Below are 50,840 nucleotides of genomic sequence, written 5' to 3'. Positions count from 1 at the left end.
TCGCGATCTCCGACGGCTGCTTCTTCTTCTTCGTAATGGTGTAATGGTGCACGCGGGCCGGTGCATGCAGCGGCGGCGGGCGGGCACGCGGGCGCACTGCGGCTGCTTCTTCTTCGTCGTAATGGTGTAATTACACCATTAATGATATAATGGTTACACCATTAATGGTGAATGGTGTAATGGTTACACCATTAATGGTGTAATTTTACTATCAATGGTGTAATGGTGCACCATTACACCATTAATAGTGTAATGGTGAAATCGTGCGACGGTGGTCGGTCTCGGGGTCGGCGCCGGGGAGGAAGTAGAGCTTCCCCGGCTTGAGCGGGGCGTCAGGGTCGAGCGGTCGGGCTCGTAGTCCGACGCGCGGCCTTCCTCGGGCAACTAGTAGGAACGTGCGGCGCCGGCGCCGGCGCCGGTTGCGCCCTCGCGGCGGTGGTCGGGCTCGAGGTCGGCGCGGGGGAGGTCGACGAGGAAGTAGAGCTTCCCCGGCTTGAGCGGGGCGTCGGGGTCGAGCGGTCGGGCTCCATGGCGAGGCCGGAAGTCGCCGTGCGCGCCCCGTGCTCTTATAGGAAGAAATAGAAGAAGAAGAAGAAGAAGAAGAGGGAAAAATAAAAAAAAAAAATGCTGCAGCAGGAGGAAGAAGAAGAAGAAAAAGAAAAAGAGAAAAAAAAATTACTCTGCAGGTAAGAAGCAAGAAGAAGAAGAGCCCGCTGGCGGGTGCTCCGGCCTCGCTTTTTTTTTCGGGCCGAAAAAAAAAAAAAAGAAGAAAGAGAACGAAGAGAGAGAGAAAGAGGAAAGAGAGAAAAGTAATAAGGGCATTTTGGTCAGTTTGCTGAAAAGCGACGAATTTGCAAAAACGAAAAAGTGGCCCGGTTTTGCAAAGTCCAAAATAAGTGGATTTTTTATGAAAATTGGCCATTTATATTATATATATATATATATATATATATATATATGTTTGATTCTTTGTGGGTTTGGGCTTTTGGATTTGGATTTTTCTAGGTTTGATTTTTTGTGGGTTTTGGGCCTTTGGATTTGGATCTTTGTAAGTTTGTTTTTTTGTGGGTTTTGGGCTCTTCGGATTTTTTTGTTGGTTTAGTAGCTTTTATAAGTTTGGGCTTTTTCGATTTTTGTTGGTTTAGATTTGGATTTTGGATTTTTATGGTGGACTGAATTCGAGATGGCCTTAGATTTTATTTGTGGATTGGATTTGGGTTTTTGTGGACTACATTTGGGATGGGTTTGGATTTGGGTTTTTGGATTTTTGTGGACTGGATTCGGGATGGGCTGGAATTTTATTTGTGGACTGAATTTGGGTTTATTTGTGATCTGGATTGGATTGGGCTTAGATTTTATATGGCATTGGATTGGATTGGGCTCGGATTTGATTTGTTGACTGCATTGGATTGGAGCCTGCATTGTGGGCTATTTTTTTTTTTATTGCAATTTGATTTTTGGGTCGGAATAAATACTTTTTCAATTTTATTGCAATTCGATTTTGGGGTTCGAAGAAATTTCCTTTTCAATTTTATTGCAATTCAATTTTGGGGTCTGACGAAATCACCTTGTCAAATTTAATTGCAATTTAATTTTGGGGTCTGAAAAAAATCTCCTTTTCAAATTTAATTGCAACTCGATTTTGGGGTTCAAAAAAATTTCCTTTTTCAAATTTAATTGCAATTTGATTTTGGGGTCCGAATAAATCTGTCACGCCCCGAATTACTCGTTTCCCCGAGCACGCCGACAAATCCGCCGTATACAAAGGAATTTCTCATGTATACAAAGCGATAGCTGTACCTGTACCTGTAATCATACAACATTACAACCAGTAGTATAGAGCTGCTAAAAGAGAAAACATATATAATAACAGAGGTCCACTATACATACATCATATCCTAGTATAAAAAAGACTCGCTCCAGCGAGAAACAACATCCGTATGTATAAGAACCCAAAAACTACAACTACCTGTCGCCGGTAAATCTCTAGTCTGCAGCAAATGGAGAGGGTCTAGCTCACAGCGCCCTTTCCACGATCCGAATCAGCAACAGCAGCAGCCGACGAAGATAGCTCTGCAAAAGGTTTCAACAACTGGGTGTGAGAACTACTGCAAAAAGAAGTAGTCCTCAGTGGGTACCGCTACCGACCTCAACGGCTCACCCACTAAGTCTACAGAAGTAAGCAGGAATAGTAAGGAAAGCTGGAACAAATCTATAGCTAAATGCTACTAAAACTATCATACTCTAACACAACAATTTGTAGAAAATGTAAATTCTGACCCAATCTCACTAGGGACTGTGAACACATCCGTCCCGCCTGTCGAAGCTACACTAACTGACACCAAACCAGATTATCAGTGGAGAGCAAGTCCAACCAGGACAAAGCGACACCAACGCAAAAGCACAAAGTCTGACTCTGGAGTGACACTCGTGGGCGCTACCTAACCGAGTATACAAACGTGTCTCTGTCGAGCTCAATTAGGCTCTCACAGGCTATAGTCAAGTAAATAGGGTCTAACAACTGAACTTACGTGCCATCGGCACAATCTGATGCAAAAACAGCAACCTGGATCCACCGTCAACCTCAACGACACCCGATAATCCGGAACAGCCTAAACACTGCTGTAAAAATATACTCGGCATCTCAGCACGAGCGTAAATATATTCTATACTATTCTGGATATCCACCGCCCATAAACTGTGGCGATACAAACAAACTACGACTCATAGAGCTAAATCTGGTAGTTTTAACATATGACAGTGTAGAAACGCCAGTTTTCTCCTAAGTCAAAACCAAGTCCAATATGTATAAATTAGCTAGTATTCTAAGCTCCAATTCAAGATCAATAACATACAAATCTAAGAATCGAGCTAAACAATATGCTAAACGAAGCTAAAAACACATGTTGTCAACATATAGAGTTAGGAGGAAATCCGCAGAATCCGGTAAGCATAACATTAACCCACCTCAACCGCGACTCCACGACAGCGAGACGTCGAAAGAAGCGGAACCACGCGCTCGCCCGGCCTCCCAACGATACGATTATGATGCTTGCGCGATCAAACGGCTCCTCGGCGCGACGTTGGCAACGATCCGAGCTCCACCCAAAGCCTCCACCACGTACGGCTAAATCCTAGAGAGAAAACCAAAAAAAAGAAGTCTCAGCTAATTAGGTTGATGAGGATAAGGGAGGTTAGGTGGCAATCTTATCCACCCCAAAATTACTATACTAACCCTCACCAACTCAAAGCCAAGAAAATTACTATATTAACCCTTACCAACTCCAAGCCAAGGATACTACAAAATGTCCTTTTCAAATTTAATTACAATTCAATTTTGGGGTCCGAAGAATTTTTTTTTTTAATTTTATTGCAATTCGATTTTGGGGTCTGAAGAAATTCACTTTTCAAATTTAATTGCAATTCGATTTTGGGGTCCGAAGAAGTGTCTTTTTTAAAATTATAATTTTGATTTGGGTCCAAAGAAATCCCTTTTTTTAAATTACAATTTGATTTGGGGTCCGAAAAAATATCCTTTTAAAAATTACAATTTTAATTTGGGGTCCAAAAAAAATTCCTTTTTAAAATTGTTATTTAATTTGGTGTTCGAAAAAATCTCCTTTTTAAAATTATAATTTTAATTTTGGGGTCTGAAAAATACTCTTTTTAAATTTTGATTGAACCAAAATTCAGATGTCCAAAAAAATCATCTGAACTGGTTTGGGTCGAAATGAATGCATATTGAGCATGAATGTCCGAAGAAATCATCCGCAATAAAATTTATTATTATTATTATTATTATTTTTGTTTTGATTCAACGTTCTTGAAAAGATTTGAAGGGTCTTGTAAGGACTGAGATTTTTGACAATGCGACTAAACTCTCTGTTGATGATGTTTATGTGTGTAATTTAATTACATAAGCACTCGTCAAGTTTCAGGAGAATCTGAGCTAAAATGGAGAAGATACGCGATTTTCAGTTTTCACTTAAGTGAATAGTAACTCCGGTTTTTCGGAGAAGCCACGGAGTAGAGTTGGCTTCTGGTGTGTATCGGACTCCGTTCATATCAGTCCAATAGCTCGTTTCGACCGGTTCAGCTGTTCTGGAACTAGTGGCGCTGATGGATTTTGAGTTTGACGCACGGATTTCGAGAAAATCCAAAAATACATGTTTTATNTGGATTTTGTAAAATAAAAGGTTTTCTACCCCTCGTGGTAGCGTTTTTAAAAGAATAAAGGTTTCTGTATAGGAAACAGCTTTCAAAAGATTTTTGTGGATTTCTGTTTATACCTTGAATGTAAAGCTGTGATGTGAATGGTGAATGTATGAATGTATAGTTATCTTTATATTCATCTGGTTGTGGTTGTATCCTGGTTGTACTGTGTATTTGATCGACGCCGTGCAAATACAGGGGAGACTCTGTCCGTGTGAACAGTGGATTCCCTGTATTTGTGGCGGATCTGGCATACTCTGGGGTCAGGATTTCAAAAAAAAAAAAAAAAATTCAGACGCTTTTTCGCTTTGTTTTAAACTGAAAAGAGACCCCGGGGCGTGACAGGTCTGAAGAAACAGAGAACCGTTAATTCCCCTCCCATCTTCTTTCGAAAATGCCAAACCGACGAGGTTGAAAATGACTGCGGCGTAGATGACGATGGTGGCATAGACTGTAACGACCGGCATACTTGATTCGACATTCTCGAAAGGGTTTGAAGGGTCTGAAAAAACGGGGAATCGTTGATTCCGGTCCTCTCTCCCTTTGAAAATGTCAAATCGATGTTGAAGGCGATTGCGGTAATGTGAACCATCCATCCTATTAATTAACGACTTCGACCAGGGTATAGAGAGGTCCGAAGAAACGACGGATCATCGATCCCCCTCCCCTATCCCATTGAAGAGGTTTAGATGGGCTTTGGCGACAATGGCATAGAAGATGATGGCGACAATGACGGTATTTGAGGAATAAGCATTGGCGAACTCTGTGCCAGCAGCCGCGGTAAGACAGAGGATGCAAGCGTTATCCGGAATGATTGGGCGTAAAGCGTCTGTAGGTGGCTTTTCAAGTCAACTGTACAAGAGATTTTTACCTCATACGGCTCCTCGTTCAAATCTTTCGAAGTAATTGGATCATTTTATTTGTTTGAGAATCTCCTCCCTTCCTTCACTCCATCCCGAAGAGTAACTAAGACCAATTCAGTCACGTTTTCATGTTCCAAGCATGACCTATGCGGTGTAAAAAAAAAAAGAAAAGAAAAAAGAGAGAAAAGAGATTTTTTTTTTTTTACCTGATGATCAAACGGTGGAAGTATAATGACAGACTGGATTAAGCGACACGGCGGTGCGGTCGAAGATCTTTCCTTCTTTGGATTTTTTTAGTATGTAGGAATGCGTGTAGTAGGGGTGAAATTGCTATTATCTTTCCTCTTTGTATCGTATTCTCTCTCCGTATTGCTATCCTCTCTCTATATGTATTTTTTTTCTATCCTCTATTTATAGTAGAATGAGAAATCTGAGAAATCGAAGTGATTCGTGGGGTTGGGCGAGAGATATTTTGAGGAATCGGTTGGGGATTCAAATCGAACTTTGAATCGGTTGTTGAAGGGATAGATATTTTCTCGTCAATTGGAGGGTTTAAAAATTTGAAATTCGAATTATCTTGAAATTCAAACTTGAATTTTGGGATGTGAAAATGATTGGCTGAGAAAAAGATATTTTGCGAGTTTGTTGGGGATTTATTTATTTTTTGAGAGATAGGTAGCACGCTACCCGCTTCATTTATTTCATTTAGAAATAAACTTAGCTGGAAATGTGAATCAACTAGGATTCGAACTTGGGTCTCGGGTACCAACCATCAAGCCCTTTTGTTGGGGATTTAAAATTCGAGATCAAATTTTGAATGGAAAAGGATATGTAATGAGATTATTAGGATAAAAAATATTTTCTAATTGAATATTGAATTATGGGATGTGGATATGGGCCGTCATAGATTGCGCCCATTTTGATGAATCTTATTGGGCACAAATAATAATATTCGTTGGGCTAAAATGAGGCCCTAATTATTGGATAGACCAAAACAATTTCACGGGTTTTGTAAGGCCCGTAGGCCTTGTTCATGTGTAGAGCCTATTGCATGGACTTGGATTATTATTGTTGGACCCAAATTATACCATAATTTATTTTATATGGAATCCAAGAAATTGGATAAGCCCAAATCAATATTACGGACCAACCATAATTTTCCCACCCTTTTTTTATTTTTTTATTTTTTTTATTTTACCCCAACAACGACATAGGGGAATGTCAGACGATCGCTGTGCTCAGAAGTACTATCCCTGGCCACCCAATTAACCAAAAAAGCCAATAATAAAAACAGGTCAATTACATGAGCATTAGGTGAGCAACAGTGAAACAAGCAATTTTGGGACACATTTATATGAAACTTACGGGAGCACGACACTGCACAGAAATCGAGAGGCGGTGTGCTCACCAGTGGAAGGTCTTCAGTGGCTGAGGCTGCTCGGAATAGTGTTCACGGCCTCCTTGAGGCCCAAGAATGGAGCAGGGAGCAGTAGCAACACCAAGGCTCAAGTGGGGGGTCCAGCTGGCCAACAACGAGTTGGGGGAGGTTGGCCTGGAAGAGGGGATGTCGGGGCTTGCGCTTGCCGGTAGCGATAATGGCGGCGGTCGAAGAAGGAAGATGGGCCACCAATAATGCCTTAAACACAGTACAGGAGCAGCAGCAAAAAAGGGATGCGGTACTCAGCCTAAAAAGAGACCAATGGTCGTCAAGGAGGTAGCTGGCCAGCCAAGAAGGGTCTTCGGAGGTCCCCCGGCTTGCGGCGACACTAGCGGTGGCGGTTGGCACCCAAAGAAAAAAGTGAAAAGAAGGAGGATCCAAAGAGGGGTCTAGTAACTCAGGAAATGGACCAATAAGGTTGAGGCGGCCCGAATGAGGGTCTCGAGTATAGGGGGTGGCGGTGGTGGCATCGGCCCGAGAGGAGTCAATAGTGCCGATCATTGATTTGGAGTCTCTATCATCGAAAATAAATAGGTGGCAAAGGAGTTCGTTTACTACTATAATTTTATGAGTATAGAGCCTTTCGTACTTATAAGTTGTTTTCGATAATGGAGCTTCCGAATTGACGATCCTACCGTTAAATCTGATTTAGAGCATTTAAGACTTCTAGGCCCTGTTTGGTTGCAGGATAAAATGGGAATAGCCCATTTTATCCTGCTTATTCCACCAAACAGGGCCTAAATTTATGGGTGTAATTTATGCTGGTCTTAACGGGATATTCAAGGATAACCCGTTAAGACCAATCCCTCCTCCCCAGCAGAATAGCAAGCTTCGCTTGGTTATCCCAAGGGCAAGTGTTAGAAAATGCATCAGGGTCTACAGCACAGTACATATATATATATATTCACCTACTCACATCGGGGTCGACCCTCACACCGGGGTCCACGAGGCTGCACTTAGCCTCGTGGACCATATGGAGTGAGAGGTCCAATGTGGACCTCTCACTCCACAGCCTCTCTCTCTCTCTCTCTCTCTCTCTCTCTATATATATATATATATATATATATATTAGTTTATTTTTATATAAATGGAAGGATGCAAGGGGCAAAGTTGGTATTTTCAAAAATATACTCATCACCTTTTCTCCTTATTCTTGGTTATTCCATCAAATTAACCAAACACACTTTAAATATTCTCAAGAAAAACACTTTCACCAACCAAACACTAATTTTCTTTTATTCTTGACTATCCCAGAATAACACCATAACACTGGAATTAAATATTTTATCCCCTACTTCGATATTCCCGAACCAAATGCAACCTTAGAAAATAAATTTGTAATTTTCGAAATTATAATAAAGTCCATCAAATGAGCATAAAATGAACAATCAAAATCGAACGACTTCCTAAAAATAGATGATCGTGTTCTCCAATTTAAAATCGGAGTTATTGATCTTTATCTAGATAATGAAAAAAAAAATTCTATTAAAAATTCAACCAATTTTGATATTTTAACTAGCAAGTATCTTATACCGACTGTTAAAAATTATCAATTTTGAGATCTTTTGACCATGGGGTAAATGATGTCGAAAAATTATGAAATTTGATTTCTAGAACTTTCAAATGCTCTAAATCATATTTAATGACATGGATTGTCGATTCGAAAGCTCTATCATCAAAAACGACTAATGAGTATAAATCATGGTTAGTTAATTCGCGAATAATTCGCAAATTTTTGAAGAAACGAATTAAACAGTCGTATTCGTATTTTTTTCAAAAAATTCGGAAAAAAATGCGTTTTTTTCGTCAAAAATAATTTTTCGCGATTTGCGAATGATTCGCCCAAAAAAACGGCGCTCGCGGTCACGGACTCGCGGTCGCGGGTCGCGTCGTCGCCGGTCTCGTCGCCGAACTCGTCCGTGTCGTCGTCATCCTCCTCCTCCGCAACCCTGGCCGGTGCCGGGAGCAAGAGGGCCGGGCCGCGGTGGCGGATCCCCTCTCACCCGAGGCCATCCGCGGAAATGAAATGGCCGGCGTTGCTCCCAGTGGTCGCGCGCGGTCCACGAGGACCACATGAGAGGGAGGTCCACAGTGGACCTCCCTCTCATATATATATATAATTGAGCTCCTATGCTTTTAAAAGTACCAAGTTATTGGTGCTTGTAGATTTGTAGCCATTGGATTAAGAGATATGCGGTTAGGATGATGTGGGCCCCCTAGGGTTGAGTGGGTGGTTGGTTGAATAGTATAATCTAATGGTTGAAAATGATCCGAGGAGTAGATCTAACGGTAAAAAACTTACAAGCACCAAGTGCTTAATGCTTTTACAAGCACCATAGCTGGACTCTATTTTATATATATATAGAACTAGGCTACTATGCTATTAATAGCACCAAGTCATTGGTGCTACCAAGTTTTTGGCCATTGGATTAAGAGATGTGCGGTTAGGATGATGTGGGCCCCCTAGGGTTGAGTAGGTGGTTGGTTGGATAGTATAATCTAATGGGTAAAAATGATCAAATGAGTAGATCTAACGGCAAAAAACTTGGTAGCACCAAGTGTTTCGTGCTATTAATAGCATAGTAGCCGAACTATATATATATATATATATATAATATATATATATATATATATATATTATATATAGGCTGTGGCTACTATACACTTATGAGTATAGACCCTCTTGTAACTCATAAATTTTTAACTGTTGATTGATGGAAATGTGTGGTTAGATGAATAGTGGTTGCCCCTAGCGTTGAGTAGTAGTTGGTTGAATCATGTATGATCCTAACGGTAAAAATGATCAATAAAAATAAATGCTAATGGCGAAAACTTATACTATACAGGGAGCCAATATCCATAAACAGTATAGTAGCCCGACCTCTCTCTCTCCTCTCCGCAGGAAGAAAGACTATCTCCGCTCTCTCTCTTCTCTATAATATATATATATTAATAATATAATATACTACTATAATTAATTATAATTATGCACTATAAGCTAACAGTACCAATCCCTTGGTACTTATTAAGAGTTTTGGCCGTTGGTAATGAAAGATGTTCGTATTAGAGATAGCGTCTCCCGGTTAAGATGAATGGTCTTAGGGTTGAGTGGGTGCTTGTTTAATGTATAATCTAACGGTGGAAATCGATCAGGTAGAATCTAATTGTAGACAAAATTCAATAGTACGCGTAAGGGCTGGTACTATCGAATAGTATAGTAAGCGCGGACCTCTTCTCTCTTCTCTCCCTCTCCGCCCTCCGCGTACTCCCTCTCTCCCTCTCCCCCTCTCACTCATCACTCCTCGTACTCCTCTCTCTCTCTATAATATAATCTATAATATATATGATATATAGTGGGCGGCTAGATCTTTATGGAACACGAGAAGCTCAGTGCCTCACTTTAATTTTCGAGTTCGGACTTTCGAAATCGACGATCGCTCCATTAAGACTTGATCTAGAGTATTTTAAGTATCTAGAAAATAAATTTGCGATTTTTCGAATACATTTGCCTAGTGATCGAAGTGGCTCAAAATCAAGCAACGCTGAAAATAAACAATCTTAAAATCTATGAAAATGATATGATCATTAAAATTTTTAGATCAAAAAATTATTGATCTTGTTTTATATGGTATAAGAAGGAATTTTCTAATCAAAGATTTGCATGTAAAATTTGATATTTCTACACCGTTAAACTTGCAACAGCTCACCACGCGCCATTAAAATTATTGATTTTGAGCCCTTCGCATACTAGGGCAAAATGAATCGAAAATCACAAAAATTTATTTCTAGTTACTTCAAATACTCTAGATCAACTTCTAACGAGCCGATCGTCGATTCAAAAAGTCCGAACATCAAAAACATAACTTTGGAAGCACGAGAGGTCTCCGTGCTTCCATAAGCATACCAGCCCAACTATATATATATATATATAATATATATAATATTATAATTATATAATATATATTATATATAGGTCCGGCTATGGTGCTTGTAAAATGTACCAAATATTTGGTGCTTGTACTTTTTTAACCGTTAGATCTACGCGCTTTGAATCATTCGACCGAGATTATACTGAATCTCAACCACCACTTACCACTAACCTAGTGGCCACATTATCTTAACCAGCACATCCGCTTTAAAATCCAATCGTCTAAAAACTTACAAGCACCAGATGGACTTTGTACTTTTAAAAGTATAGGAGCCAATTATAATATATATAATATACTATAATATATATATAATATTATATAATAGTTATATATATATATATATTTTACTAGCTGGTATAACGATCGGTAGCACGGAGGCCTCCGTGACATACAAAGTGTTTCCAATAGATGGCTGCAAATGCGACAATACGCTCCAATTAGTACTTGATCAGCACCTGTTAAAAGTATTTGGACACTAAATTTCATAATTTTTCGACATCATTTGGACATAGTGATTAAAAGGTCTCAGAAATAACAATTTAATGATAGATTGTGAGCGTTTGTAAATTTAATGTGTAAAAACAAATCCAAATAAAATGATTTATAGAAAATTCTTTCACTATTAGAGTAACTATTAATACCTCGACTTAAATTCATATCTTTTATCACATTTTTTTTAATGAGAATTTTTATTTCGCCTCATGGTTTTAAGACTACTCGTTTGATAGATAAATAATGCAGAAAATATTATAAAATTTAGTTTTCCAAATACTTTTAAAGGTGTAATCAATTCTTAACGACCGATCCGTCATTTGAAACCGCATCAATTGAAAACAATTGTAGCACAGAGCCTCCTGTGCTACCGCGATGGCGAATAAGTATACCAGCCTATGCTATAATAATATATTCAGTATATATAAGTATATATAATATATAATATATATATAATATATATAAATATATACTTCATTTATTCATATAGTATTTTATTTTTATATAGAAATATTATTATATAATATTTTATTTATAAATTTGTAATTATTTATTAATATTTTTAAATATATAACTCTTATATATTATTAATATAAGTTTATTATAATTTTAAATATATTTAATCTATATATAAAAATTATAATAATAATATATATAGTATATTAATTATTATATATTTATTATATAGCCAAATTTTTGATCCCGAATTTTTAATTGGTGAACGTATAATATCCGTATAAATTACGTATCCGAATAATTGCCGAATCCGTTTTTGTAGTATCCTTGGTTTTTGGGTTGTCTGTGAGATCTCAGCATATGAGGCTTGTCGACACATTTGGATGGTGTCGGGACAAGTCGGAATCGTTTTGGCGCGAAATGGATGCAAAACGGACTCAACGCCAAGCGAGAGTGGAGTTCTGACGCTGAAATCCGCAAGGTACAAGATTTCAGTGTTGAGTACCGGTACGGCATCGAACTGGTACCGGTACCCCAGTGTAATTCCAGAACAGAATAGTCTCGGGTTGTGCCAACTGATGCTGAGTATCGGTACAACATCTGGCTGGTACCGGTACACTATGTGCGAGTTTGCGGGTTGAGAGGCCGAGAAACGGTAACCAAATTGGGTACCGGTACTCCAGCTGAATTTTTGAGTTAGTCAGGGGCCTTTTGGTCATTTGATGTGTCGATCAACCTAAAGTTATCCACAACCTTTATATTCACAAAGAGAGCATTGAAGCCGGTTCTTCTTCTCCTTTCCCTCTCTCTCTAGTTGGTGGACTTGTACAGCGTAGAGATCGCAGCTCGAGTTCGGGAGGTTGTCGACATCGATCAGGAGGGCTGTTCGAGCGTGCGTGCGTCGCGGTTGCGTCGTTGGAGACCAGCGAGCTCGTGTTTTCCCTTCTTTCGACTTCTCGCCGTGGTTGGACGAGCTTTTCGAGGTGGGTTAATGTTTGCCAAAATCGTCGGAACTCCTCCTAAGTTTTAACACGTCAACATGTGTTTATCTGGTTTTGGTTTATCCTGCTAGTACTCGAATTCATGAAAATTATAGATTAGGCTATAAAAATCTGAATTTGGAGTTAAGTTAGTATTATATTCATGTTGGACTTGGAATTGATTTAGGAGAAAACATATAGATTCTACACTGTCACTTTCTGAAAATTACCAGATTTAGCTTTAGGAGCTGTGGTTCATTTGTATCGCCGCTGTTCGTACGCGATGGATACCTAGATTAGTGTAGGATGAGTTTACGCTCGTGCTGGGATGCCGAGCTTATTTTACAGTAGTGTATAGACTGTTTCAGACTGTCGGGTGCCGTTGCAGTTGACGATGGACCCAGATTTCTGTATTTTGCATCAGATTGTGCTAAGAGCACGTAAGCTATGGTTGTTAGACCAGTTAAACCCATTTGCATTGAGTATAGCCTGTGAGAATCTGATTGAGCTCGGCAGAGACACGCTTGCATACTCGGGTGGGTAGCATCCACGAGTACCACTCCGAAATCAGGCTTTGTGCTTTTGCGTTAATGTCGTAGTGTCCGGTTTGGACATGCTCTCCACCGACAGCCCTCGGGGTGGTGGTTGGTGTAGCTTCGACAGGCGGGACGGGTGTGTTCACAGTCCCTAGTGAGTTTGGGTCAGAGATTGCATCATTCTTATATTTATAGATAGCTAGCGTTGGTTAGCGATAAGTATAGTGGCATATAGCTGTAGAGTTTACAAGCTTCCTTTACTATCATTGTGCATACTTTCTGTAGACTTAGTGGGTGAGCCGTTGAGGTTGGTAGCGCTACCCACTGAGGACTACTCTTTTTTGTAGTAGCTCTCACACCCAGTTGTTGACCTTTTTTTACAGAGCCTTCGTCTGCGGCTGCTACTGTTGCTGATTCTGATCGTGGAAAGGGGGTCGCGAGCTAGATCCCTTCCAGCCCTGCTGCAATACTAGAGGAGTACCTTCCACATGTAGTTTTGAGGCTTTTTGTACATATGGTCTTATTGTCTGGGTACTCGCTGGAGTGAGTGGTGTAGTAGACATTTTGTATGTACTGGGACCCCTCGAGGTTTTTATATATATTCTCTTTTTAGTTTAGTAGCTCTTTACCTTATGGTTGTAGCTTGGTTTTGTTATAGGTACAGCTATCGTTTCGTATACAGGAGAAATTTCTATATATACGGCGGGTCTGTTGGCGTGCTCGGGGAAACGTGTAATTCGAGGCGTGACAGTTTTTTAGCTGTATTTTTCAACGAATTTAAAAATTAAAGATGAATTTTATTCGAATTATACCCGTACCGAATTTTTGCCGAATCCGAATTAACTATGGTATAAAGGCGATTGTATTCATAAGAGTATAGTAGCCGGACTCTCTTTCTCTCTCCCTCTTGCATGCAACTCCCCAGTGCAACCCAATTTGCGCAAAAGCCCTTTCTGCTATAAGATTTCGCAGTTTTATGTATTAATTGTCACATTATTTGCGAAAAGACTCTGCGATTGATTCTCTCTTATCAACCTCAATTGTATCCCTTTTTCTATAGAAATCTTGAAATTTCGTGAAATTGAACCCGTGCGTTCCTCTATGAGTCTAGTTACGCATGAGTCCTTCTGCTCGCGAAAGTTCTAGAAATTCTTGCATAAAATGATAAACCCTTCACGCATTACCTCTTTTTTCTTATTTTGCAAAAATTGCAACTTAGTCCCTTCTGTTCATATTTTCTTACTCAAAACTCACCGACAAGTGTGTTTTGCTCATAAGTTCCTCCATCTAAAAAATTGTGTGATTTGATACATAAAATGTTCGCGCTTTTTGAATAAATACTCAATGTCAATTATTTTGCACTTACGAAATTTATCCCCAAAACATCAGCTTATCACATGAAATTTCACTGAGGCCCCTCACATGACCTAAAGCACTGATAGACTATATAAGTGACAGTTTTCGTTTTGTCGAAAACTGCTCTGAATTGTGTGATAATACACCTTCTTTAAGAAATCCACTATTAAATATTAAGGTTTCTACACCCGAAATCACTATAGCAATCTGAAATTAAGTCAGAGGATTTGATGACTCAACAAGCCGACTCATCAAAATAATCATTGTGGATTTGGACGCAGGAATCAGGCACCCGAAAAAAGGGGAGTCAAATGCTCAAAAGAGGGATTCCAGATGATCGGGTGCAATAAGAGCTATCCAAAACAACTCGAATAGAAGGTTTTAGATGCCTAAAGTAAGGGATCGGGTGCCCGAAATGTCCCATTTTGGCTAAAAATGAAGAATTTATAATTTTGAGGGCTTATATGCAATTGTTATATTATTAGTTGAGGTTTTTTTTTACCTGATGTATGTACAGAGACACAGAGAGAGAGTCTGAAGGAGATAGTAAGGAGAAGAAAGACAAAGAAAGACCTGAAGAACTTTCATGATCGACCTGGCGATTTCGTGAATGCAATTCATGATGTAGCTAAAATATGCATTGGAAGTTAATTGCGATTTTTGTAGTGATAATTTTTGGAATAAATGGTAATGATAAATATGTGTTTTAGGCATTGATTTTGCCGTGATTTTGGGACATTCTAGTGCTGAGCCTTTTCTTCACAATTTCCCTTCAAGACGTTGATACAGGTGGGTTCCACATCACCAAACATGCTGAACTACTCATTATGTCTATTTTTTCCTGCCTATTACAGTACTAAAGTATCTGTTAGCATTATTCTTATAGTAGCTCTTTTCTTATATACCCATGCACCCATATTTGAGATTATTTGGTATTGTTAGCATGATATCTATGTGGATTGAGGCTCCCATCCTCGTTGTATATTCCATTTACTATAATACTGCCATTCATGAAAACTGTAAAACTGCCAAAAAGATTACAAATAGATAGTGAGACGTTGGACATTTTTTGAAATACCATTCTTATGATCTGTTTGATTATTGCACATTACCCTGCATTGGCCAATTGAGCTCAGTTACGAGCAGTGAGATATTGTGATACTCAGTGGGGTTGCGCTCCACGAGTGCCCCTTCGGAGCTATGGCGACTGACTAAATGTACAAGGTGTACGCATGCGAGCCGGGCCACCAGGTTAGTGTGGTTACTGGGCATGCAACGAAGCATGCTTGGTCAGACCTGTAAGTCAGCCGGTGCGATTGGGTCGTATTACTTTACTTATCCGATGTTTAGTTGATGCATGATGACTTTGCCCACTATATTGATTTACATAGAAATATTCGAGGTTCATTTACTTACTTCATTACTGTAGAGGTATGATAGTATGGTATTTATTAGATTATCTCATATTATACTTTGTTACTTGCCCTTTACTGCTTGTTTACTATACCTCTGATAGACCCAGTGGTGTAGGTCGATTATCATCAATTGTATCCATTGGAAATTATTGATTATTGTTCTTACGCCATCCTTTGTTGTTTCTTTTAAGATCATTCGGCACCAGTGATAGTCGCAGATTGAGATAAGGAGACAGCGAGCTAGAGAGCATCACATATCTAGAAAAGGGACAGTTAGAGGAGGACCCTACAAATAGTGATGTTTGTATAGCATTATTATATACTAGTGAAGTTACCCAAGCATTGCGGTGGAATGATACTATAGAAGATAAAATATAAATAAAATAAAAGCTTTAAATTTTTTTATTTGACTTGAGACTTCAATAAACACAAATATAAGATATAAAACTGATATAGGTATAAATATAGCAAAATTTATAATTTTGGTAAATAAATCACACATAACAATAATGAAAGAAGCAATAAAAAAATTTCTACCCTATACCCACCTTCATCGCACTATCAACATCGAAATATGAAGAAACTTTATTTTACTCATTTGTTTTTGTGAAAGCAATTGAGAGGTGGAAGTTAGGAAGATGAAGCATTGGATAGAGATGAAACCAGATAAATACATTAATTAAGAGGTGGGGGTTAGGAAGATGAAGCATTGGATGGAGATGGGATCATGTAAACACATTAATTGAGAGGTGGGGGTTAGGAAGATGAAGCATTGGGTGAAGATGGGACTATAAATACATTAATTGAGAGGTAGGAGTTAGAAAGATAAAGTATTGGGTGGAGATGAGAGTGGAAAGAGGGAAGCCAATGGTGAAGGAGGATTCGCCACGTGGCAAAAATTTAGGAGAAATAATGTATAGATAATATAGAGGTATAGATATAGATATAGATAGATAGATATAGATAGTGTATTGGTAGGTTATTGTGAGTTGTATTTGTATTTGTGTGTGAGGCTCGAGAGGTGATATATATTTGTAGTTTGTGTGATTTTGCTAGAAGATGGTTATATTTCTACATATGTTGCTATACATATATTGTGTTTGTATCATTCTGATACTTGCATAGTTGTTGGCTTTTAGGAAACTACTGGTTGCTAGTTGTAGCCTCCTAGGATATATCGACAAGTTGATATGTTGAACGCTTCACATGTATGACGGGTGCCTCGTGCATTTGGCGGATCTGTTGACGCACTTGATGGCTTCTGCTGCAACCCCGGGTGTGACACGTCAACTATGGAACATGTGAAACTTTGGTTCTCAAAACTTTGATTTTCTATAATTTTCAGCTCAAAATTATAAATTGTTACAATCAAAACTTTACAATCTAATCTAATCGACTAAGGCCATGTTTGGATGCATAAATATTTTATTCAATATATCTCTATCATTTACTTGAGAAGCTCATTTGATAGATTATAAGTGTGATCAAAATATAGAGTTGATATTATATTCAACATTCGAGTCGTTTTTCTGGATAAGATAAATCATCTCGTAGATGAGATATACTATTCTATCAAATCATCGATAGCAAGATTTTTTTAAGAAACAAAAATCAAACTCCTTTTTATAATCACAAAAAAAAAATTTATACTAAAAGATACTTATTCCAACTTTCAAATAGAACCTAAATATTAATGTGCAAGTAATGTGACAACAATCATACGATAGTTCTGTAATTGGTGGCAACCATATCAGTAATATACGAATATTTAGTCAATTAAATTTGATCGTTATGATTTAATTATAATAATTTAGAAAATTTTAGACAGAAATTATAGCAAATTAATTTTCAAGAACCAAAATATTTTGTATTTATAATTGGCCTTTTTGCATAAAAAAATCCACTTATTTTGGGCTTTTGCAAAATCGGGCCACCTTTTTCGTTTTTGCAGATTCGATCCGCTTTTTCAGCAAATTGAGCAAAATACCCTTATTACTTTTTCTCTTTCCTCTTTCTCTCTCCTCTTCGTTCTCTTGTTCTTTTTTTTTGCTCGCGCAGAGCTGGGGGGCGCGCGGCGAGCGCGTGTGCGGGGCGGCCGAGGGCGAGCGCGCCGAGTCCGGCGCAGCAGAGAAGTGCGGCGGCGAGCGTGTCGGCGTTGGGGGTGGGGCCGGAGGAGAGCATGCGGGAGAAGAGGAGGAGGACGTGGGCGCGGCGGGCGTCGGAGTACCTGGCGAGGCGGGAGAGGAGGGCGTTGAAGGAGACGGTGGTGCGACGGGGCATTTCGTCGAACAGTTGGAGGGCGTGGAGGAGGAGGCTGGGGGAGGAAGAGGCGGCGGCGTGCACCGTTAATGGTGTAATTACACACCATTAATGGTGTAATGGTGTAATTTCACCATTAAGGGTGTAATGGTGCACCATTAAGGGTGTAATGGTGCACCATTACACCACTAATGGTGCTGGGGGGCGCGCGGCGAGCGTGTGCGCGGGGCGGCCGAGGGCGAGCGCGCCAAGTCTGGCGCAGCAAAGAAGTGTGGCGACGAGCATGTCGGCGTTGGGGGTGGGGCCGGAGGAGAGCATGCGGGAGAAGAGGAGGAGGCCGTGGGCGCGGCGGGCGTCGGAGTACCTGGCGAGGCGGGAGAGGAGGGCGTTGAAGGAGACGGTGGTGCGACGGGGCATTTCGTCGAACAGTTGGAGGGCGTGGGAGAGGAGGCCGGGGGAGGAAGAGGCGGTGGCGTGCACCGTTAATGGTGTAATTACACCATTACACCATTAATCGTGTAATGGTGTCATTACACCATTAATGGTGTAATGGTTGCTGATCGAACTAAACGTGAAATATATAAGAAAAACATAAATGACAGGAAAGCTAGCCTTGACGAAAATCAGTAACCTACCGAAGCCCCAGGGTCGCCATTAATTACACCTTCTTTCTTTCCTGATTGATCGACAGAGCGTGAACCCTTGCTGTCCCCCTTCAAGTTTGGACAATAGAGAATAAAAAGGTTAAAATTTGCAGGGACTACCTCACCTATAGACCATTTTGTGATACACCTCTCAACGTTTTTTTTTTTCCGATTGATACACCCACGATTTCTCCTTTTTTTTAACTTCAATTAATTTTAATAGTGAGTCTGGTAGCCATTACACCATTAATGGTGAAATTACACAATTACACCATTAATGGTGTAATGGTGCACCATTACACCATTACGACGAAGAAGTAGCAGCCGTAGCGCGCCCGCGTGCCCGCCCTCCGCCGCTGCGTGCACCGGCCCGCGTGCACCATTACACCATTACGAAGAAGAAGAAGCAGCCGTCGGAGATCGCGACAGCGGCCGACGCCGCCCGAGCAGAGCCCCGGGCGGCGCGCGTGACAGCAGCCCTCGACCGGCGCGACGTCCCCGGCTGCGACACCCCGCTCCACCTCGCCGCCCGCCTCCCGCGTGCCCCCACCCTTGCCGCGGCGCTCACGGTCGCCGATGCCGACCCCTCCTTGCAGAACGCCGTCGGGTGGACGCCGCTTGGCGAGGCCGGAAGTCGCCATGGCGCGCCCCGTGCTCTTACAGGAAGAAGAAGAAGAAGAAGAAGAAGAGGGAAAAAAAAAAGGTGCTCCAGCAGGAGGAAGAAGAAGAAGAAAAAGAAAAAGAGAAGAAAAAATTGCTCCGCCTAACCTTCGCTTTTTTTTTCCGGCGGAAAAAAAAAGAACGAGAGGACGAAGAGGAGAGAGAAAGAGGAAAGAGAAAAAATAATAAGGGTATTTTGGTCAATTTGCTGAAAAAGCGGGCCGAATCTACAAAAACGAAAAAGGTGGTCCGATTTTGCGAAAGCCCAAAATAAGTGAATTTTTTATGCAAAAAGGCCTTTATAATTTGGGGGCCAAAAATGTAATTTAGCTTAAATTAAATAAAATTTACCCTTTAATTTCGTATCCATTTAACACATACCCTTTTTACGTTTCGCCTACGTGTCACCTTGTGATTGGCCGAATTAAATATCTCTGACATCTACGTAAAGCATACGGTCTCTCCCTCGATCGTGCCTCTTCGCTTCCGCCGCCGTCGTCGTGAGCGTTAGGGTTCTTCGCCCAAATCACGTTTCTCTCAATAGCAAGGTGAACGAAAAATCCCATCCGATTCCTTCTTTTTAATCCCTTAATTTTATAATGCAAATTATTCAGATCCATCCTTTTCGTCATCAGATCCCTCGAATTTTTCCTATTTTGATCTAATTCTTCGCACAATCTCTTCGATCCCTAATTTCGATCTGTGATCGTCAAAATTTTTATGCTATTTTAGCCCTTGTTTTGGCAGGATTTAGTTCGGGATCTTAGATCTGCTTCCGATTTTTAGTTTTCTAGGGTTCTAGTTCGCTAATTTGTGGATCCGTTTTGGTTTAATATGCCTCGTTGTATATTCTTTGTTTTTTTTTTTCATTTTTTATTGATTTTTTATGGGTATTTAGGCACATAGTTTGGCCATTGAAGTGATACTTGGGGAAATTTTAAAAAGCCTCTTTTGGCTTAGCGCGTATGCCCTGTTCTTCAAACCCTAGCACTTCACCCTTTTTTGCCTTTTATTTTTGTATTTCTTACAGACCTTTCCTTAATGGGTAGCATAGTGCTACATTATCTAAACCGTAGCATGTAATAAAAAACGAAGAGGGGGTGAAGTGCTACACTTTGGGCCTGTGGTTAGTAAAATGGAATTTCTCTGTACCAGGCGGTCGGTGCGAAGTTTTCTCTGTTACTTAATTTTCCCTTTACATAAGATGATAGACAGCATGCTTGCGACTTCTACTTAATCTCGCTGTCTGCCAAAGGAAGTGAAATGTTTAAACTATTGTGTGATGGTAATAATTACCTTTCTGCCTACAAGAAGCTGATGGTATGACGTAAATACGCACATCATTCCATGTACAGAATTGAGAAATGCGAAGACTATAATTGTTTAGCTGTGGAAAGTAAGGGCGTGCTTAGTTCATGGTTGGAATGGAAATGGGAAATAGAATTGGATTGCATTGGAATGGGAAATGGAATGTCGAGTCGTGCAAACATGCTCGGTTTATTATTGGAATGGAAATCGGAATGGACAATTGGAACAGTTAGGATTTTGAGAGTGAGTTTTTGGTTAATGGAGAGGAGAGTGATGAAGGGAGAAGACAAGGAGGTGCTTGTAAGAGAGGGTTTTGAGTGGTTTACCCTGAAATGGACCAATCCAAGATTCATAGCTGGATTGGGTCATAAATGGATTGGGTCATGAATGAATTAGGTCATATTCCCATTCCAGAGTGGAATGGGAATCGAAATATGATTCTTGTAAGACAAACAACAACTATCGGAATTAGTGAATCTCATTTTGATTCCACTGCCTAAAATAGATGAACCAAATAAGCCCTAACAGTTTGCTAGAACTTTACTTTAAGAACCTATCGGATCTGTGTGGACTCTTTGGAGCAGTTTGGTTTAAATGTAGTTCTATGCATGTTTCCTAATAAAACTAGAATGTTTTGTGGGCTAAAGGTTCCCATGGGACACCTTTTTAGGATCTATGCATGGGCTTATGAGAGAGAAGTAATGGCAATATCTATTTATGGGAGAAGTATTAAATGTAAATGTAATAGCGTAACGTGGTCGGAGGCATCTGGACAATAATGGAAGGCCAGCGACGATTCCTGATAGTATTAGCCAATAGTGCTAGTGGAAGGTGTGTGATGATTGATTGTGGTAGCTTGTGATGCTCTTTTAGAAAATCATTGCGACTTCTATTCATTTTACTCATTACTCAGAACTTGCACTACAAACAAACAAAGTAATCATGTAATTTTAGTAAAGCTTCGGGATTTTGATCGAAATTGCGAGGCATATCTAATTACAAACCAAACAAAGTAATCATGCATTCCTAGCAATGTGATAAGCTCATGTCTTGTGAAACAAAACATATAAATGAAGTAGACCACCATTCTGATTTCCAGGTATAGTATTCCAATGAATCTTGCTCTTTGAAGTAAGATGAAACCGTTAAGGAAAGATATCATAATAATCCAATCAGAGTAGCTATTAGAAAATGGATATAGATTCTAGGATAACACATGTAAGTCATTTGTGAGGGGCTTGAATTTTTTTTATTATTATTATTTTTATTTTTTTGGTGCGGTTGGGGGTTTGTGTAGTAGGTACACTTTGTCTGTAATGGGTCGAACTAGGAGTATCCAGTAGATCTTGTATACAAGCATACATGCATATAAGTGCAAAAGAATAAAAATTTAGCCATCTTATTCTTCATTTGGGCATGCTTTATGAGAGGAAATTTCTATGGAAAATATAATAATTTCCTCCTTAATATTTTTAACATATTTGCACTAGCATCAGGATATAGTTCTCAGGGCTCTCTAGCTCACATAAATTAAGAGGAAAGAAAATTCAGTTTTGGAGGCGGCCTTCATTTTGGATATAGTTTGTGAAATTTGACTAGTTTTCATACTTGCTCATGAAACTCATGAATCCAGCACGAACAAGACGATTTTGTAGGCACCTTATTGCAATACTGGTGGTTAACATAGTTAGTTACATGTCCTCTTGTAGTAGCAACTAGGTCAACTAATTCTAAGAAATCAGAGATCTCTTATGATGTGTACATAGTCTATCATAAATGTCGTTGCATTCCATATTTTATCAGTATCAGCGATCATAATATGTTGGAAAAGCCTCCAGCTTTTACCAGTAAGAATGATAAGCTAATAGCGTCCAACTAATTCCTTGGTGACTTATCTCCCTTTTAAGTCTTGTTGCTTGCCTCACAATTGAGGTTTCTATTACACGCCATCAGCGTGTTAACTTAATCAATTCATTATTTTTATTAATCACATATAATTTGAAGTTTATGGCTCAAGAAAGAGCTAGTGAATTGTGTGATTCTTCAATTTAGTTTCTTGTTTAAAAGAAAACCATAAAAAACAAATAATATGACATCAGGACTCTGAGAAAAATAGAAAAAGAGTTTTTTTTTTTTGCCAGGAATAATGCTATATTAAGGAGTTTGCCATTTTTCTATTATAGTTTCTCCCATTCCAAAATGATAGTTTCATCCAATTCTCTGATAAGTTGTACTTAAATCTGAATTTTAAATACATTGGATAATTCTAAGGGCCTTTATCTCTCTGTATATTAAGCCATTTGCTCATCAGTTTCATTACTAAACTGTCAAACAGAGTCAATTTTGCTAACTTTTGTTCTGTTTTCTTGTATTTTGTGTGTGGAACCAATATATTGAATAAACAGTTAGTAAGTTATTCTTTTATTTGATCTCAGAAATGCACAGCTTGTTACTTGCAAGCAATAGTTACAAGTTATTGCAAAATCTGCTATTTAAATGCTAAGCTAATGTTATTTTCTGCTGAAGTGCTTCATGAGATTGAGGATATTTTCAAACGTTTTTTCACATTAACGATAGTTTTGTCTAGTTAGTGCTGTGTATGATGTAAGTTTAAAAGCCTCTCTTGGAAGTTAAATTTTTTTTTGTTAGTTATAGTGCCATCATGGAGGATTTTGCATGTCCTTTGTCTATCTTTTAATGCAAGAAAGAAGTGCAGTACTTGATAGGTACTGCACAGTTGACATATTACTGCTTATTTACCCTTTTCTCCTTTTTTTCCATGATGATTTTCATCTTGATAATCTTAATATTCAATATTCTTCTTTTTTTTTCTCATTTTTGTTATCTTGTGGACTACTATCTATTTTACTCCATGTCAGTCTTTTGTCAGTTTCTAGCTGTGGACTTGCTTGATCAAGATGAGGTCCATATTCTGCGGCAATTTTGAATATGATGCTCGCCAGTCAGATCTTGAGCGCCTTTTCGGCAAATATGGGAAAGTGGACAGAGTAGATATGAAGTCAGGTAAGGTTCTTCATCTGTATGCTGGTGTTCCCTGCTGTTATAATTATGCTCACTTTTCATTTTGTATTTTGATCCAAGTACTTATATTTGAAGAAGAATTATGGTTAGACACTAGTAAATGTCTCTGAAGAATGATGTGGGTAGTCTCATCCAGTTTATGTTGGTTCGACCTAAACCAAATTAGATTGATTTCATCCCTTTGTGGACCAGCTACCTTCTCTAATGCCTGTAATGGTTATTTTGATCCAAGTACTTATATTTGAAGAAGAATTATGGTTAGACCCTAGTGAATGTCTCTGAAGAATGATGTGGGTAGTCTCGTCCAGTTTATGTTGTTTCGACCTAAACCAAATTAGATTGATTTCATCCCTTTGTGGACCAGCTACCTTCTCTAATGCCTGTGATGGTTGGTTTTCAAAGTTATTATTGTTCTGCTGGTCATTTTGGATCTTTTGAGCAGGTTTGAAGAAAATATTGTTCAATCTACTTCATCCTTTTTATGTTATAGTTTTGTCCAGCTCTTCTTCCATAATGGAAAAGTTAACGTAGTTATTTAGAGTATTTAACTACACTACCATATATCCTGCTTTCATATGTTCAAGTGTGATCTTGCATTATGAATTATGTCTTAGCTAATTTGCTGTGCTTAATGTGATATAATCAATTCTGCTACACCTATGTGCTTTCAACGAACTATCAACAAGGAATACCCTCTAGAAGAGAGGCTTATAATTGTGGACATGTTCTATCATCAACACCATTCTCGAGAAGCAGGCGCTGCTGCCATGTTCTGAAGAAACTACATCAGCTAACCAGTTACTACATCTTAAGAAGTTTGAGCAGAGCATTGATTTGCCGGAAAATCATTTTGTTGAGTCCAAGTCGTACTGATGAAGTCGGACTCGGGAATAGTTAAACAACACACTTCTTTTTTTTGACGTTAAGGCCCTGTACTCAACAATTTCTTTGACGCAGGAATATCTCTGAGCATCCATGCTCTCTTCCTGGTTGGACTGGGCACCACCTTTCCTCCCTGAGCCCACCTCATCTTCCTGTGTATTTCCAGGAGCTGATCCAATCCACAGTACACTATGGCACCTGTCCACCTGGAAACATACCCCCTCACGTTTCCATTGCATTTAATATTCCACGAACCTTGCCCACTTTCCCTATCCGATCATGTTTTCCATGCCGATCTCGCGGCCAGGCTGGAGAATAGATGGAGATGGCACAATCTGTTTAATGGCCTACCGCATGAGAGATCTTTTGGATTATTATACTCTGACATCACTTAATTCTTCAGTTGAGGTCTGTTCCCAATTTTCTGCCAAAGTAGTTCTAACTTTTGCATAAGCGAACAGATTATTCTTTTCTTTGCAGAGTTTCTCAATAATTCACGGGGGCTGCCAGAATCCGCTGTTGCCTATCCACTTTCCCTCCTATGTTTAAGGATTTTATTCACTATGATTATTCCTTTAGTGATAGGATTCTGCCTTCTGCATTTGAATGTGCAGGATTTGCATTTGTGTATATGGATGATGAACGCGATGCTGAGGATGCTATTCGAGGACTTGATAGAATGGAATTTGGCAGGCAAGGGCGCCGTCTTCGCGTTGAATGGACAAAGGTGTGTGACTTGCAAATAATTTGACGACTCATTTGTCCTGTAGTATATGTCAACTTTGTTATATCAATCTTACTAAAGGCTCTTAAACTCTATTTTGTAGCATGAACGCGGTGGTCGACGGTCTGGCAGTTCAAGAAGATCTCCAGCTAACACGAAGCCGACAAAAACTTTGTTCGTGATTAATTTTGACCCAGTCCATACCAGGATGAGAGACTTGGAGAGACACTTTGAGCCGTATGGAAAGATTTTGAATATCAGAATTAGACGAAATTTTGCCTTCGTTCAATTTGAGTCACAGGAAGACGCCACCAAAGCATTAGATGGTACCAACATGAGGTAATGTCTCAAATTTCAAGCGTTGGTAGTCTTCATTAGGACCTGACTCCTTTGTTGGTATGAATGTGGGTATTAGTACATGTTTACAGCGCTGATGGTTTAACACAATTAATTTGATCCTTTTTTTAGCACTCCTGATATGTAAGGAAAATTTTGGCTATATGCTGTGATATTAAACTTGATATCATTTATGACGGTTTGAACCCTATTATTTATCTTTCATAATAAGTTAACATCAGTTTTAGGGCCTGTTTGGTTCATGGTTTGTAATATTCCGGTAATCCTCGATATTTTTAATTGAAAATATTTAAATCATGATCGTACAACTCAAGTTGGATAGTTGTAAAAAGTGTTAGTGAAGTAGTGGAATCATTGAATATTCCTATCTGGTAGGAATATTAAATTATCATGGATTAGGAGGTATTCTCATTTTTATACTTGATGGGGATCATTAGTAGCCCATTAATTAGAATATACTAGTTCTTAATAACCTCCCAACCGAAGTGGCTTGATAAGTTAGTAACAAATTTGTCATTCCAAATATTAAATATACAATATTTTTGGAATATTACAAACCTGGAACCAAACGACCCCTTAAAGTTAACGTCTCGTACTTAGCCACTTCCGTATGTTAAATGCATTACTACATGCATATACCAATTGAAGCATTATTGGCATCTTGTCTATTGTAACATAGTATGCAAAGGACCTTTCTCTTTTGTTGGTGAGTTGCCATGCATTTAGTCATTTGGCGAGTTGCTGAATATTTAGTCTTTGGTCTTTGCTTATCTCATCACGGAGATTTGTGCTGCATGAGATTATGACTTGTTCACAAACTCACTTTTCTGCATGTAAGGTACTAAGGAACCCAATAGATAAATTCAAGAATGTCGATCACTTTTCCAGCATATATTAAAAAGCTTCATACCTATGGAGGTGTGGCTGCATGTAGGAATGAACAACACTATTTTATCACCTGCAACATGTAATGCAAGTATGCAATCTAAATACAGCAACCTATTGGCAAATATGCAATCTAAATAAAGCAACCTAATGACTAGTTTTTTGAAGTCTGACATTCTAAAACTCTTCATACAATCTATCATTTGGCACTTTCATATTCTTTAAGTTAGATGACTTTTCATGTTTGGCACTTTCGTATTCTTAAATTTAGGTAAGTGACTACAATATCATTAATTTGAATCCTCTTGTTTTTTCTAATCGTGAGGTGATGAGAGCCCATTAACTCATCGAGCATGGTGCCCCTATTATCTTCAATGTCATGCTTGCTTGTGGAGTTGTTATTGTGTTAGCAAGAACGAAAAGTTAGCATATCATGTCATTGTTAGAAGATGTAGATTTGATTTAGCGTAAAAAAAAAAGATCTGGTAAAACCTCTGCTTTGATGTCAGCCATTCATTTAGCACAATGGTTTTGTTTGCACAAGAACAATTCGAGAAAAAATTAGTGAATTGATGCCCTGCACAAGTTATTAGCAAACTAACACTATCCTTATGACCTAAACTTTGATGCACAAATAATTCATTTTAGCAACTGTATCCATATTGGATATGTATCGAATATCGATACTTGCCGGATACTCACCCAATACTTACATAGAAGTATCTGGCATTTTAAAATATTAGAAAAGTATTAAGATACTCAAGCAACACTCGAGTTTAGGGTTTAATATACTTGAGGGAGGGGGACATAGGGTGGAGCTTTTTTGGTCTAATCACGGACGGGATCATTGTTATGTGGCTTCAATCTAAAATCTTGTTTTGTAAGTTATTTCACTTTGCAGATGGATGGCACTTGCATCAAGGATACTTGCCTTGATGAAACTGAAGATTAATATTAGTTTGATTAATTTAGTGTCTTGATATATTAAAGCTTGGCTATCTTTACGTCTTTGCACAAGTTAGTGAGTTTATTGCTTTATGTTATTGAATCATCTTACTTTATATTTTTCGTAGGTATTGTCACATATAATAATATATTCATCAAAAATGCTTTTTTATTACCATTTTCCCCATGTATTGTATCCTGAAATTTTTAAGAATTTGCCTTATCGCCCTATCCATATCCCATATCCATATCTGCGCAATATAGTAACCAAGGGAAACCTGCACTTGAATCTTTTGCTATGATAGAGGCAGCGGAAGTGGTGAATGATTTATCTTATTCTAGTAGTGGTGGCTCATTCACTACTTTTATTGGAATAGGTTAAATAGGCAGCTTCACAGTATTGAGTTTAGTGCTTTCTAATCCTTCTATATTTTTAATGATGTGCAGCAAATTGATGGATCGGGTCATTTCAGTGGAGTACGCACTCCGCGATGACGACGAAAAAAGAGATGGGTACAGTCCTGATAGGAGAGGCCGAGGTAGATCTCCAGATAGGAGTCGTGACCGTGGGCGATCTCCTAGTCCTTATGGTAGAGGCCGGGAGAGGGGTAGCCCTGACTATGGTCGCGGTTCCAGCCCATACAGCAAGCCAGAGCGAAGGGATAGCCCTAATTATGGAAGAGAAGGAAGTCCTGCATATGATAGGTATCGCAGGTTAGTAACGTCGTGATTATATCTTCGGAGATCAATAATTATTGGGACATTTATACTTCAGTACATAATGTACATTTTGATGCATGCCTCTTAACTTTTATTCTTTTCGATCCGTCATCCTAAGGTTTCCTTTGCTTACATTTCCACTTCTTTTCTATAATTTAAAAGCTTTGACAGATAGAATTCTCTCTTCTTATAAGTGATTTGTTTGCAAAACTCATCTTTTTTAACAAGAAAAATTAAGAAGGAAAATAAATTACTACTCAATTTTACCTTCTGTTCCTAGCAAACCTCATAAATACATAGATTGGAGAAAATCCATCATCTGCTGGTGCTCTCTGCATAGAGATTTGAGTTAAAGAAGAAACAAGAAGTGTAACCAAACGAGGCCTTCTCTCTCTCTCTCTCTCTCTCTCTCTCTCTACTTCTATTTGTTTCAGTAGATTTGTTGTTAGACTGAAATGTAGTTCGAAGAACATATGTAATGGTCAGATTCCGAATGCATGTTATTAAACTTAAAAGCTAGCATTGATTTATTCATGGCAAATCTAGTGAAACAATGAAAAACGACAGCCACGTAAATTAAAAACAAAGGTGAGAAGCTATGGAGATGCTAATCAAAACAAAAACAAAAGTCAAAAAAACAAAACTTAGTTGGAGGGTTCTCCTCGCACCTTTTCTTCGTTTACCATTTTTTGCATTCTACGTCGCTCTATGTAATAGGGAAACTTATTGGATAACTTCCTCATCTCCTCTGACGATTGTTTTCTTGTGCAGCCGCTCTCCCTACGGACCGGACCGGTCGTAATGGGTTCCTACTTTATGCAGTACATGCATGTGGTGCAGGTTGCTTAGTCTGCTTTGGCATGGGCATTACTCCAACCTTCCTAGTTTTGTGCTGCTATGCACAAGTTAAACATTAGACCTGGAACTGTCTATGCATTTTTCATAGCTTTTAGCTGGCTGACTTATGGGGTTTGATTTTGTATTACTGTTGCATCAGTTTACTTGTAAAAGATTTTAGGGTGGTTTAGCCAAATGTTAGTCTGAACATTTAAGGGTTCTGTTTTCTTCTTCGCTTTGGGGGAAGAATGTTTCTCTATGTTGAGACCTGATTTACTTTACAGCAATGCTTGTTATGGGGCTTGAATTTTTATTTGTAAGTGCTTGTCGTGTTACTTCTGTAGCAACTGTTTACTGATAATTTTAATTATTAATATTAATGCATAAGTCCCTGCTCAACATATTTCAAAGAAATTTTAAGTATATTTAGCAGCAGTTTTCATCTGTCTTGAAGTTCATAGCTTTATTGTTGTAATAAAATTTCATTTGCACTGAAAGATGTTTGACAGGGACTCTCTTGAAATAAAAACTGGAGACTTCGAACTTGAAGTTACGGACCTGCATGCGATTAGCCTTTATATATATATATATATATATATATATATATATAAAATTGAGCTTCTATGCTTTCATAAGTACCAAGTCATTGATACTTGTAAATTTTCGGTCCTTAGATTAAAGGATGTGCGGTTCGAATGATGTAGCCCCCTAGGGATGAGTGGGTGGTTGGTTTAATAGTATAATCTAACGGATAAAAATGATTAAAGGCAGAGATCTAATGGTAAAAAATTTACAAGCACTAAGTGCTTGGTATTTTTAAAAGCACCATAGCCGGACTCTATATATATATATATATATATAGAGAGAGAGAGAGAGAGAGAGAGAGAGAGAGAGAGAGAGAGAGAGCAGAATTGTAGTGCTCTTAAAATTGCGGAGGTCTCCATACTCGTAAGTTGCTTTTGATGATAAAATTTTCGAAACACTTCAAGTGATATAAATCATGTTTAACGGTGCCGATTGTCGATTTGGAGGCTCCATCATAAGAAACAAATAGGTGGCAACGGTGCCCATTTGTTATCGATAGTATTCTAGCTCAACTATATATATATATATATATATATATATATAGTCCGGCTGGAATACTATCGATAGCATAGAGACTTTCGTGCTATCACATTGTTTTCGATTTTGCGGCTTTCAAATCAACGATCGGCTTCGTTAAACTTGGTTTACAATATTGAAAATATTTGAAAACTAAATTTCATAATTTTTCGATATTAAAGCTTAGTGATTAAAAATTTTCAAAAATGATAATTTTAACTACCGATGTGATGCGTTTGTGAATTTAACAATGTAAAATAATCCAAATTTAATAAAATTTTTATAAAAACTTTTTTTATTATTTAAAGTAAGATCAGTACCTCTAATTCTAAATTTATGTCTTTTATAATTATTTTTTATGAAATTTTTATTTTCAACCCTTAATTTTTAGACTACTCGTTTGATAGGTAAATGATGTTGAAAAATTATAAAATTTAATTTCTAAATACTTTCAATAGTGAAGATTAGGTCTGATGGAGCCGATCGTTGATTTGGAAGCCATATCATCAAAAACAAGTTGGTAGCACGAAAACTTCCGTGCTACCGATAGTATACCAGCCGAACACACTCTCTCTCTCTCTCTCTATATATATATATAGAGAGAGAGAGAGAGAGAGAGACAAAGCAAGGTGCCGTGCTCTTAGAATCGCGGAGGCCTCCATGCTCCTAAGTTGCTTTTGATTATAAAATTTTCGAATCGACGATTGGTTTCGTCAAATTTGATCTAACATATTTGAAATATCTAGTATTTAGAAAATAAATTTTGCAAATTTCCGATATCATTTTACGCAACGATCGTAAAGATACTAAATTAACCATTTTTAATGGTTGATGTCTACTGTTGCCAAACTTAACGATATAAAAGCATCCAAATCAAATAAAATTTTGACAAAAAAAATTTTTATATCACCTGTAGTGTAGCAAGATCAATATCTCTAATTGAAAATTTTAGTATCATATAACCATTTTTTGTGAGATTTTTATTTTTGTGCCGTTGATTTCGAATCCTTTCTAAATGACATCGAAAAATTGTAAAATTTATTTTTCTAGATACTACAAAAAGGTTAGATCAAAATCTATCGGGGCCAATCTTCAGTCAGGAAGGGAAGAAAACAGATAAAAAAAAAAAATCTGAACTTGTTCATGCCTACAGGCAGATCTCATCCACAGCCAAATAGCAAATATCCGGATCCAACTAGATCCAAATACGAATATCTTGAATATCCGAAAAAAATTCGGATTCAGATACCTGAAATTAATATGTGCTATTTTATTAAAAGTTTGGATAAATAAATAGACAAAGTTGGGATGTAGTTGACATGATGATGATGGAGGGCTCATTTTGCATAGGAGAGGTGCGGAGTTCAATTCCTCACATTACCAATCGCATGTAGTGCGAAGAATCGAGCGCCACACTTTATCAGATAAATATAGAAAGACATGGGATACAGCCCAACACATTCCATATCTTAATCCGAAGAAATATAGGATCCTAACGAATAGCATCCGAAAAAACTATAGATTCTGATATGGTTTTCATCCAAATGTCCAATGAGTTTTCACCCCTAAACACGTTGTTTCGAACAACGCAGAAAATATATATATATATATTGAAATATAAATCTTGAGCTAATGAGCTAAATTGTAACGACGAAAAACAAAGTCACGAATTGACAGTCGCGCAGCCTCGTTATATCAGTTATCAAAACCTTCAAACCCTCAGATAATTCCTTATTAGAAAAGCATAAAGGCCCGAATTCTTCTAAAAATACGTTCCATTTAACCGATCCACAAAGCAGTGTGTCATGAACCCGCCTAACAAATTTACGCAGCACGATTTCATCGATATTTTTGCCCCCTAATGGATTAATTTAAGTTCTTGGGCACGTCGGCAGATCAATGAGAAATTCAAATCTTGGAAACCAAAATCAAATGGATGTCCCACCGTAAAGGAGCAAACCACTATACTGATTGCAAGGAAGCTAAAAACATCTACACCGAGTATCAACACAATTAGCAGGCGCAATGAAGAAAGAAATAGTGTATAATTATGAAGCTACCATAGATATCCAAACAGAGGAATCATACCCAGAAAGGCATCAGCTTTCTCCATTATTCCCTTATCCTACAGATATGGCCTCTCCCGCCCTTGTCGGTTGTTTAAGTGTATTTATTATTCCTCTGGTAGCAACATCATCCACAGATGTAATGTAAACTTCCTCAAGTCGTTTTGGCCTTTGATCGGGCAGGAAGCAACTGCAGAAAGAGAAAAGCAAAATTATGATTAGCTTTCCCCCTTTCTCAAACATCTGGTAGAATTAGAAGCTTTGTATTACAATAGAAAAGGTTAAAACGCACATTGGTCCCTAAAACTTTGACAAATTGCAATTGGTCCCTTAAGGTTTTGTTTAAACAGGTAAGTACTTATATTGTACAACGCCATTCGTAAGATTATCCATTCTCACAAATCTCTCTCATTCTGTAGTCTTATGCACTCAATCCTTCGAGATGTCAGGAATTCTTTATTGAAGACACCCAAGAATGACAATGCAAGAAATTTCACATCTTTGAGCAAAAAATTAAGGACCAAATTGCAATTTGTCAAAAGTTCGTGCATTAGCAAACATATTACTCAATAGAGAATTAAGAGATGAGATGGGAAATTCCACTTGTACACCCCGAAGGGGGGTGTAGATCTTACAGCTCCCTATCCTAGGGTTCACAAAACCCAATGGGTTTTTAATATTTAAAAAAAGAATTTTGCTGAGACATGGGGCCATTCTTGGCCCTTGGATGAGGGAATGTAAGATATACGCCCCCTTTTGGGGTGTACCAGTAGCAGAGCTCTTAAGAGATACCTGATAACAAGAGATGAGGGAGCTAATAAATCCAAATGCTCCTGTTACACGCGGAGTCACCCTCTTTGGTGCCAGCTGTAGAAGCCCAACGGCTACCGTCAGATCCATAGATAATTTAATAAGAGCAAGCAACCTCTCATTGGACTTCTTTAGCTTCGCTCGATATTCCTCATCCTGCGAACACCACAATGAGAAGACCATTCCAAAGGTCTATAGAACTAGAAGAAAAGAATGGATCACATATAATACAGCAAAACATACTTCGTATTTGTCCGCATGTTTCAACTGCTTCTCTAATTTCTTCATTGATTTGGATAGCCGGTGGAGTTCTGCCAACTAGGAAGGAACAAGTGAATTAATATGTCTCCATTAATCATCATGAGAAAGGCTTTATAATCCTATATTATAGCTTACGAAACTTCTTTTTTTTTTTTACGTGATATGATTAAGAGCAGTAAGCAGCTAACCTCAATTATTGTACCACAAGTAGAAGAACCCAGCCAGCAATAAAGTGATATCCTCCCAATTAGCTCCGCGCGTTCTTTGTTCTATAAGATCGATCAGAGAAACTATTTTAGTTTTCTTTTCAGCAATTGAAACACATAGTAACAGTGTAAAGTGCTGCTAGTGGAAGTAGATTCAGACCTTGTATATCCCTGTCCTGTTTGCCCACACAACTTGATCTAGAAACAGGAATGTTGATACCAATGCATTTTTGGACTGCAAATGGCACAACCACCAAACAGAAAAAGATGAACATATTCATTAAAGAAACGAAAAAAAAAGAGCGTCTCAATAATGATAGAATCTTTTATTCAGTTAGAAATAACTTTTAGTTTCAAATCTGTTCCAGGAATATGAGAAGCATCTGTGTACCTTTCCAAGTAAAATCAGAGGAAGAGGAGTTCCTTGTGGCACCGGACTAATAAGGGCATGCAGATCATTAACAAACTGCAAGGTGCAGCAGTAGATGCTAAATAGTACTAAATACGGAAAGAGTGCTAAGTTTCAAATTTTAACAATTGAATTGTAGATAAATAAAGACCTTAAAAAGTCGAAAAACTTTTCGAGCCAGACTTGTCGTTTTGTCAACATTTTGTGCAGTGCCGGGTTCTCCATTGCTAAGAAACTTTGATCCGTACTGGATAGCTCGACAAATCTTATCCCTGGCTTCAGCTTTGTTTAGATACAGTATTAAGAGGGCAAGCTCCGCCCTCGTGGCATCCAGTGCGGTCATTTTCTATACTGAGAAACCTACTGCAGAAGATGGCAGAAATTATCAGAAGATACCTCCAAATGAAGTATTAAGGCAACAACTGCAAGAATTATAGACAGATAACTGCTCCTATGCTGAAGATCATAAAACACACTTCAAAAATAAATACGAGCCGAAAGCGAAATTCAAAGATAAGTAGCAATGCTTGACAATTTAATTCTATCTGCAGAAAATCACACAATCAGGACATCACCGCAGATTCTAATAAATATCCTGACAAGTACTCCGAGAGTAAAGGTGATAGTAGCAAACAGGTCAGTTTTGATGTTTATCCTCATGTAAAGTGCAGGATCAGAAGAGAACTAGCAGCTCTTGGCAGCAGCCTGAAGTGTATGAACCACAGATTTGAACATTCAAAAGGACCAAACCAAAAAGTGAAAGATGTAACAACCTACATCTAATTAATTAACGAATTTGCTATCTGTTGCTAGCATTCCAATATTGATAATAGATGTAGAAAAGGGAATTTTTGCTAAGTGTATCATATGGTTTTGCCTTTCTCACAAAAACATTTACCACTTGCATATTGCTGCTTGCTAGACACACCTCTTTTTAACTATAGGGGATCATAGGTTAAGTCAGCTCTCCAAGCCCACATTTGACTGGTGCTTTTGATGGCACATCTCTTTTTGACTATGGGACCATAGGACCATAGGTTAAGTCAGCTCTTTGGGCCCAACTTTAACTGGGGCTTTCGATGATTTTCCTTCCAATTGCTTCAAATCATACATGAGATGTAAGCATGCTAAACAAGTAATATACCCAATGATAATTACACATCCATTAATGTACACTAAAACAACAGATGTGACTTATTCCTTCTTATGGAGACAATACCTTGTGCATAGCAACTTTCAAGTTGGTTATTTTATCACAACATTTCTGCTATGGTAAATTTTCATGGTTTATTGAAGTTTTTTAATAAGATCCTGGTGATGAGGGCTTGCAATATGAATAGCATCACTTTCTACATTTGCAAACTACTTAATCAGCAATGAAGAAACTATATTCTTCAACATATCATAGTCCATCACTAAAGAAGTTGCATTTCCCCATAAGTACCCAAAATTCCATGTTGGTTCAAAGGTCTAACTTCTGAGGACACCAAAACAATGCAACTTGGAACTACAAGCGGAAAGATTATCATAACTTAAAAGAGATGCAAATCTTGCAGGAACCACTTTTGTACAAAGATCTTCTATATTTAACTTCATTTATGGTTTATAGAAACAAACCAGGAAAATTGTGTAATAAGTAATGACTATGTCAAGGAGGAGAAAGAAGAGGTGGCAAACGCTGCAATGCATAAATGCATAGGGAACTAGCAAAGCTAGCGTCATCACATACTGCAGATAGGAAGACAAACAACCACACAAAAAAAAGGCAAAAAGTAACTTGATACGTCAAATCACTTAATAAAATCAAGGAATAAACTAGACAGATCAATAAGCAAAATGTTTCCCGCATAAAGAGGAAACCTGGTGTCCACGATGCCATGTGTAACTAGAGCAAGCTTTAGATTGTTAAAGAAAACAGTTCAGCTTAGAAGAAAAGAATGGAGAGAGATTTACCATGTCAAACAATATATACGTGCCAGCTATATCTGACAAAATTGCAGCATAAAAAAAAAGTTTCGAAAGAGGAGTCTAGACCACAAATCTGAGTACTACAACTGAGGTCATTTAAATATGTAGCACCCACTGTAAAAGCTAGAGGCAACCACATGAACCAAGAGATCATCAAAAAGACTCTGGATTCAAAGGTCATCCTCGTGAGAAAAGAGGAGGGTGGTTTTTCATTTCTACTCGCACAATTATGGGGCAGTTATGACTAGACATTGAACATTGTTTTCCAGAAACAATATTTAACATGCAACACATGCCACTAACTTCGTCTTTTCTTTTAATATAAAGGGCTAAGCCTCTTTTCATAAAGAAGAAGAAGAAACATGCTTAGTAACATTTGGTAATTCATAAAGGAAGGATAGGAACAAGAAACTTCCCACCAGACTTCGTTTTTCTAAGTAGTTTAGATGGTCTGCACTAATATCACCCAACAATTGGCACAAGTTGAAGATCGTTGTGCTGGTCTGGAATTGTTGGAACGATGCCTAGCAGACAACTCCAGTTCTGGTCGATTGTTCCTAGTTGTGTTAGATAGATCATATTTAGGCCCTGTTTGGGGCTTCAGTTGGCCCAACAAACGCTCGTTTGGTTGCAAAAAAAAGAGGAAGTTCCGATTGGTGCGGATAGTAGTATCCAAAGAAATATTACGCTGGGGGCTTCTTTAGTGAAAGCACCCAATGGGATAGTTTGCACAACATTCTGTTTGGTGCAATCGCACCACAACATGTGGGTGTCTCTCACACCACCAAACTACTTATTAACAAGACCAAGCCGCAAAACACTCAAGAAGGCTACATCCAAGAAATTCTAGCTATCAGGAGTATCAAAGCAATCTATTCCATAAATTGGTATTTTGGTAATAAAGAAACATAACGAAACATAGAGGCTTCTTAAGAAGAATCATGTTGTTGTCTTTCGATTACACTAGATCGTAACATGCCAAATGAAATTAGATGGTTTAGTCAGACATCATTATAAGTTCCAAATAATCAATTAATAGATGGCATCATCATCGCAGCTAATTGTCAGGCTAACTGATCAAGAGAGAGAAAAAAAAAAAAAAGAGGGTATTTCTGTAGAAGAAGATAAGAAAGGAACATAGTCAAAAATAAGCCCAAAAGAGAGAAGGGGGAAAAAAGAAGCAACTAAAGTTTTTCATTACATAAGCCTTCTTTCTCTCCTGAGAGACAACTCTGAAGTCTAAACCAACAATTATATAGATCATGACGATCCCACAATCATAGAACATTTCGGTGCCAACATAGAACTGCGCAAAATCAAATTTCTCTAACATTGATCTAAATCCCTTTACTTTTCCTTCGTCTCATCTCCTTCTTTCCTTTTCCTTCTCTTCTTTTTTTTTTTTTTTTTTTGGGTATCGAGGGCCAACACCCAAAGTTTAGAGACGATTATCTAATTTTTTGGAGTTGATCTCGACACAAAAGCTCAATATTAAAAAAAAAAGAAGAAGAAAAAGGAAATCTAACATGGGTTCAAATCAAAGCTACTCAACTGCTCTTAGATCCTAACTTTAGCTACTCAGAACCTACCCAACCTACTTACCGCAATCCACAAAGATCATTACTTTATGTTGAATGATTCGCCAAAAACGTTGTAATTTTTGGCAAAAACTTGCTTTTCTAGAACACAAACAAAATAAAGCGCGCAAATTAGCAGATACAAATCGCGGATCGAGCTTGAAGAGGAGAAAATTGCACAGATTGAGATCGCAAACGATTGATTACCTTGAGTAACTGATCGAAATTGAAGAAGACGAGTTGAAAACTAGGGTTTTATAAATTATTCGCAGCGTGAGAAAAGATCGAGAACAACACTGATGAAGGGGGATCGAAAATGAGTTGGCATATTTAATTATTTATAGTAAGGTAAAAATGTAACGAAACCCTTCAACTATAGGTTATTTTAAATGTACTCCTATACTTTTTTGAGGAGGACGTAACGTTTAGGAGTCTATTTCAAAATACACTATACTTGAGGGGGTTCTACGAACATTTTTTTATCCCATATTTTTTATATTTTATTTATGTTTATTGGGGATCTTCGGATGGATAGAGATGGGTTCGGAGTTCCAAGTTCCAACAACCATACCTCGTAAACCGCGCCGACCACGAGAAAATATTGCATGGACCGTGGTCTACCGTAGACCAGGCACTTTACTACACCATGCTGCTCGTAGGGAAGAAGCCAGAAAAAAATTCTAAGAAAAAAAAAAAAAAAAAGTTTGTCAGATTTACTGATCACCTATTGGTAGCAATAGTAGCAACAATGTGCTCAAGGCGGAGCAAGACTTTAAGAGCTGAAAGGAAATGGGCCGGAAGATTCGAAAAAAATTGAGACACAAGTTTTATTAAAAAAAATTAATTTGACCTCCTAAATTAAAAATTATAATATTTAAATTTTTTACTATAAAAATTTTTTATATAATCTTTAAAAGTTCAAGGAGGAGCATGGCCGTTGTAGGCCCTTTAATGGCTCCATCCCTACCTACTTGATTCTTATTTTGTATCGCTATATATTATTACTGTTTTAAAAAAATATCGCTGTCTATTATTATTATTATTATTTTGAATACCAATTTGTGGACTATAATGTAAGACTATTTTTATTTGCTATATCTTATTATTTATTTATTCATTTTTCACTAACGTATTTAAATTATTATTTTTTTGTAAACTTTTATGTTGCTGTCAATTAAACTTGGAGCTCGTATGGATGAATAATTGAAAATTTTTGTGAAGTTCTTTTTTATTTTAATTTCTGGCTTGTTTGAAGTGAGAAAAATTTGAAAGAAATAGAAAACAGTGGGACGGAGAAAGAGAAAAGTATTTTTCCCTGCAGATATAGTCGTCGCCATTGTCATCACAGGAAGATTCATCAACATTTTTTTGCTAGTGGGGAAGAACGAAGGGGAAGAGAGGAAGAAAGATAAAGAGTTCAATGGGGAAGAACGAAGGGGAAGAGAGGAAGAAAGATAAAGAGTTCAATTTTGGGAATTAAAAGGAGAGAGGCTAGAAGAATAAAATTTAACTTTTTTTTCTAGTTAGAGTAGAGCGGTAAAAAGGTATACATTTTTTCATTTCTAGTTTTATTATATGATGTTCATGAACTGCTTTGAGCACAGATAAACAACAACACAATAAAAAAAAAAAAAAATGTTCGTGATGTAATTAGATATATCTTATTTTAAAGCTCACCCAACAGACTCTTAAGAATCACAATTTGGAGATGACGAAGAGTATAGTACAGTTGATACCTTTTGGCAGAAAATGATTAAATACATTGGAAATTCCTAGGAAGATTGTTTTTAAATTTTTTTTTCACTATATATATATTTTTTACTCAAAATAGATTAATAAATAAAGACTCGTTGCTACTTCGAACCAAAGTTTCTTATGAAGCTGTGAAGTCACCTAGAACATTAAGTTTATTGATATTAATGTAAAAATTGACAAGAAAACAATAATAGTAGTGTTTTGTTTTGTTCTGTTTTGTTTTTTTAAATATTAAAGTGAAAAAATTCTGAAGTAAGGTGATTAACGTATAATTAAGCCTTATTAAAAATACCATAAGTTCTATTAGACTTAAGTGCCGCATAATGATATCGGATCAAAAGTAATGTAGGTTAAAAAAGTATTTTTAGGTGGAGCAGCAAAAATGGTATCTTAAACAAACTAGTAAAATTCTCACAATATGATACCACTTATCAAAATAAATGGAACATTTTTTTCCTATTTACTTCACATGCAGTTAGATAGCAAACAGTGAATTAACTACCTATTAATGGTTTCTCTCTTATACATCAATCATTTATAGATTTTAGATAATATTTAATATTTTTATTTAGGGACTCTTTGCTTGGATGAAATTATAAATGCAATATAGTTGGATACATGCATTTTTATTTAGGGCCTATTTTATTTGGTATGTATGCTGTTAAAAAGTATATTTATTAATTTTATCACTTTATATCTATATAATAGTGAGATCAGTTATAAGTTAGAATAAAAATACTTTTTGTTTGAAAGGTGATTAAGATAGGATAAACTTATCTTTTATTTAAAATACTCTCTCCAAACTACTGCATTTAGAATTATGACCATTTTAGGTATATGTAATTACAACTGCTGCAGTATAATATTTTACACAGTTATAATTACAACAGCTATACTTACACACATTGAAGTAAATATTCTATTTGAATATGCATGTAGTAAAAATTATAATTTTATTTTAACTATATGCAACTAAACACTCACTATGGATTTTCCAAGATCAGTGAACCTGGTCCAGCTAATGTATGCGTCAACAACCACGCCAACACAAAAAAGAGTCAGGGCGGCGCGATTTGGACTTTTTTTATAAAAATAACCCTATGAGTTTTGAAATTTGCAAAGTAAACTTTTTAAAATTATATTTGTAAAACTAACCCTTCTTTTACTTCGTAGGCGTAGGGGCGGATTTTTTTTATGAAGGCGGTAAATCATTCACCGCCTTGCAAATTCACAGTCTTCTGTAAGGTGGTGAACGATTCACCGTCTTACTAATATAATTAATGAAAACAGTTATTGGTTCACCGTTTTTTACTTATTTATTGATTTTTTTTATATTTCATATATAATCTTAATAGCCATATAAAAATTACAACAAATTATATATAATCTTAACACCCCGAAAATTTTAATAATTTATCCATACAATCCTACCAATCAAATAAAAATTCTAATAATCTGCGTATAATCCTAACCACCTCACTTTTTTTTATTTTTCGTCTAACAATCTCACTTTTTTCTGTACATTAAATAAGAAAAAGTAAGGTTGTTAGATGGAAAATAAAAAAAATTGAGATGGTTAGAATTATACATGAATTATTAGATTTTTTATTTGATTGTTAGGATTGTATGGATAGATTATTAAATTTTTAGGTTGTTAAAATTATATATGATTTGTTATAATTTTTATATGATTGTTAAGATTATATATGGAATATAGAAAAAATAGTAAATAAACAAAAAGACAGTAAACTATTCACCGTCTTTAAATAAGAAAATGTGATATTGTTAGATAGAAAATAGGAAAAAGTAAAGTGGTTAGCATTATACATGAATTATTAGAATTTTCATTTGATTGTTAGGATTGCATGGATAGATTATTAGGATTTTCAAGTTATTAAGATTATATATAATTTGTTATAATTTTTACATGCTTGTTAAGATTACATATGGAATATAGAAAAAATCAGTAAATAAGCAAAATACAGTGAACCATTCACCGTCTTTATTAATTATATTAGTAAAGCAGTAAACGATTCGCCGCATTCACAAGAAAAATCTGCCTCCATACGTGGCAAGAAGAGGGTTAGTTTTATAAATATAATTTTAAAAGAATTATTTTATAAATTTTAAAATTCTAAAAGGTTGTTTTATAAAAAAAGTCTTGCGATTTTGCTGACGCACACACATGGATAAACTGCTGGGAAGTTCTTTTGTAGGACGGTAAATTATTGCATGTACCAAGTCTATGGTGCACCGTAACACATAAAGAAAATTTCAAAATTAAAATTAAATAATTGGATGTGTTTTTAAATGTTCAAAATGCCTAAGAAGTGTTTACCATTGTCTCGGAGATCAGGACCAGCTCTTTCTATATTCCGCACGGACGTGCCAAAATTATTTGCCAAAAAATAACTAAAAAAAGAGTATATAGGGCTAGCAAATGAGCGAGTCGGCTCATATTTAGTTCGCATTCGGCTTGGTATTCGGCTCGCTTGAATTTGACTAGAAATTAAATAAGTCGAGCTTGAACGAAAAAAAAAAAAAATCAAAATTTATTTCAAGCTGAGCTTAAGTATCCCTCGGCTTGCTCAAATTAGGCTTGACAAACTCAATTATATAGTATTATATATAACTAAAATATATATAATTAAAACATATATTATATATAATTATATATTTATAAATATATTAATATATTAAAAATATTTATAAATATTTTTAATTATATATATTTTTTAATTTTATATAATAATAATAATAATAATAATAATAATAATAATAATAATAATAATATATAATGTATTTTAATTATATGTATAGAGAGTTTAGGTTATTGTGCCATATTTGCTGGTCTACGAAATCGAACCAGCAAGATCCTATCCTAATTTCTCTCTTTCCCGCTCTTTCACTAGCTCGCAGAGTCGCTTCCTCTAAATCAAATTATAAATTATTATTTTAATATTATAATATTATATTTTATGCATTTATTCTGTATGTCGAATTATTGGACATATTTTTATATCAAATTCTAGATAATATTTTATAAAAAAATAAACTATAAATTGTATGATGTTAAAAATTTCAAGCGGTTCATTTAGGGCTCGAGCTCGCTCGACTTGAAGTTAGGCTCGCTCTAGCTTGGTTCGAATTAATTTCGAACCGAGCTTAAACTTAAATTTGGACTCAAAAATAATTTCAAGCCAAACTTGAGTAGAAATAACCTTGCTCGAGCTCAGCTCATTTCCACCCCTGAAAAAGAGTTATTAAATATGAATAAGTTACGAAGATTGAGAACTCAAGCTTCTTGGCTCGACTACTCCACTGTAACTTGACTTCAAAAAACACGTTATGTTCGACCGCTTGGCTCATGCCAACTTTGGATGGAATAGACTCGACCGCTTGGCTCATGCCAACTTTGTTGCCTTGCAGCTCGACTTCTCCACTGTAACATCCACAAGTTCCACATAGGATAGAAAAATGATTTTGATTGGATTATAAGATGCCTCGTACTGTAGTGATAATAACTGTGCTTAAGCATTTTGAGCCGGTAGTATGGGCCCAACGAGTTATTATTGCTATCGGATCGAGTTATTACAATTTGTTTTGATTTGAGTCAATCAACAGTACTTTGACTTTAAAATTTGAACGCGACATTTATCTCTACAGATTTGGTTAATATATTTCACATGAAATAAATATATAAAACTAAACAATTAGTTTAAAGTTAAAATGTTTATATGAACTATGGACCATTTGGATTTAGCTATCCAACGTTTCAACATTTTGATTTTGCTGCTCAACCTTTCAATTTGTTTAATCTAAGTCAGTCAACGGCACCTTGATTTCAAGTTTTGAATGCGTCATTTATCTTTACATATTTAGTTAGAATATTTCATACACTTCTCGCAACTATAAATTTATTAAAATAAGTAATTAGCTTAAATTTTAAAGTGAAAGTGTCATTGACCTACTCAAACTAAATAAATTGAAAGGTGGACAGTAAAATCAAAATTTTAGAAGATTGAATAGTCAAATTCAAATGGTCGATAGTTCAGATAAGTTTCATACATTTTTGCTTAGTTTAAATTTTGAAGTCGAAGTATCACTGACTTACTGAAACCAAATAAATTGAAAGATTGGTTAGTAAAATCAAAATTTTGAAAGGCCTAGTAATTAATTCCAAATGATTCATACTTTAGGTAAGTTCTGTATATTTTTACATCAATAAAAGAAACTTAGAAGAAAATATTATTATTAAGATGAACATGGAAAAACTCACACCAAACTCTAATAATTAGTGCGACAGATCTTATTTAAGACAACATAACCGATCAATAAATTCTAATAAATTGTAAAAAATCTTTTTAAATCATATGGTTACAACAACTTACCTGTAGAACTTGGTACAAACTACTAATTCATTAGAACAGTTGGATCCCTCTCTTTAAATTTGTCAATTTATCTTCTTGTTGTTATAATGAGACTTAGCATATAATTATATACATCAGCTTTAATTAATTAGTTCCTAGAAAACAGTTTTCCTGCTAGAAAAATAGTCTTTCTTGAAATTGATTTTTTAACCAAATTTTATTAAAAAACAGTATTTTTGTTTTCCAAAATTTTATCCAAAAAATAAAAATTATGAAAAAAAAAATTTTATAATTTTTTTCAAAAATATTTTTTTTGGGGGGTTTCCTAGAGGAACCAAATTAACACCCCCTTTTCACTTTGTTTAATTTCAAGCCCATTTAACCTGCCAGCTAGTGGCAATATTTGTGCTATGAAAATGTTACTGATGTGCCTAAAAAGATATATAGTGTAAATTATTTTACATCCCCTAATTTTGGAGTTTAAAAAGTTTGAAAATTAACTATGATACCATATAACCTAAAAAATTAATCTAATTTAAAAATGGGCCCAAAGTTATATATATACAAAAATTGGCAAATCTTTCTACACTATCAAATTGAAGAATATGACTTAGAAATAATCCAATCAATTCATAATTAAATATTTATTACACAAGAACCCACCCAATCTCCACTGCATATGAGAAAAGAAGGGTTAATTGCATGCTGCTCCGTATAAACATACCCAATAATAAATATATCCCTATAAAGTTCAACTTTTAATATTTATTATTCTTGCAAAAGTCCTAACATTGCAAGATCCTAACGTTTTTAAACATACCCCTACTAGTGAAATCCGTTAGAAAAATATAGTTAATCATAGATAAAATATTTAACCTTGATTAGTAAATGAGATAAATTGTTCTGTTTTACCGCTATTATATTATTTGTGATGACAGAAAGAAAAAAGATGATCATTGGAGATTTTTAGAATGACATTTTCGCATAATTCTAATAATTGGAGCTTTTAGAAGAAGATATTTTTTTATGGCAAAAATGTCATTTCAGTTATCTTCTTTTAAAAAATAAATAATACTCTAGCAATAAAAACCAGAGGAAAAAAATATGAATATTACTGAACTTTTGTATGGATAATATAAAAAATTAAATTTTGTAGGGATATATTTGCTATTTAATATGCTTACATAGAGCTGTATAAAATTTCTGTGTGCCACTGCATATGAAGATGTTAAAATCCAATTCATGTGAGACTGCTTTATCGTTCAATTTGACTAGTTTGGAGTTTCTAAATTTCTGGGATGCTGCTAATTATGTCAGTGTTTGGTTAGATTTGTAGCAAAGTCTTTAATTAAATTAGAATAAATACTAAAGTTTATTGAAGATAAACTGATTTGAATTTAAATATTAATTAGAGTATGATTTTTACGTATATTAGATTTGAGTACATTTTTTATAAAGATTTATATTTAGCTCCATGGCATCCAATTAGCGCAGCTAGTGCACGGGCGCGTAGAAAAAACATAGTATTTTAGAGTTATCGGAGACGAGAGAGCGGGTGAGAGATTCAGAAAAAGGATTTGGATTGAAGCTACTCTGTCTAAAAAAAGAATCAGTGTAGTTCCTCTTTTGATTAGTGAATCTTACTTCACCGTAATTTTATTTGATTTTTCTCACTTTTATAATTGTATTAGTTTTTGTTAAGATGGATTTTATAGTAAAAATTCTATTTGACGTTTTTATTATGGAGTCCCAACTACCGGTATTAGAGCAAGTATCGAATCAATAGCAGTGGATATCAGAACAGATTGCGAATTCTCAAAATTTGATATCAGCACGAGTACCAAATTTCACTTAAAAACTCATTCCGGCCCGCAGCCCAATTCTAGTGAGATTATTATATATAATTGGATGATAAGATTCATGTGACAATGCCTACAGCCACATTTGATAGATATGCGCTAAATTGTTCTGAAAAATAATTAGACGTTCTAAATCATCAAAGAGTAAAATCAAATCACTAATTTATATCCTATTGTCAGCTTATTTTTTGGAAAAATTACAACCATGCATGTCACATCACAAAAGTTAAAGAAATTGAAGTAATAAGGTGCTATTAATTTAGGGATGTCCACAACTTTCTTCCCTTAATTATTACTCTTTATTTAGACAAAAATACGTTCCAAGTCATAAAACTATGAGGCAGAGGACATTTTTCTTTCCAAACTTTCTAAATTGTTGCAATCAACTCTTAAGCCCCAATTAAGTTGATAGGATGATAATGTGCTATTGACAGGATAGACTGGCGGTGATATACTATTCTATAATTCTCACAATAATGATATGATAATGATTAAGATGCTATGTTGCTGCCTCATCAGCAATACATCACCATCTGGTCAACGTAATTGGGCAGGATGACTTGATTTGTTACGCCCTGGGTTCCGGCTCAGCCCAAGACTCGCCAACAAATCCGCTGCTGTCACTACATCGTAGTTTGGGAATCGAGGATGTAGGTTGTCTTGCCATTTTTCACAAGTAGGGTTTGCAGATGGGTAAATCCCACAGCCCACTTATCGAACCTTGATATATTGGGCTGCACTTGGAATTTGGTCCGCATGCCCGATCTGGTCCCTTTAAGATCAAGCCCACTGGGGCCCATTGGCCATTAATAGCCCTTACCTTACTAAGGGTTTGTTTGGTATTTAGGGCCGCCTAATATTATATAGGCAAAAAAAAAAAAAAAAAAAAAAGAGTTTNAAAACTTTTTTTTTTTTTTTTTGTCGGTAGGACTGTAAAAAATATATTTTAATAAACTTATTACGATATGCACAACATGAAATCATGTATAAAAACAAACGATGTATTTTTCTTTTCATTATCTTTTTTTTTACCCTACATAACGCTATTTACAACAAACTCAAACGAAGCACTTTGTTAGGGAATAACTTTAGTGGGTTGTTCTTATTTTAATGGGCTTATTATGATATGCACAACATGACATCATGTATAAAAATAAATGGTGTATTTCTTTTATTGTAATTTTTTTTACCGTATATAACGCTCTCTATTGAACATGACCATTAATTACAGAATAACTTTAGCATGTTATTCTTATTTTAATAGACTTATTGTGTTATACACAACATATACGTGGCATCACGTATAAAGTGTATTTTTTTTTTATTGTGCTTTTTTTTTATCGTATATAACACTATCTACAGCAAACTCAAACGATATGCTTAATTAGAGAATGATTTTAGCAGGTTATTTTTATTTTAATGATCTTATTGTGATATGCACAACATGACATCACGTAAGAAAACAAACAATATATTGTGTTACTGTACTTTTTTTTACCATATATAACACTAGCTACTGCAACTTCAAACGACACTCTTAATAAAGAAATAACTTTAATAGGTTTTTCTCGAATAACCCGCTTTAATGGAAACAATTAGTTTTAGCCTCTTATAGTTTCTCTCTTTAAAAAAAAAATAATAAGAACAAGATCCTTAAAAATATTTGGAATAATTTCACCATTACCCCTCTAGAAGTCAATAAATTTTCACATGCACACTTCTAAAATTATCATCAATGCCCTTCTAAAAGCCAAAAATAATTACAAATGTCCTTCAAGGATAATTACTCTTGGTATGGTGCATTTAATACCCTCCTCTAAACATACAAGCTATCTATAAATATGGTTCATCTTTGATTTATAAATATAAATATCCTCATTAAATTTCGTGCGCAAAAATATAGTTGTAACATAATTGTATTGGCTTCTAGAAAGAAATATTACCAATATATTTTCAATTCTTAAAGTTTGATCTATATACTAATTTAAGCCAACACTTCAAGATATTGTAGTTAAAGATTTTTGCGCACGAAATTTAATGAGGATATTTATNAACATAATTGTATTGGCTTCTAGAAAGAAATATTACCAATATATTTTCAATTCTTAAAGTTTGATCTATATACTAATTTAAGCCAACACTTCAAGATATTGTAGTTAAAGATTTTTGACGATTACATTTTATTAACCAAATTCCATATTTTTTTAGGATAAACTTCAAATACCATCCCTGTGATTTCGTACTTTCTTATTTTAATATTTTGTAATTTAAAATGTATCAATTTAGTATCCTGTGATTTCACTTTTTTCTTTTCGTCAGTTCCTCCGTTAACATTTCGTTAAATTATATACAAAAAACTTTAGATATCCAACGTAGGTTTATCGAACATTAACTTTAATACCTTTTAGTTTTAACCAGGTCATTGATTTAACGAAAAAAAAATAGTGAAGAAATAATAAAAAGAGGAAAAGAAACCACGGGATACTAAATTGATACATTTTAAACCATAGGGTACTAAAATAAAAAAGTATGAAACCACAGGGGTGGTATTTAAAGTTTTTTCTATTTTTTACTATCAATTAATTATGTGCAGTTCACATCTATCTATATTAGTATTCAATGTTACTTCATAATTTATTTAAACAAATAGCAAATCTAATACAAAGGATATTTGATTATCAAAAATTTTTGATATATAGTAGAGTATTTTTCAAGTGACCCCTCGCGCAAAAATTCTTTAACTAAAAGCCCAGGTTCATAATAAGGTAAAGTGTACAAAGATCGATCCCTCTCATCTTTCCATCATTCTGAAATGGCCCCTGTAACTTTTATATTTTTATTCACACCTTAACTTAAGTTTTTTTTTATATATACAATTGAATATTTTTCTTAACAAATTTAAAAAATATTATTAAATTCATAAGCAAGAGATCTCAATAAAAAAAAAAAAATCAAGTACAAAGACCCAAATCAATAGTTTGATAGTTCAAGAAGTCTTAATAAAAAAAATAGGCTAAATTACATAAAACCCTTATGTCAAAATTCAATTTTTCATTTCCCCCCCTGTCATTTAAAAACCTACACTTTGCCTTCTTGTAAAATAAAAATTGTTCACTTCGGCCCCTGCCGTTAGTTATCCGTTAGGGTTCTGTTTATAAAATATTATTATATATATTTTTTATGCCAAACATGCCCTCAGGCTTCTCTCCTGTGAACATGGTGATGGGCAAAATGGTGAGGTGCAAAGTGGTTATTTTATCATCACAGTTCACACCGTACCCCCATATGAACATTTTTCATTTTATAAGGAGGGAAAGTGTAGGTTTTTAAATGACAGAAGAGGAAAGTGAAAAATCGGATTTGACAGGAAAGTTTTCTGTAATTTAGCCAAAAAAATAAAAGAAAATGCTAAGTCTACAACACAATTAGGGTTGTAGGGATTAGTGAGGGTTACAAATTTTCAAAGTATAAAATTAAAGTTCAACATATCTATACAATTACATGAATTTCCATGACTACATCTGACATGGCAGTACTTGCTTAATCTGAGGACAGTGGGGCTGTTAATTTTTTTAATTATGTTTTAATTCTCTCTATATTTATGTGAAACCTTTCATCTTCCTCACCTTTCTCTACAAAATTGGCAACGGACGTCTCTCCCTCTCCTTCTCACCCTACCTACAAGAGTTTGGATCTCTCTCCTGATTTTTGTTTTTTTTTTCACTCCACCTCTTCCTCTTCTTCTCAGCTATTAAAAAATAAAAAAAAGGGATCCAATTGGGTTTCGAGAAGTGGGGAGGGTGACGAAAGAAGAAGAGGAGGAGAGGAGATGTTGACAAAACTTGAGACAAAGAGCAACTGAGTGAAGGGGTTTAGCTTCCACATCAAGCGGCCGTGAATCCTCGCAAGCCTCCACAACAGCGTGATCCAATTATAGGACTACTAGATAGGAACCCTAATCGATCGCTTCGACGAGCACGACGGGTCTGTGCACAACGTCCATTTCCACAAGACGCAGCCCCTCTTTGTCTCCAAAGGTGACATTTCCACAATCCTATTCATGTCGTTGTTATGAAAATTTGTATTTTGGTTTGTTTCAGTTGATGAATTTTTGGCTTAGATCTAGGAGTATTTAGGTTTTTTGTTGTGATTTAGGACCCAGTTGTGAATTCTATATTACTTTTAATAGAAATAGTTCTCATTTCAGTTACTATTGTAATGGGATCTGAATTGGCTTCACTTCAATTTCTTTTACGATTTGATTGTTTGTTGGTGATATTTGGGGTTAGCAGGAATGGTTTAAAGCTATTTGTTTGATTTTCTTACCATTGAGAATGTACTTTTTGAGATGATAATTATGTTTAACGGTTTAGTACTCATTTATTTTTAAACTGTTGACTCATACATATAAATTGCCTACACGTTTGAATAATTTATAATCAATCAAATATAAATTATTTAAAATTTTTTGAAAAGATATATCATTAATATTTTTAATTTTTTCCTAATTTTTTGCCCGTCGCATCGCACGAGTTACAACACTAGTTATATGATATAAATAGTTTAATATTTGGGTTCAGGTTCATGTTTAGGTTGGATAGAGATAAAAATTAATCATGTCCGAATCCGAACCTATTGGATTTTCGTTTTTTATAACCGTAACGGAAATCACACCCATTTATCATCAGTAAAACCCGCTCTGTTCGGATAAAATCTCAGATATCTGTATTCATGGACATCCACAAGGCTTATAATAAACTTGACCATTATATTAAACTGTTTGTAAACAATTGTAAAGTCTGCTTGTTAGTAATACCAATGCACTTGAATAAAATGCGGCATGAGCAGTCATTTTATAAGAAATACTTTTATTAAAGGGTTAATTTCATATAGGTTCTTGCAAACATGGTAAATTACAAATATATTCTTGCAAAATTCAACTTTCATAAGTTATTCCTACAAAAGTCCTAACATATTCAGATATATCCTCAGGTTAAGATCCGTTAGAGAATTGTTTATTTTTTAACAATAGGTTCGTAAAATGACATTTTTATCCTCACAAATATGTCCCTCCAAAAGCTCCAGCTGGTATACGTTTGCAGAAATACCCTCACAAACGTCCCTTTTCCCATTCTCTTCCTTTTTGGGCTACGGGAGCAGACGGCGGTGGCGACGTCGCGGAGCTTGTCGGAATTGCGGCTGACGAGGACGAAGCTGAGGCCCGCAACGACGAGGCGGAAGGTGAAGGTGCGGCCGATTCGGAAGCGCTCGTAACGACGGCCCACGCGAGCACGTCGATCTGATCATCGACGACGACAACAACAAAGAAGAAGAAGGAGGAGAAAAGGAGGAGGAAAAGAAGGATACGAAGAATAAGAAGAAGAAGAAGGAGGAGGAGGAAGCAGCAGAGGCCGTTGTCCGGCCACCGCCGCACTTACCTCAGCCGGAGGCATTGCTGGGGATGGCGAGGTTGGCGCTGATCTCCCATGAGCAGCACCGTCGTATCCTCCTTCTCCAC

General features: G+C 36.2%; 3 protein-coding genes and 1 long non-coding RNA gene across 8 annotated transcripts; 2 read left to right on the top strand and 2 right to left on the bottom strand.

Moving 5' to 3' along the window:
- LOC109727437 lies at nt 1,836-3,178 on the bottom strand. Its single transcript, XR_002220774.1, has 2 exons — nt 2,968-3,178; nt 1,836-2,073 (listed from the first exon to the last, which is right to left on the bottom strand). It is a non-coding gene; the product is annotated as an uncharacterized LOC109727437 (long non-coding RNA).
- LOC109727566 (glycine-rich cell wall structural protein 1.8-like) lies at nt 6,671-18,026 on the top strand. The gene is made up of 2 exons (XM_020257711.1): nt 6,671-6,751; nt 17,736-18,026. Exons 1-2 carry the CDS (start codon nt 6,671-6,673, stop codon nt 18,024-18,026), a joined length of 372 nt encoding a protein of 123 aa, XP_020113300.1.
- LOC109726922 (serine/arginine-rich splicing factor RS41-like) lies at nt 19,675-29,260 on the top strand. 4 transcript variants are annotated; one of them, XM_020256740.1, is made up of 6 exons: nt 19,675-19,788; nt 23,439-23,572; nt 25,087-25,199; nt 25,300-25,535; nt 27,831-28,097; nt 28,875-29,260. In XM_020256740.1, the coding sequence occupies exons 2-6, from the start codon at nt 23,467-23,469 to the stop codon at nt 28,903-28,905; spliced, it is 753 nt and encodes a 250-aa protein (XP_020112329.1). In that variant the 5' UTR covers nt 19,675-19,788; nt 23,439-23,466; the 3' UTR covers nt 28,906-29,260. The 4 variants fall into 4 exon arrangements, with proteins under 4 accessions (XP_020112329.1, XP_020112330.1, XP_020112332.1 ...); XM_020256741.1 differs by having other exon boundaries at nt 19,682-19,788; nt 23,428-23,572; XM_020256743.1 differs by lacking the exons at nt 19,675-19,788; nt 23,439-23,572 and adding an exon at nt 23,710-24,880.
- On the bottom strand, nt 31,960-37,662 carry LOC109726924 (peroxisomal membrane protein 11D-like). 2 transcript variants are annotated; one of them, XM_020256744.1, is made up of 8 exons: nt 37,546-37,662; nt 33,945-34,156; nt 33,776-33,850; nt 33,545-33,619; nt 33,367-33,447; nt 33,161-33,235; nt 32,900-33,073; nt 31,960-32,297 (listed from the first exon to the last, which is right to left on the bottom strand). In XM_020256744.1, exons 2-8 carry the CDS (start codon nt 34,134-34,136, stop codon nt 32,262-32,264), a joined length of 708 nt encoding a protein of 235 aa, XP_020112333.1. In that variant the 5' UTR covers nt 34,137-34,156; nt 37,546-37,662; the 3' UTR covers nt 31,960-32,261. The 2 variants fall into 2 exon arrangements, with proteins under 2 accessions (XP_020112333.1, XP_020112334.1); XM_020256745.1 differs by having other exon boundaries at nt 33,945-34,153; nt 37,546-37,659.

Source organism: Ananas comosus, linkage group 22 (genome assembly GCF_001540865.1).
Source record: "Ananas comosus cultivar F153 linkage group 22, ASM154086v1, whole genome shotgun sequence".
NCBI lineage: Eukaryota > Viridiplantae > Streptophyta > Magnoliopsida > Poales > Bromeliaceae > Ananas > Ananas comosus.
Note: the sequence above shows the minus strand (reverse complement) of the source record. Positions and strands in the feature narration are given on the sequence as shown.

Bases quoted from the DNA above. Each gene is read 5' to 3' on its own strand.
- LOC109727566 (XM_020257711.1), top strand. From the start codon at position 6,671: ATGGCGGCGGTCGAAGAAGGAAGATGGGCCACCAATAATGCCTTAAAC. The intron at 6,752-17,735 runs GTACTCAGCCTA...TTGCTCGCGCAG, and splicing joins AGCAGCAAAAAAGGGATGCG to AGCTGGGGGGCGCGCGGCGA.
- LOC109726922 (XM_020256740.1), top strand. From the start codon at position 23,467: ATGAGGTCCATATTCTGCGGCAATTTTGAATATGATGCTCGCCAGTCA. The intron at 23,573-25,086 runs GTAAGGTTCTTC...TTGAATGTGCAG, and splicing joins CAGAGTAGATATGAAGTCAG to GATTTGCATTTGTGTATATG. The intron at 25,200-25,299 runs GTGTGTGACTTG...TCTATTTTGTAG, and splicing joins TTCGCGTTGAATGGACAAAG to CATGAACGCGGTGGTCGACG.
- LOC109726924 (XM_020256744.1), bottom strand. From the start codon at position 34,136: ATGACCGCACTGGATGCCACGAGGGCGGAGCTTGCCCTCTTAATACTG. The intron at 33,620-33,775 runs GTACACAGATGC...TGCCATTTGCAG, and splicing joins CTCTGATTTTACTTGGAAAG to TCCAAAAATGCATTGGTATC. The intron at 32,298-32,899 runs GTATCTCTTAAG...CTCTTTCTGCAG, and splicing joins CCCTCATCTCTTGTTATCAG to TTGCTTCCTGCCCGATCAAA.